We start from the raw sequence: 72,089 nt of genomic DNA on the forward strand, positions 1-72,089 counted from the left end.
TGGATTTCAGTATTTTAAAAAAAAAAATTATAATCAAAACAATTAAAAACTGTAAAAATAGAAAAATTTTAAAATGAATTATGTTTTTTTTCCGTTTACTTATAAAACTATGTTTTATAAAACCACTTAGTAAAAGAAATAAGTTATTATGTAATCCAATTAATAACTAGTCAATATGTCAAAATTAAAGTATATGTATAAAATAAGTTAATACAGATTTCAATACTACTGCCATTGTTAAAAATGCGGGAGATTATGGTTGTGTGAAAGACTTAAAAGCTGAACAAATTGATTTTGATGAAATAAATACAAATGAGATAATTTTCACAAACGAGACCAAAAAAGGTATTTTAAACAAGTTGTAAAACTAACAAAGCTTTTAAAAATATGAAATAGTTTTCTATTGTATAGTTCCTAATAAGTTTGAAATTCAAGGTAAAATCCTGCGAAAGTAAATTGAAAAAGTTGGTAGCTCAAATAAATATAATAGTAAGTTGTTTTAGAATTTTCTACATTACTTTGAATAATTTAATTGTTGTTTGTAATTTATGCTTCAAGAAATTTGACTTAAATTTCTAAATAAAAAAAGTTTTAGGAAATAAAAATTAAATAACGAGATTACTTTAACCATAAGTACAGCTTTTAAGTAAATAAATAATAATTTAAGTATTTTTATGTTAATTTAAAATAACATGTTTATGTTGCGAAAATTCGTTAATGTTAATATTTTAACAGAAGGGTCGGCACCTTAAATAAGTAGTGGGTCAATTTATTTTACAAAATTTGCACGCAGGCCGCTTTATACAAAAAATGTCTTCAGATTTTAGAAAATCATTGTAATAATTAATACAAAAATACTATTTTAAACCAAAAAATGTGACAAAACAAGCTATAAAAGATGCGTAGTTACTTAAATTAAACCCTAGTTGCAAGTTTTTACGACCAAACGTTTTTTCTATTGTTTATAAAATGTATATTTATAGCTGAATTGTAACCTCGCGGGCCACAAGTTTTGTCTTCAAGTGCCGCATTTGATCAGCGGGCCGCAGTTTGCCGACCTCTGTTTTAACACAAAATTGTTAATAAGTACTTTTGCCTGTTCCTAAATAAAATAAATGTTTTTTTCTAAATTGTATGTTTATTTTTTGATACAGTTGCTACTGTAAATAAGACACTAATTTACTGTAGTAAAATTAATAAAAAAATATCTAAAAACAATTTTTTTATAACATAATGAATTAAATTGTTTTTTGAAAATATTTTTAGTACTTTTTAGTTAATTATTTTATCTTATTTTTAATAAAGTCTATAAATGTGTTTAATCTTCTACAGTTTTGTCGTTTTTGTAATAAATAATGAATTTTCACAACTTCAATACATAATCTATAATTATTACTTAAACGGTCCGGCTATTGTTTAGTGTCTAGAAATTCTTTTTTTGAGTTCTTGATGTATGTTTCTTTATTTTGATTTTCAGTACTAGTCAACTAATCGAAAGCTATTTTGAATATTCTAACAATATATTTTATATGTTTTACTATTAATATTAGTACCTGTTGAAAATTCTACAAATTTGTATTTTTCATAATTTTGTTTACAGTGAGTGTTGCTGCTTGTATAATAGTTTTTAATACCAAGTTAGTTTTGTAATTTTTAGTAAAGTAGATAATTAATCATCAACATAAAACATTAAAATGGAATCTACACAAAGAACTTCAGTAGTAAAGAATGGTTGGTTAAACTTATTATTTATTTAAATAGGAAAATGATTTTAATTGTAATCAAGTTTAGTTTAGGTAAATAATATTCAAAACTAAAATTTTGAAAATGTTAAATTAAGTTGATAAAAAAATTTCAAGTTAGCTGTGAAATAGTTAACTTAAAAGTTGTTTGATTTACAGTTGTTGATGGTCTTTTATTGTTGTTTAAATCTTTATGATAGTGTAAGACATAGTGTACATGGTATAAGCTATTTTGTATGATAATTTAACTAGTCTATTACTAGATATTTTACTACTTATAGTTATTGGAAAAATAAGAAAAAACTGTTGTTACTATACAACCTTATTTTGCATCTATGTTTATAGTTTTACCTTGTAATTATAATTTGTTTACAAACAAATATTATGAAGGAGAGCTAGGCAACTGTTTTATTTAGATGTTCAAGTTTACTAAAACTATTTTTAAAAATTGTACTTGTTAAAAAAGCTCTTAGTTGTTCTAAAAATTAAAAAAAAACGTAATAAAAATACTCTTTACAATAACTTTGCAACAAAATAATCTTTTCTTAAATACTACTATGTATTAAAAAGTATATAAATAGTACAAAAGTGTTTGTTATCGAAATTCTCAAATTTTATTGTTTTGAAAAATATATTTTAAAGCTAAAAAAAGTCGCATGTAAGATGTCTCTGTAGTTGTGATCTGGTCGGTCAACTGATTCATAGTTAGTCTAGATCAGGGTTGACTAAACTTATTTTAGTAACACTCCTTGACGGAAATTATAAAAACAGTTGCCTCTATTTATCAAATCTGGTCCATTTAATATTTTTTTTTCCTCTTTACTTTATCACTGCCTTACTAATAAACACTCTTTTGAAAAAAAAATATAATAAAACTACTTTTATCAAAAGAAAAAAGACATTTGCTAAATTTTAAAAATTGTTAAAGGAGACTTGATTAAAAATATTTTCAGATCTTCAGTTCAAATGCTATGTTTATGATAGAAAATATTCAAGCAAAAAAAGTCTTAATCGACACAAGAGAGTTCATGATGAATCAAAAGCATTCAAATGTGATGTTTGCTTGAAAAGTTCTCAGCAAAGTCAAATCTTGAAATCCACTACAGAACTCATACAGGATAAAAACCTTTTGCCAGTCAAATTTGTGATAAAAAATTTGCTCGAAAAAGTACATTAGAACAACATCAAGCAACTCATACTAAAGTAAAAGTATTTGAATGCCAAGTTTGTCATAAAAAGTATTCTAGTAAAAGAAGCCTAAGTGAACATACTATAAACAGTCATTATTCGAAGGAATTCAAGTGTGTTGTTTGTTTGAAAGTATTTAAAAAAAAGTATTACCTTAAAAAACATTATAGAATACATACTGAAGAAAAATTTTTAATTGTCAAACCTGTGACGAAGTATTTGCTAGTAAATATTCATTAGTTAAGCATTAAGCTACTCACAGTAAAATTAAAACTTTACAATGTAGTATACATCCCAAATACAATATTTATCAAACAAAGTCTCAGATAAGTCAAAACATGAAAACACAAGAACCTTTAAAATTATTAAAGTGTGATGTTTGTTTAAAAGTGTTTAAATACAAGTCAACTATTTTAAACCATTACAGAATTCATACTGGAGAAAAATCTTATACTTGTTAAATATGTGATAGAAAATTTGCTTTTAAATATAACTTAGTTAAACATAAAGCAACTCACAGTCAAACTAAACCTTTTAAATGTTCTATTGTCCAGAGAATAGGTTTTTTTAAGCAGAACATCTTTAAAAATTTCAAATGGTGTTCTACCAAGAATCAAAATTTTCTTGTAGATGTTGTGAGTATATATTTTATACTTGAGGCTCTTTAGAGATCCATAAAAACATCATCCTAAAACAAAATTTTGAATATTGTATAAATAAAAGAATGTTATGAATTTACATTGTTTCAATTAGTTGAAAATAATTGTTTTAATTATTTGTTGAAAAAGTAATTATTAATAGTTTTTTTCTCTATCTTAAATATATAAATAGTTTTGCTTACACAATAAACATCTGTTTACCAATATCTTCAGACACTAAATAAAATATGCAAGTTTAATTGCAAACAAAGTTTTTATGACTTAGCTATTAAATTAAAATTTAATAAAGTTTTTGTTTCTTTTATTTTTATCGGTAAGTTAAATTTATTTAATTCTAGATAGTTTTTGTTATTACTAGTCATCATATAGAAACAAATAATTAAATTAAAAAGGTTAAGTTTAATTTAGAATTTGATTAATTAAACGCCTAGCATTAACTAAGCATTTTTAAAATCACTATTTGTTAAACGTCATCTTTTTCCATGCTTTTTAATCTTAATGAGTCTATATTTTTAATGTATATATAAATTAACTGTATAACGTAAGAGACTACAATAAAAAAAAAAATTAAATTACAAAATAAAATGCTGGTTAATAGTTACATTGCACCGTATACTTTTGTAGTTTTATTGTTTATACACTAAGCGTAAACTTTTAAATTTTACTTATTTTAATTGCTTTTTTATAAAAGTGCTATGTTTTTTCTTTTGTTTATAAGTCATTATTTTTTAAATTAAGGAATAAGTTTTTGTTTAATATTTCTTTAAAACTTTTGCACTAATAAGAAATTCGAAATTAAAAGAATAGGTTGCAATTTATCAAGTAAGATTGTTTAAGTTGGTTGCTGTTTTTTAATCATTGGAATCTCGTTAGTAGTTTTAGAATTTTTTTTTGGATATTTTATTAAAAACAAACAAACTTAAATAGAAAGTCTGTTTATACCGGTTAAACTGAAAAAATAAGTGAGTTAAACTCATAAAGAAAGTTTTGTATAGTTTGAAATCACATATTATTTGTGTTCAAAAAGATTTGTTTTGTATGTTTTAAACCAATCTCATTAATGTAATTTAAGTAAGTAAAATGTGTTAATAATGTATATAGTTGTCATATAAATTTTTAATTTGACTTGTAAATTGGTTCTTTGAATTTATTTACTTTCTTTTTATCCTATTTTTAATATTATACAATCAAGTTTTGCTTTTTAGTTTTTTAATTTAATGTAGATTTAAAACTAGTTGTTCTTGATTTTATCAATTTTGTAGAAGTAATATATTTCAAAGCCATTAGAAGTATATTCAAACAAAAAAAAAAAAACTTCGTTACTACTTTTGTTTAAGTTTTTGATGTTATTAAAATTTTATGATTTTTCAACAGACGACTTACAGGAATTTTAGTTTAAAAATAAGTTCAATTCTGAAACTGTTATAAAGATTTTTTTGGTTTTAATACATGTCCTAAACTTTTATTTTAATACATGTTAAAATAACTGTCACTATGTTTTGCTTTGTTTTAAAAGAATAAAAATGTGTAAACTATTCAACTTACTGTTTTTATGTCTTTTAAACTTTTTTTAGTTTTTATATATCTGTAAATTTAAAAAAGATGTTGTATATATACTAGTTTTATTTAATTTTAAAAATAATACTGTAAAATTTGGTGTCTTAATTGTTCTAAATTAAAACAAAATACTTAATCTCAGAATTAACAATAATAGAAATTTTATTATGCTTGAAATCTTTCCATTTGCAAAATAGCTGAAATCTTAGAACTTTTAAAGCTTATTATATACAGGATTACAACTACTTATTTCCTGTTATTAGCACTAAAAACTTAAGTTTGTTAATTCTAAACTCTCATTATGTATTTTGATAGTTTATTATAGTATTACTTCGTAACTTATTATATATTTAACTACAAAATTTAAACTGCTTTTACATTGCAAATTTGGTGCGAAAACAAGTTTTAGTATTTTAGTAATTAATAAGTCTTGTTATTATTTCTATTGTTACACTTTTTTCTTCTTGTAAAATTCATTAGAAAATGTTTGATAATACAGGTTTGTATTAATTAGCACTAAATTGCAAGCATATAATATTTGTGCAGGTATTTTAGTTGTAATAATAAACTGTAAAATGGAATCTACTTCCATAGCTTCACTGATAAATGAAGGTAAGTTGGATTTATATTTATGATTATCACTTTTATATATAAAAAATGTACTTAATAGTTTATCATCTGACTTTATGATATAGTTATATAACTTTCACTAAATTTTGAGAGTAAAACTATTTTTATTTAATGTGCAGTTTAGAAAGATTTTTTTTTGTAATTTCTTCTAGATTTATCAAACCAAGCGAATTTGCTTCTTGTAAATTTAAAAGGAATTATAAACAAGTTGCAAGCTAAAAATGTTTGCTTTCAAACTCAATTAGAAAAATTAACAATTGAAAATAAGCAAATAATTATATCAAACAAGAAACTCTATTTAGAAGTGAATTGTTTAAAACAGGATTTGAAAACAAAAATCATACAGTAAATTTAGTTGAACAAAAGAATATTCATAAAATTTAGATTTAATATTTTTGTTGTTAAAATTTAAGGTTAATAATATATTATTAAATATTTGACATATTATATTCTTATTGATTTAATATATTTATTTCTTAAATTATTACATACAAAAAATTGATTAAAACATATATCAATTGTTCAAAACAGAAATATGAATAAGTGCAAAAGCAATGAAAATCAAGTTAAATTACATAAAGTTGAATTTTCATCGACTGATGATACTACTGAAAGAAGTTATAGATCTGAACATAATGTAAAAAGTAAAAATGGTAACTTATATAAATATTTGAAAACTAAATTACATCAAATAGGATACAATATGTGTAAATTTGCATAAAATAAAACTTGGTTTTTAAAATTCAGTCATACTTGACCTTATAAAATCAGTAATTTTTCTTGAGTTAACTAGTGTTGTACTTTTGTACTCAAATCTTTTCTTTGTTATTAGTAATGTTTACTGAACGACAAAAAAAAAGCGCTTATAATATTTGTTTCAAAGACCTGGTGCACTAAAAAACTTTAATTCAGTTTTCCAGTCGCGAACCACTTCGATACTTTTTAAGATCATGTCCAGGACATTTCTAAGTATATTATATTATTATAACATATGTAATTTATGCTTACATAATGTTTGTAGAAATATATTGTTTTACTTAAAATGTACTTGTGAATTACAGAATTGATTAGTGTTGTTTGTGATGAAAACAGTAAACATAATGAATCTTTGGGAGACATAGAAGTTGAAAAAAGTGGTTTGGTCAAAATACAAACAGCTGGAAATAACCTTACATATAAGAAAAATAAAGGTATGAACTTTATGAGAGTATATAAAAACCTAGTTCAATTAATTTACAATACTAAAGATATTAACATGTTACAAACCAAGTTGAAAAGTTTTAGGAATTAGTGACAAAGTTGGTAACTCATAAAAAACATCAGAACGTTTTTTATTGAGTTTGATAACTTATTCAACAATACGTTATACCTACCCATTTTTGATTTAATAATATAAATTTATTAATAAATTTGATTTTGATTATCTAAATTATTTGTACTAATAAGTTATATAAGTTTTTTTATTTTTTCTATAGTATCAAGCTTACCCCCTATTGTAATAAAAGTATGACAACATAATTTAGATCTTTCAACTGTTATTATATTTATACTTTTAGAGATAAAAGTTTTCTTAAGTTTCAAAAGTTCTGAAATACTAAAATTATAAACTATTTAATATTTTCTATATTTTATTGTTAAACTTTTTTTATTTACGGCTTTGGTTTAAGCAAATTTTTGCAAAAAATATTATTTTTTTATGATTTTTTAAGTAGTTGTACAGTCAGTAGTTAAGTTATAACGTTTTCATTTCTTTTTCTTATAGAAGAACAGTTCAATTGTCAAACTTGTAATAAAAGTTATTCAAGCAAATATACTCTAAATTATCACATGAAAACACATGATGGATCAAATGCATTCAAATGTGGTATTTGCTTGAAAAGTTTTGTGAGCAATTCACATTTAGAAATTCACCATAGAACTCATACAGGAGAAAAATCTTTTGCTTGTAAAGTTTGTGATAAAGAGTTTGCTGTAAAAGGTAATTTAGTTCGACATCAAGTAATTCACAGTGAAAATAGATCTTTTAAATGCTCTATTTGTCCCGTAGGTATTTTTAAAACAAAGGACGGTTTGAACCAACACATGGTATTTCATTATGAACCAAAGTTTGCTTGCAGTCATTGTGATTTTAAAACTCATACTAAAGGTGCTCTAAAACGGCATGAAAAAACAAACACACGACAAGAATAAAACATTAAGTAATTAATAATAAAAAGTAATCAAAGCTAAGTCTAATAACTTTATTTCATAATGTAGTATTGCAACGGCAAATGTACTGGTTTAGTACAATGCAATTTAATAAGTTATTAAACTTTTTATTTTTACAAATTATGAACTAATGAACTAACATAAATAAAATAAAGTAAATTTATTACTAAGAATATTAGACTCATTTTTTCAAAGTTGGTTACACGCATGATATATTTCAAAACTATAATTTTGTTGATGGGACGGACCAATTTTTATAGTGTTTAATGCTTTTGTTGTTTTATACAATTATTTTAGTTACCTTACTTATAGTTTAATTCTTACTATGTTATTTTTTATTTAAGAAATCTGCAAAAATTTCAATACTGTCTCTTTCAATACTAAAGTACGTTTGTAAAATTAGTTTTTAAAATTGTGTGTTAGGTTTAAATTATTTTATCAGATAAAGCTCAAAATACTGTCAACTAATTTCGTCCTGTAATTTATTAGTTTAGGTTATTATTGTTAAATAAAATATTTTTTAATTATAACAAAGTTTTAAATAAGGTTTTTATACTTGCCCAAATTTTGATTATATTTGCTATATTTCAAAACTCAAACGACCAGATGTACGTTACATATATAGTTTACATTGTAAATTTGTTTACTTGTTTAAATTTGCTTAGAACTAACTAGTTTTACAGATCTCTTCTTAATACTAACAATAGTATAATATAAATTTATCATTTTAATGGAGTTCATAATCTATTCAGTTTTTCGAGATGAAGGTGAGTAAAAATGTACAAAATATATTAACTTTTTTAAAAATATAATGAGATTACTTACTACTTAACAAGCTTTAACCCAAATATTTTAAAACGCCTTATTAGTAGTGTATTAGAAACTAAACATGATATTCAGTTAACTGTTGAAATTATTTTAATTCTTTTATTTAGTTTTAAAAGTATTGTACTTGTTAGAATTTAAGACTGTAAATACATATAGTTTACTCATTATATTGATTTACAAATGGTAATAAGATTAGCGAATAAACAAAATTGCTATTGCTGTAAATAGCTTAAATCATTTTATAATCAGATACAGAATGAGCTCAACGCATTTGTCAAATCAAACAAATGCATTACTAAAACTTTGAAAGAAATAGTTGATAAGTTAAAATCTGAAAAATCTTATTTTATAACTTAAGTAGAAAAACTTTAAATTGAGAAAAAACAGCTAATGTTTTCAAATAAAAAACTCACAAACAAAATTAATACTTTAGAACAAGAATTGGGAAGGAAACTTTTATTGTAAGTTTCAAGTTATTTTTATTAAGTTTTGATATTAAACTATATAAGTTGCTTATGAGTTAAACTTATGTTTTCTATTAACTAAATATTTCATTTATCAACAAAGTAAGAGTAATAAAATCTTCAATGAAGTAAATTTGGTTCACGTTGAGTTTTCATCTAGTAATATTGAATTTCTAAAAACTGCTCATAAACCTTCTACTTCAAAAATTAATTAGTTGAAATATATATATATATAAATATATTTATGCAATACAATTTATTCTTATTTAACAATTGACATAATATAGATAACGGTAAAAATAATACAGTTCTGTAGTAATAATGCTGTTTAAATTCTTTTTCAAAATAAAAAGATTGATTTAGCATTTATAACTACTAAGTTAGTACAGTAGACTACCGCTTAAGTACGCACTTTTTTTGGTACGCACCTCGCCTTAAGTACGCACTTATACAGAAAGACAAAAAAAATTCTAAATTTTTTATATATTTTTTATAAACTTTTTATATATTTATATCAACTTGATATACATTTGTCTATGTGAGTTGAATTTGAACTAATGAACATTGTAGAGCAAATTTTAATAACTATTTCAACTAGAAAAATAAAAGTTTTAAAAATACAATTCAATCTACATGTTTAACTGTGCCGTTATATGTACAATTTATTTATCAAAATAAAGGATGTTATTGAAGAAATTCTAAGAAATTACAGTTTTTTGCCTAAGTTTTCAATCATCAAGTTTTTCCAGATTATTTTATGTTTCCATGTATAATGGCCAACCTGCAGAGTTAGACTGAGACTTTCACAACTTTTAAACTAGGGTGAGTAATCCTGAGTAGTCTTGAGTAGTCTTAAGTGGCTTGAGATTGTGACAGTCCTGTTATAAAATGTTAATAAACTAAATACTTATGTAGTAGTTGCAGAAAAGTGAGAAGAATAATGATATTTGAGCTGTAATGCTATGAAATAAATAAATCTAAATGACAAAGTTAAAAAAACCTACAAATACAACATAGTAAGTCATAATTTAATTTAAATGTACACACATTGATGTTTTGAAAATGTTTAGTAAACACAATGTAGTTTGGTACTTTCTCTCTAACAAAACAAAATACGTGGCTAGTTGTAAAAAAAAAAAAAACAACTTAATTTCATATTATACTATATCGTCAAAAAGTACGCACTACCCGTGCTAAGTACGCACTTTTTTGTCGGGTTCAATTTGCGTACTTAAGCGGTAGTCTACTGTATTATAGTTCATGAATTCTTAGCAACATTTTATTTAATTAAACTAATAATTTTCAGTTTACGATCTTTGAAACACTTTTTACTTTTAATTTTATCTTAAGCATTCCTATAATTACTCTAGATTCTACTAAATTTGATAAAATTAACAAATTAAAAGAAGTTTCAAAACAAATAAAAATTAAAGAAAATAATTCTCATGAGATTGATGCAACTTAAATTCTGATTGTCAATGAACAAAATAAAGGTAATTTAGTCAATAGTTAAAAATATAATAAACTAATTTTCAATTAACGTTTTTTTGTAACTAAAATTTGTTAATTTATAACTGAACACCTAACAATTTATAAACATTATAAAAAATTTTTAGACAATTTACTTTCTCTGAAACAAATTAACACTCGTGCCTGATAAAATCTAACTTAAAAAAAAAACTTTATTTTTAATTTTTAACATAGTAAAATACCTTGATAAAGTTAAACTTAATTATCATTATTAACAGAAACACAACTTACTTGTCAAGTATGTAATAAAAGCTATTCAAACAAATATTCCTTCAATCAACACATGAAAATTCATGACAAGTAAAAAGTATTTAGATGTGATGTTTGCCTGAAAGTTTTTGACAGAAAGTCAAACTTGAATAAGCACTATAGAACTCATACAGGAGAAAAACTTTTCTTGTCACGTTTGTGATGGAAAATTTGCTGGTAAAAATAGATTAGTTCGACTTCAAGCAACTAAGAGTGAAGTTAGATCTTTTAAATGTTTTATTTGTCCAGAAGATAGATTTTTTAAAACAAAAGATGGTTTGAATAATCACATGGTTTATCATTATGAATCAAAATTTGCGTGCAATAGTTGTGAATACAAATTTCACACGAAAGGTAATTTAGCAGTTCATGAAAGAATTCACGTCAAGAAAACAATTTAAATATACAGTCTAATATTTTTAGTTTTAAGCAACTAGATTAAACTTCTTGGTTCTGTTTGTCAACTTTTAGTTAAAAGTTTAAATATACTATTTTAGTAGCATGCTGTTTAGATTCTATTTTATCGTCACTTAAATTAGATTATGTTAGAAAGTCAAATCGAAAGTATAGTATCTAAAAGAAAATTATTGCGTTAGTTTTTACATTTACTTAAATATAAGCGCTTCAATGCCAACTGCCTACAATTTCGTATTCACAGTAAAATTAGATTCTTTTTGTCCAGAAGGTAGATTTTTCAAAACAAAAAATTAGTCAAACCCATACATGGTGTATCATTATAAACCAAAATTTGCTTGCATTTAATGTGTATATTAAACTCACACAAAAAGTAATTAAAAAAAGCACGAAAATTTGATGGTGATAAAATGTTTTAAACAAAAACTACAATTTTGTAGTTTAACCCAATAAAGCTTTAATTTTTACTGAAACTATTTATTATGTATAAAGCTTTAAACTGTTAGTTAAAACGACAATTGTAATTTAAACGAATAAAGTAGCATGTTTTATTTTGTTTTTCTGAAGTTTTTAAATTCAGTATTTATCTTTAATTTGAATGTTTTAAAATGTTTTTTTTTAATTTACGTAGTATTAAGCTTTTTACAAAAGGTTTTTTTTAATAATCTTTACAACTACTATTTCTTTTAAAAGCGACACTGACTTAAATAATCTAGTGTTTGAAATAATAGTTTTAATTCAGACTTCTATAGGTTTTATAATATTTTTTTTGTTAATAAATAATAAGAGTTGAACAATCAAATATTAGTTTATCTTTTTTATATAATGCGGTTAACATATAATGTTTAGTATTCGTTGTATATTTGTACACATAACTTTAGAATAATCTCGTAGTTTGAATTGTTTAATAAAATTAGAAATACTAATTTTAAAAAATACGTTCATACAGTATATCTGGAAATTTATTTTAGTTAAAGTATTAATAAAATTATTTGGGTTAATCGAATTTAAGTTTTACATTTGTAAGATTTACATCATTTCTTTCAAGTATTTTTGCACAATACTTTTAAAGCTTGAATTATGTCTTTTTTTTTCGTATTTTTTTATTTAAGTTTTTTTCAAAATAAAGTTTTATGATTATTGTCAGTTTTAACTTTAGTTTCGAAAACTAATTTAAAATGAAAGGATTCAGAAATTTAATAAAATACATTTTTGCACGCTAAAATTTCGTGTCTACGTTAGTATAATTTCTGAATACTAAAATTATAATATGTTTCCATGTTACATATATCTAAATACTTATTTTTAGTTATTATTTACAAGTTATTATTCCTTAGTTACTTTTAAATTGGTTTAATATTTAAGTATTAGATGTTTATTTAATTTTCATTAGTAAAAACGAAGGTGTCGGCTAAAATTAAATGATTGTTTTAAAAATTAAATTTTTAGTTTGTTATTTTGTTGATAACAATAACATTTGTGCAGGTATTTTAGTTGTAATAATAAACTGTAAAATGGAATCTACTTCCGTAGCTTCACTGATAAATGAAGGTAAGTTAGATCTATGATTTTGATTATTACTTTTATATATTAAAAGTGTATTTAATAATTTATCATCTGACTTCATGTTATAGTCATATAGCTTACACTAAATTGTTAGAGTAAAACTATTTATGTTTAATTAGCAGCTTAAAAAATTAATTCTATGAATCTTTTCCTAGATTTATCAAACCAAGCCAATTTGCTTCTTGTAAATTTAAAAGGAATTGTAGATAAGTTGCAAGCTAAAAATTTTTGCTTTCAAACTCAAGTAGAAAATATCATTTAGTTCAACATCAAGTAACTCAAGTGAAATAAGATCTTTTAAATGTTCTATTTGCCCAGAAGGTAGATTTTTTAAAACAAAGCAGAGTTTGAACCAACACATGGTGTTTCATTATGAACCAAAATTTGCTTGCAGTCATTGTCATCATAAAAGTTACACTGAGGGTGATCTAAAACGCCATGAAAAAAACCACAACAAGAAAACGCTTTTATAATATAATAACAGAATGAATTAATAAAAACAAGTGTTATAAGTTAATTTCACAATCTAATATTACAACAGCAAGTATTTAACTTTGTTACAATTCAAATTATTACGTTGAAGTTTATTGAACTTTTTTTTTGAAGTTATTATTTAAAATATCAAATATAGAACTAAGACAAATAATTTGCAGTAAATGATTATTCAGTTAATACTATTATTAGACCCATTTCTTTCAAACTTGTTCACACGCACGATATAGTTCAAAAATGTATAATAATATTGATATAGTCATTTGATGCAGTGCTTATTGTTTATGGTTTGAATTTGTTGTACATTTGTTTTAGTAACCTAACTTATTATAACATACTCACTATGTTAATTTTTATCCAAGCCATCTGCCAAAATTTTAGATTGTTTCAATACTGATGTTAGTTTGTATAGTAAATATTAAGAAAGAATTTGTTTAGTTTTAATTGTTGTATCTGGAATAATATAAATTAATGTAAGCTAATTTTGTTATGTAATTTTTTAGTCTAGATTGTTATTGTTAAAAAATACTATTTTTGCAGTTTTAATAGAGTTTTAAATCTAATACTTATACCAGCACAAATTTTAGTTATATTTGATATTATTATTTAATATTCAAATAACTTGTTGAACGTTGTATATATTTAAATATGTTTACTTGTTTAAATTTGCAGATTTTATAATATATAACAGTAAATTTCAATGTAATCATCATAATGAGACTTATAAGTCATTCACTTCTTACAGAAGAAGGTTAGTAAAGTTGTTAGATTGATTTTGTGCAACAGTGTACTTGTGATTTAAAATCTTTAAATTCATTACCGAGAATCATGTTTTATTATATTCTTCTCTTAAGTTAATTAAACACAGGTATAATTAGGCTGTTTTGCTTTGAACTTATCCCTTTTACATATTAGTGTTCTATAACATTTTTAGTACTAAAAAAAATAAGAAAAATTGACAACATATGACTTACTAACGAAAATTTTAAAGCTTTATTTTTATAGAAGTGTCAAACCTAACTAATTTGCTACTGAATAATTTTCAACTTAAAGTTGATAACAATGTTAAAAAGCCGTTTTTACACTTAAGTAAAAGAAAATAAAAGTTAAGACGGAACAACCAATTATTTCAATAACAAACTTGATGTTTAATAAAGACTCGGAAAAAAAAAATTCAAAGTAAGTTTTAAAATTTTATTCAGATGTTTTTATAATCAACTACATAGGTTAGTTATGATTAAAAACTGTTGTTTTCTTTTATCAATGTTAGTAAGGAAAACAAAACCAAACAAAACAAAAATCTGTAAATACTACTGATAAACTTGCTACTTTAAAAAAAAATATTAAAACTTAAATATAGAGTGCAAATTATTTTTATAAAACAGTTTTTCTAGTATATATTACAAAAACTAACATAGGTCTGTAATATTAATACAGATTTAATTGTTTTCCAAAATTAAATAATTGAATTTGCATTCTTAATTTATTTTAAGCAGTATTTTTCATTAAATAACTAGTTATTGTGTATAAACTTTAATAGCTTAAAACATGTTTAAATAAAGAATTTTTTTTTGTTTTTGTTCAAATACCGTAATGAAAAGAATTGTTATACATTTTTAATGAAAAATACCTTTGTTTTAATTTAAAATGCTTTTAGTGTTCACTTATTATAAGAATTTCTGTTACATTGGACTTTTTACAATAGTCTGTAATTATAGTCACTCAAATAGTTGTGCGTTTTTTAAGTAAGAAAAATAACTGATGGTAAAAAAAAGTTTCTGTCATTTTAATAATCTTAATTCTATTTTTTATTTTCATGTAAATAATGAAATTTTAGTCATTCAATTTTACTTATTTTTCAGTGATAAAGTTTGAATATTTTTAAACTTTTGTTTTTTGAATTAATTTTTGAACTATAAAGTGTTTTTTAAGTATTAGACAGTTTTAAACTTTTACTAGTTTATATATTGTTACTCATGCTATTAGGTTGTTTATTACTTTTGACTTGTGTTTATTAAAATTAGTGATGTACCGGACTCACTATCCGGGTCCGGGTCCGGCCGGATATTGCCATTTTTGTCTGATATCCGGATCCGGCCGGATTCTAATTTGAAAAAAAAGTCTGGATCCGGTTCCGGCCGGATTTTAATTTGAAAAAAAAGTCCGGATCCGGTTCCGGCCGGATTCTAATTTGAAAAAAAAGTCCGGATCCGGGTCCGGCCGGATCCTAACAGAGATCCGGCCGGACCCGGATCTAGTTAGTAAAAAAGAGCATACTGAAAAGTATTTTTCCAAAAACAAACCCTGTGTAAATTAATAAGAGTCATTTTCGTCATCTAAAATTAAACATCTACCGTGATTGGCTCATTTTGTACATGTGACTAATTTACATTTGTTTACATTTAAACTATGAAATAAACATTTCAGAAATGCAGCTCATTATATATGTTGTAAAATTGAAAACTTTGGAATAAATACTTGCATTATTTATTGTTTAAAGATGAGCTCAGAGAGTATTTAGAGTTAATACGGTTGAATGTAAGAGCCAATGAGAATCATATGACAAAATGTTTTAAACTAAATACTGATGCAACAAAACATCAGAACATGACAGGCAGTTTATATGTAAGCAGTTAGTTAATTTGGTGTGCAGCTTGAAGCAACAAAATATCTTGAACTTTTTTGTGAATGTTTATTGTCAGTAGTGTTTTGTTTTAAAAGTGAATATTTCAACTGGTGTTTAATTGTTTAAATATTTAAGCCAGGTTTATAGTTTAATAAATTATTAAAAATTTAACAGTTTCTTGTTTACTAAGAGTTTTATTTAATTTTTAGTTTATTGTTCTAAGTCTTTTGATATAGATTTAAATAGCTTCCAGTTTTTAAAGTGTTACCAAAGTAATTAATAGTTTTGTATATGCTAGTATTTCTTGTTGTGTTTTATATAAAAGATTCATCACTCAAAACTGTTGTGTCTGATTATAGAAAGTAGTCTCAGTTAGAATTTAAAATTTGTTTGATATTAATTAAATAGGGTAGGATTTAACTATGATGGGTAGTACTAATAGGTTAAGTGTACCACAATCAGTACACAACTTTACTACCAAATTGTCAACCCTTGCTAGCTGTTCTACTGATTATTAGATTAAAGTAATTTTTTCAGTTTTTAAAAACCTCATTCTGACTCAGGCTTGTTTATATTCACTCTAGCTAGTTTTATTGACTTAAACAGTGGCAACCCTGCTAGTTAGAAAATTTTTGGGAATTTTAGAAATCTTGGACTGCCTCAGGCTAGTTTAGTTTTTTATAAAAACTCAGGCTAATTTTCTTTTAGATTTTAGATGAGTTTGAGCTGATCCAGTTTTCAATAGTTTGTAGTTTTCTAGTGTATTTGTTTAAGAACTTCATTTCAGATTTTTAATTGTAAATAACACCTAAATTTGTAAACCTTGTGGCTAGCTGTTCTAATTATTATTAGATTAAAGTTTTTTTTTTCAGTTTTTAAAAACCTCATTCTGACTCAGGCTAGTTTATACTAGTGATGTATTGGACTCACTATCCGGGTCCGGGTCCGGCCGGATATTGCCATTTTTGTCTGATATCCGGATCCGGCCGGATTCTAATTTGAAAAAAAAGTCCGGGTCCGGTTCCGGCCGGATTTTAATTTGAAAAAAAAAATCCGGATCCGGTTCCGGCCGGATTCTAATTTGAAAAAAAAGTCCGGATCCGGTTCCGGCCGGATTCTGATTTGAAAAAAAAGTCCGGATCCGGGTCCGGCCGGACCCGAAATTGTGGGTCCGGTACATCACTAATTAAAATAGAACTACAACCAAAAGACAAACTTAAGTGCACTTTAGATGTTTTTTATTGCTCGAATAATTTATCTAGTTTACCATAACAGCTATAAATTTTGGATTGTTCTAATTTTATTACAATTAAAATAATCGAAACTAATTATTAGTTTCTCTTTTTGAAACTTATTTAAACTTACTTCATGTATATAGTTTTTGTTATTGCTTTTATTAATTTAGTTTATCAGTAGTATAAAATCAAGTTCTAGTGTTCATGCTACTGAAGTTATTATTTTTGCTCACATCAATTGCATATAAGTTTTAATACGATTTTTTCAAACTTTAGATACTATTGTTTCATTTTCTAAATTTACTAATATTCCTGATTATACAGATTTAAATAGATAACAGTAGATTGCAATTTTTGTTATCATAATGGAGTTCATAGGTCAGTCACTTTTTACAGATGAAGGTTAGTAAGTATGTAGAAACTAAAAGAAAAACTTAACATTAATTATCAAAAGCTAAATATTTTAAACTTTATTCAATGAAGGTATACTACCAAATATTAGTAATTAAATTTTAAATGGATATTAATAACAAAAAACCGTTTTATTGTTTATTATAAAATGTATTAATACTGTAAATGTTACAACTTATGTCTAATATTCTGAAAGAATTAGTTTCATCAAAAAAAGAGTTTAATTTCATTGATAAAACACTTGCCAGCAAAAGAAGTTAGTAAGATAACAATTGCTTACACTATTAACTTGTATGACAAAGTATGTTAAAAAAATGTTGTTTTTAGATATGTCAAACAAAGCAAATGTGTTACTCATGAATTTGAAAGAAATAATTGATAAGTTACAAAGTGAAAAATCATATTTCAAAATTCAAGTAGAAAAACTTACAACTGAGAAAAAACTACTAGTTATTTCAAACAAAAATCTCACAAACAAAATCAGTATGTTAGAAAAAAAGTTACAACGAAAAATTTCATTGTAAGTTTTAATATAAATATTTAATTTTTATTAAGTTACTTAGTCATTTTATTAAATTATTTATAATACAAAAAATCTTTATTTATCAATTTTAGAGAAAGTAAAAATAAGGATAAAGTAAAATTAAACCAAGTTGAATTTACTGATGATGAAACTGTTAAAATTGTTGATAAACCTTCTACTTCACAAGACAGTAAGTTGAAAATGTTATTTACAATAAGAGCTTTTTACCTCATTACTTAGCTTTAAATGATGATTGGTATGAAATTTATCTAGGACTTGAGTCTCACACAGTTGTATTAAAACAATTTAACTTTGAAATAGTAAAACAATACCTCGAGAACATTTGAAAACATTATAACTCAAGAATTTTATAATGAGTTCTAAAAGAATTAATAACTGTTATATTAAGTTTATAATTGTATAATTGTAAAAACAGTATTCTATAGCGATTTATAATCATTAAAGTTTAAACATTTTGTAATATATTTTAAACAAATAGAACCTGTAAAAATTTTCAGTTGTAAATTTACCTAAAAGAATCTTACAGTTAGTCATTTTTTTCTTATTTTGTTTGCTTATTTTCAGTTAATAAAATAAAATAATGGATACTTATTGCTATTTGAAGTTTACAGGAAAATATTTATTATAACAGATTCGAATACTGTTTATATTCACAAAAATATTCATCTTAATGATTGTGTGAAAGATGTAAAAATTGAACAAAATAATTTTGATGACATAAATACGATTGAAAATAATATAACTATGGAGCGAAACAAAAGTATGGTTTATAGTTTACGGTCTTTTTAATTGTGCTAAGTCTTAATCTAATTATAAAAATGTAAAAGATCGGTAACCTAGTTAGAAGCCTTTGTGAAATACATAAATAGTTATTTAATAAATTATGTTTTTCTTATGTTTACGAAACGAAACATTGTATTATTGAAGTAAACTATATATAAAACACTTCTTAAATGTAAAGAGTTTTATAAAGTCTCTACTCGAAATTTTTTACATATAACATCTTAAAATTGGACATTAATCAGTCACTATTTTATTCACATGTTTTTAAATTTAACAAAAGTATCTATGTACACTATTATAAAAATGACTTACTTGTTGTTTACAGAAGAAGTTTTAAAATGTCAAGTTTGTGACAGAAGCTATTTAAGCAAATATAGTCTCAATCAACATATGATAATTCATGACGAATCTAAAGTATATAAATGTGATGTTTGCTTCAAAAGTTTTGTGAGTAGGTCAAACCTAAAAGTTCATTACAGAACTCATACAGGAGAAAAACCTTTTGCTTGTAAAGTTTGTGATAAAAAGTTTGCTGAAAAGAGTAAATTAGTTCGACATCAAGCAACTCACAGTGAAGTTAGATCTTTTAAATGTTCTATTTGTCCGGATGGTAGATTTTTTAAAACAAAAGATCAGTTAAAAAATCACATGGTGTTTCATTATGAACCAAAATTTGCTTGCAGTCATTGTGAATATAAAACTCACACAAAAGCTAATATGGTTAGGCAAAAAGAAAATCACGCTAAGAAAAATCTTAAATCGTCATATTAAGTTTCATTATGATGCAAAGTTTTATTATGCTCATTGTTACTACAAGTGTCACTAAAAATCTGATTTAAAGAAGCATTTAAAAACTCATAAGATATAGAATTAAAGCAAAATTAAAAATAAATAAACAGAATTCAAAAGAACGGAATGTCTTGTTTAAAATGAAGAATTTGTAAGATTTATATCTTTTTAATAGTTTAAAAGTTGAGTTTTATAAGTGCAGTTATTTTTTTCTCATTTAAACTCAATGTTAGTGTTAAAACGTTTGAATTTCTCATGATTTGTAAAATTTTTATATATACACTGAAGTTCACCAAAATATAGTAGAAAATTCTATAAGTAAAGTTTTAATCCTTTTTTAGTAAGTATTTTATATGTAAATAAATCAAAATTATAAGATAGTATTTTTTTGATTTTCATATTGTTCTGGTATTCAAAAATTTAAAAATAAGTTTACACTTTGTTAACTTTTATTTTTGACTATTACATTAGGGAATGATTTAGTAACAAACTTGTTACAACTGCATTTACTAGAAATATATATCTTAGAAACACTAAATGACTTAATGTAATATATTAAGTTTGTACATGCGTTATTCTTTCTTATGCTTTTTATTTTAGTTTGGTAGTATTCTGAACATAATGTTTAAAGTTATTTTAATTTTTTAAAACAGATAACATAGAAAGACTTATAACTTTTAGTTATTTGTGTGCAATGCACATTGCACATATGCTGTAACATATAGTTTAAATCGAAATGTTTAATGGCTACTTAAATTTAGTAACTTTATGTCCTTTCACATTTCATTGTTATAAACTTATTTTTTCTAACTAAATATTATAAACAACAGTAACACAAAAACTCAACTTTATGTATTCAGTATCAAGAAATTTATTATATTTCTTTTAGGGCGTAACTCATTTGTACAATTTAAAAATTGAGAAATAGATCGTATGTATTTAATTGTTTTACTATGTTGTAATATATTTTTTTATAGTTTTGACAAAAACACGTTACACAACCTCAGAAGTAATGGTTTCTAACATTTATACGTTCGAAGTTTATATCTTGGTTACCAGAAATGTTAAAATCTAGAGCGTTTAAGGATTTCTACTATATACGCAAAAAAATATATTTTGATAGTAGATTTTCACATATAACACTTAAAAATATTGTTAAGTTAGAGTTTTTGATGAAAACGTAAATTTTACAAATATACTTCCTTTCCTAAAGTTTTTCTTGATTTTAGTTTCTAAAAATGTTCAACAGAATAAAAAACTGAATTACTCAACTTTACTTTAAAATTATGTTTCTTACAACGTTTCTTGAATTTTTACAATATTTTATTGTTGACATATAGTCTTTGTGCTTTGTTTATTTTCTGAGCTAATTTTGAAAATTAAGTACTTCTTTAGTTTGAAACAAGATTAAGGTTTTATAGACAAACTGAAGCAATATCAAAATTTTAGATTTAACTATTTTTATATTTTTAGTGCTGAAAGTTTTTGTTATGACTACCATATAAGATGGAATTATTCAATTTTTTTAAGTACTTCACTATTGAAACAATAAAATAACTTTGTTACAGCTTTATCATTTAAATCTTTAAATTTATGTAATTTTTCAAAATGTATGCTTGATTTTACTTGTATACTGCTAAATGTAAGCTTATGTTTCTGTGATTGTTTTAAATGGTTTTTAAAATTTATGTGATGACTCATGTTATTTAGTTAAATTTTTTTATTTTGTTTAGATATTTTATCTTAACTAGTGTAAAACATAATGAAACCTACATCTAAAGTTGTACTTGCAAATAGCGGTATGTTATATTTTTTTATTAATTATATAAGTTCAAAAATTTTTTTTTTTAATTTTAATCTTTATGTACAAAATTTACTTTTTACTTTGTAACTTTAATTTATTTTTTTAAAAGATCATTAACTTAATTGGTAGATTGTTGATAATTTCTAGATGTGTTTAATCAAGCTAATATGCTTCTGGTAAATGTGAAAGAAATAATTGAACATTTACAAGCTGAAAATGTTTACTTTCAAACTCAAGTAGAAAATTTAACAACCGAAAATAATGAATTAACAAGTACAAATAAGCGACTGCTGATTTCAAATAAAAGTCTTACTAGCGAAATAAACTTTTTAAAAGAAAGCTCAAAAATAAATAATTTTAAGTAAGTCTGTTAAGTTGGTTTTTGATAATTAAAAAGTGTTATCATTTATTTTTTACAGCCAAAATTATATAAACAGCAAGAATCAAGTAACATCAAATGATATTAAAGTAGTTCTTTGATATAAGTAAGATATAAGTAGAGATATAATAAGTAGCAATAAATTTGTAAGTTCTGAAAACAGTAAGTTGATTTGTTTTATTCTGCAGTATTGTAAAATACAACTTAGTTGTAGTAGACGCATATATCTAATTCAAACAACAACTTTAAATGTTCCTTCGTTTGATAAACATAAAACTTCAGAAAAGTATAACGAATGTTTCCAAAATTGTTTTTAGTGCTTTTAATTTATTATGGATTTCAGTATTTCTTCATAAAAAAATAAATTTATAATTAAAACATTTGAAAACTGTAAAAATATATAAATAAAAAAAAATGTTTGTTTTCCATTTACTTATAAAACTATGTTTTATAATACCATTGTAGTAAAAGAAATAGTTTATTATGTAATCCAATTAATAACTAGTAAGTATGTCAAAATAAAAGTATATGTAGAATATAAATTAATACATTTTTTTATAGTACTGCCATTGTTAAAAATGCGAGAGCTTATGGTGGTGTGAAAGACTTAAAAGCTGAACAAAATGATTTTTACAAAATAAATACAACTGAGAAGATTATTACAAATGAGACCAAAAAAGGTATTTTAAACAAATTGTAAAACTAACAAAGCTTTAAAAATATGATTTAGTTTTCTATTTTATAGTTCTTAGTAAGTTACAAAGTTAGAAAATTAATTGTCATAGTATGTAGCTCAAATAAATATAATAGTAAGTGAATTTAGAATTTTCTACCTTTTTTGAACAATGTATTGTTTGAAATTTGTGCTTCGAATTATTTGACTTAAGTTTCTCAATAAAGTTTAATGATATAAAAATTTAATAACGAGAATACTTTAACTATAAGCACAGCTTTTGAGTAATTACGTAATTGTATAAGTAATTTTCTAAAATTTAAAAATAACATGTTTATGCTGCGAAAATTCGTTAATTTTAATATTTTAACGCAGGGGTAGGTACCTTAAATAAGTAGCGAGTTATTTTACGAAATTTGCTTGCGGGCCCAGCTATACAAAAAAGTCTTAGCAGGCCGCAGTTTTAAATTTTTTTTTTTAATTAACACAAACATACTATTTTAAATAAAAAACGTGACAAAACAAGCTAAAAGAGCACTAGTAATGCGTAGTTACTTAAATTAAACCCTAGTTCAAATTTTTACTACCAAAATTATATTTTCTATTCTTTTTAACAAGTATATTTATAGCTATAATGTACCTTGCGGGTCACCAATTTTGTCTTCGAGAGCCGCATTTGATCCGCGGGCCGCAGTTTTCCGACCCCTGTTTTAACACAAAATTGTTAATAAGTACTTTTGCCTGTTTCTAATTAACATATGTGTTTATTTTTTGAAACAGTTTCTAACGGTCAAGGACACTAATTTACTATAGTAAAACTAATAAAACAATATCTAAAAACAATTTTTTTTATAATATAATGAATTAAACTGTTTTTTGAAATTATTTTTAGTACTTTTTAATTAATTGTTTTATACTATTTTTTTCTAATAAAGTCTATAAATAAGTTAAAACTTCTACAGTGTTGTAGTTTTTGTAATAAGTAATAAGTTTTCACAATTTCAATACCTTATCATTATTACATAAACGCTCTGGCTATTGTTTAGTGTCTAAAATTCTTTGTTTTTACTGAGTTCTGGACGTATATTTCTTTTTGATTTTCAGTACTAGTCAACTACTCGAAAACAAGTTTGAATATTCCATATTTAATTTTTTTAAAACATATTTTAAGCATAATTAAAAAAAATTGCTTTTTTATAACACTTTTGGATTAATTTTATTTAAATGTTATTTTAAATCAGTTATAGTTTTTAGATAATACTTTTTACATTCGAATCTTTTCACTATATATTTTTCAAATTATAAAAATAGTTTTCATCACTCCATTATTACAAAAAAAAATGTTCAGTTGTAAAACTTGCGACAAAAGATATTCGAACAGTAAAAGTCTCAACCAACACATGAAAATTCATAACGTGTCAAAATCACTTAAGTGTGATGTATGCTTGAAGATATGTCCAAGCAAGGCACATCTTAAAATACATTACAGAACTCATACAGGAGAAAAACCTTTTGTTTGTGAAGTTTGTGATAAAAAGTTTGCTGTAAAAGGCACATGAGTTCAATATCAAGCAACTCACAGTGAAGTAAGATCTTTGAAATGTTCTATTTGTCCAGAAGGTAGATCTTTCAAAACAAAACATGAGTCAAACCAACACATGGTATTTCATTATGAACCAAAGTTTGCTTGCAGTCATTGCGATTATAAATCTCACACAAAATGTAATCTTGGAACTCATGAAAAAACTCATGAAAAGAAAAACATTTAAACTTGCTCTATAACTTCTTGTACTTGTTAATAAAAGAAATAAATTTTTTACTTAAGTATATAAGTTATATTTTACTAGCTTAGCTATTAAACTAAAGTAAACTTATTTAGTAGCAAAGTATCTAAACTCTATAAAGGGAAAGCTAAATTATTTTTGGAAACTTTTACAGAAAGAAACACTTGATATTCTGCAATTATATTTTCAAATATGTCTAATTCATATTAAATAATAGCTTTTTATTACCAGTTTATTAAATGTTCACTTTTTTGCATTATAAACAAAGCTCATGTGTTTTTTTTGTTTAAATAATATTTAGAACTTAAGTAACTAGTACTGGCTAGATATTTAAATTGATTTCAACGAAGAATTACGATGTGTTAGTTTTCATTTTGACAACTGGTATTGAGTTTACTCATATTTCAGATAAAATATTTCTTTGATTATTTTACAGAGTTGCAAATTTACCAAATATAAGTCCTTATAACAAATATACTGATTTACTCAAGCAAGTTTACAATATATTTCGTTTTATTTCAAGTTGCTCACCCAATTGCAGATATTCTAAAATTGTTATTTGATTTGTGTTATACATTGACATAGAACTTAAACGAAATGAAAACACTTAAAAATAAAGGTGTTTTAAGTTATATTTCGTTGTAAATAAGTTTTAATTTTTGTTCAAACTTACTATAGATTATCTGATTATACAGGTTTGTAATAAGGCAAAACAAATTGCAAGTTTATCATCATAATGGAGTTTATAAGTCAATCACTTTTTACAGATAAAAGTTGTTTAAATTCTACATATTAGTTCACTAGAAAAAGATAAAATTACCAGTAGTAATTTTTTTCATGTTTAAGAAATTTTTTACTGATAAAAAACTCAGATGTGTCGAACCAAGCAAATGTTTTATTGACAAATTTGAAAGAAATAGTTGATAAATTACTATCTAAAAAAGCTTATTACAAAATTCAAGTAGAAAAACTAATGATTAAGAAAAAATAACTAATCGTTTCAAATAAAAATCTCACAAACAAAGTCAAAATGTCTGAAAAAGACTTTCAAAAGAAAATTTTGTTGTATGTTTAAAATTTTTGTTTAATTTACATAACACTTCTTTTATAATTAAAAGTGGCTATTCTTTATTAATAAGTTAAAAAATTGTTTGCTAAAAATTTAGTGAAAATCAGCATAACAACCAAAGTAAATCAGATCAAGTTGAGTTTTCATCTATTGATAATGAAACTGCAAAATGTTTTTTTAAAAACCTTCTACTTCTCAAAACAGTAAGTTGAGTTAATATAAAAAATGTACGTTGTTTCTACTTTAACGCTTAACTTAATATTTAATTCTACTTTTTATCAACTCAAGATGTTTTTTACATATTTAGGTGTTATTTTTATTTTTAAAAGTATACTTAATGTTTTACAAGGACCTTACTTAAATTTAAACCTTATGAACAATGTTTTTAATATAACTATTTGTTGTTGTTGGTCGTGCGGTGAACTTCATTATTTACTATTGATGTCACGAAACATCTCGGCTTAGTTGATGATGGCCGAATTAAATAGTTGTTAAAATAATATATTTCAAATTCCATTTAAAATAACAGGACATGAAAAAATATGTAGTTACAGCTCTACAAAAAAAAATATTTATAAACATTAAATATTTTAAAATTTTAGGATCTTGACAGTAAATAAGTTTGGTTATGTTTTTTTTTAAATTTATTACAACTTGTTAATTTGTATAACACTTATTTCAAGTTCTTATAAAGTTGTGAAATTAATCGAGTAATAAAAGGTAAATTTAAAATAAATAGTTTAAATAAATTAAATACATCTCAAAATATCTAGTATTTTAATAAAGCATTTGAAGGTAATTCAAAATAAAAACAGTATCACTCTAATTTGTTGAACAAACTTTCATAAACGATTTGGAACATTTTTTATAAAAACATTTAAAAAATTTGTTAAAGCTTAACTTAGTTATTTTTTTATAATTGCCAATCGTTTTCTTTTTATCTGTATGGTGTAAAGTAGTTTATTATATTGAAATTGAAAAACAAGCCATGATTTATAAACTATGATCTTTTTTAAGTAAATAACCTTTTTTTTAATTTAAGTGCTAGCGAAGATTAAACAACGTGAAAGTGTTAGAAATTTTTTTAACGTAGTAACAAAGTATTTAATTAAATGGTCATTTTAATACAAGTTGTAAAAAAATAAAAGACGTATATTATGTTTAAAAACACATAAAAATAAATAAAATTGTTTGGATAAAACGCGTTAAGATATAAACAATAATAAACAATGATAAACCTAGTTTTAAAAAAAATAAAAAAAACTACAAACTTATATAGGTTTTAACAAGCCTCAGATTTCTGTAGAAAAGTTACAGAAAAATAATAAACAGCTCGGTAGCTTTTCTAAATCTACTAGTTAGTTTTTATAAATATATCTAAATTATATTTTATAGACAAAAATTTAAAGTCCAAGTTTTACTTGTATCACCCTTAAATAATTGTTTTTTAGTTGAATTGTTATTTGTTATTAATTTATAAATTCCTATTTTATAGTTTATTACAGTTTTGTTTTTATTTAATTTCAATGATATATTGTAATTGTTTAAAAAAAAAAGCACACAAAAATTGTTTAACTCATATAAATTATTCTTGTTTAGTACACTTTTTTTTATTTACTTAAGACAAAGTTTTATAAAGTAGTTAATGATGATATTCAACTTACTATTTTTTTGAAAATTTTCAAAATAGTAAAAATGAGTTGATTGAATCTTTAGCTTAAAATGCTAGAAAAATTATAAATGAAATTTAAAATAGTTTTTCAAACTATATTTATCAATTTGTTATATTAGGTTGCATTAAACTAAAAATCAAAGATGAAAAATTTCAAAAAGTCAATGACGAAGTTAGTAGTTCATCTAGAACTATTAGTTAGTTTTTTTTTGTTCGATAAGATAAACAGAATGTACTTCTTTAAATGCTTTTAGTAATATTGAGGTTATTTAATAAATTTAAACCCATAAATTGAATAAATTTTAGTCAAATATACTATTTTGTCAAAGATTTTTCTTTAAATTTTTACAGAAAAGAAGTTAAGGTGTCAAATTTGCAACAAAAGTTATTCAAGCAAGAGAAATCTCAACGAACACATGAGAGTTCATGACGAATCAAAAGCATTAAAATGTGATGTTTGCTTCAAATATAAATGAATATTCAGTATCAAGTCGGGTGAAACTATACTCTAAATACAGTTTATTTTTAATTTAAGGCTGTTCTGTGTATATCAAAGTTTGTATTATTAATAACGTTACATTTGTACTACTTTATCAAAAGAAAAAAAACCGTGAACATTTTGAACAATAAAAACATTTATTCGTTGCAAAACAGTGCAAAAAACAAGTTAATTTAGCCTGTGATTAAAAAAAGTACTTTAAATTTACTAGAAAATATGATTCAAACAGTAAGTTCTTAAAACTTCTTTGAAATTATGTTTCTAAAATAAATAAAACACTCTATTCAGTAGCACAAAACATATGTAACAACGATTCCCATTCTGAACTACATAATGAAATTTTTTCATCCAGCTGCAAACAACTTCGCGCAATATGTCCAACTTCTTTTACAACAAGTGCAATTCAGTCTGTCTAAAGTGATGTTAACATCGTAGTCACTCTTTTCCCATAATCGATTTAAAAAATCTGTTAAATTTTCATACTGAGAAATTTTCCTTAAAAAGTTCATTCTGTACTGTCTTAGAAACTTGTTGTTAGCTTCCAATCCACTTTCGGTGTAATTTAGCAAACCTCTACCGTTGTTTTGGTCAATTAGTTCAGCACTATGTGCAAGAACAATATGCGCTGTTGGTGTAAAGCGAATCCATTTAACCGACATGACCAGCATCATTGTTTTTTGACATAAAACTGAGTATTTCTATACATTAATCTTTCTGTTAGAGTTTATGAGGCATAAAATAATGGAAACATACAAAATAATTTTGTCAATGTTTTCTTTTAAACTAATATCAAAAATATGCTTCGTCAGCAGAGTCCTATTATTGGTGTTTAGCAAAGTTTTGACTACGTTAACTGTTGTAGAAGTTTCACCATGGCCTGTGGGATCCGGTTTTTCAAGAGCAACATTAATTTCTTCTTCTACACATTTCTGAATTTTTCTTTTGACTCAATTAAATTATTTACACCTTGACTTTTAGATATTCCTTCAAACTTCGATTCTGACCAATTAAAATGTCCAGCCACAGCATGATAACATATTTTATAGATCCATCCGAAAACTCTAAGGTAACTGTGTGGTTTTTGAACAGTTCGTATATTTCGATGTTAGTTAAACTATCCATATTACTGCTAGGTTTAAATAAGTTATAGTAATAAATCTACAAAAAATATATTAGTTTTAATCAGATGCAATACTCTAGCTATCTTGTATCATAAAAAAACACTACTTTTTCAAAAACTACTAAAATAACTTCAATACTACAAAACCTTAAATTTGCTAAAATAGTAAAAAAAAACTATTTCAATAACTAAAACATATGCTAAGCTACCATGTTTTGACCAATACTAACTGTTCTCATCATTCTTGGAGCTTAAATGATCTGTAAACAAAAGTAAGTGGATATATACACACTAAGAACCTTCTAGAACATACAAAATGGTCTTTTTTGTCATAGTGAAAAACCAGGGATAGAATATTGTATCATTTTTTTTAACAGAAATATCGCTTGTAAAAACCTAAAAAAATAGTTATATTCCACACGATAAATTTGTCTGTGAATTTGTATACTGAATCCTTGTTATTTTTACTGAATTATAAAAAAAAAAACATATTTTGGTTGTACAGTGGCGAATTGAGAAAATTAACCCTAAAGAATACCCTAAATTGCCAGAAAATCATAGATGAATTTACGACGAGAATAGAAGATTTTTTAAATGAGAAATAACACACTTTTACATTTAAATATTCAAAGAATTTTGACTTTTTTCAATTGACACTAAACTAAAGAAATGAAAAAACTTAAAAAAAGTATTTGTATAAAAGCTTTTAAGGTGTTTTTTAACAGTAGATGTATACCTTAATTTAGACAAAAATTTAAGCATTTTTGACGCTTTTTTAAACTTAAAAAAAGCAAACTTTGGCTAAATTTAAGCTTACATAACTTTTAGTATACTTTAAGCAGAACAGAAATCAACCCAGTTTTTAAAAGACGAAACCCCGCTCTAAACAATTAGATAAAGACCTTGCTTTTTTGTTTAATCGCAAAAATAGTCAATGGCCACTTGCCAGCCCACTGTGTATTGTATTATATTGTGCTTAGATAAGCATAAGATCGTGCAAGAAGCACATAAAAATTTAAGACTCTGAGTTAGTAGTAAGAACTATTTTTGTATTTAAGATTGTGACATTGAGACATTTTAAGAACATTATTAAGAACATTTTAATTTGTAGAATTTGGTGTTTACTTGTTGTGCTTATATTCACAGTTTTATTCTACTGATAAATTGGATTCTTTGTCATTTTAATTTCTAGCTACATTTTAATATCACATATTCAATAAACTTATTAATAAAACCAAATTAAGAAAGTATAAAATCATTGACAATATAAAATACACAAAGTATTAAAAAAAATTATAATCGTAAAATGCAACAACCCAATGTTGTTCAATTTAAGAAGGCTTATCAGTGTTATAAAAGAGTTTTATAAATTATTTTAAAAAACATATGCGCAAGTTAAGTCCATAGTGTGGACTCCACACCGGTCAAAAAGACAATAAAAATAATTTTTAGAAGAGGTAATACAGAAAAGTTCAAAATGTTAAAGTTTGTCTGTTTTTATCTAGCAAAAACATGTTAAAATACTAAAATAGATGATTGTAATAAGTAGAAGAACTGGAACAATATTAAATATCTAAAAGTATTAATCTAAAGAATCAGAAAATTATTATATTTTAATTATACTTGAACATTTTTTCTCTTTCCTTATGTTTTAAAAAAGTAACAAACAAAAAAAATATTTTTTCTACTGTTATACTGCGATTTAACGGTTTGTTATTGTTTTATTATTAAGAAGTTATTAAAGTTAATGTCGGAGTCAGACATGTTATAAGTATAAGGGTCTTTAATTCTAGCTGTTTTTTAATTTTCCCAAGGGAATTTACCAAAATAAATTTAAATCTTTCATTGAAACACAGAAGCTACATAACTTCATAATGTATATTAATAAACACTTTAAAGTGAGTGCAGAAAAATTGAAAATGAATATGTTATTTATTCTATTTAGTTGTTTAAATTTTACTTTATAAGTTCCTAACTAAGTTTTTTAAATCTGTTTAAATATTGATTTTTAACTTAAAAAGTTGAGTACTTAGTCCTTTTTTCATTGAAAAATCAGAAAAAGTGCTTTAACACATACAGATATTTAAAAAAAAATATTCAAGTTTTGCAGACATGTTGTTAAAACTACAGTTATTCATTCATTTGTTTTTTATCTAATAGATTTTTTTTTATCACCATCTGAACTTTTTTAAATATACACTTTTGTTTGCTTTTTTCAAAGTAAAAGCCATTACCTAAAGCACTTTAACAAAAACACTTCTTTGTAATAGTGTTCAAATTTTACAGACATGTTTTTTAAGTGTAGAGTCATGTACTTATTTCTTGTGCTCTAGCTTTTCATATTGTACTACATAGTAAATTGTACTATATAGTATATTACAAAGATTAAAACTGATTTTACTATCCCATTAAAAATAAACATTTGACATGATAGATTTGGTCTAAATATAAATGACAATGTATGATATTAAGAAAGAATAAAACCTGGATTACTGTTTAACAATGATTTTATTAACACTTTATATTTTTGCGTAGATATTTTTGACTTAAAGTCACTTTAGAGATAAAGTAAACTTACTAAAACTGCTGTATTTAATTTCAAGATTAAGTATACTGTTTTAATTGTTTTAAAAAATATTTATTTTAAAACATTTAAGTTATGAATGCAGTCTAATCCCCAGGATTGTTATAGAGCTAAAAAAATTAACTATTTTGTTAAACATAATCAACTCTGTTTATGTAACTGATATATACTGGGTTGCTACACACTCAGGAAACTGTGGTTATTTTTAAGTTCTATAAAATTTCAGGAAGAATCAGAGAACCTCATAGTATTTTGAGTTTTTAAACTCAGGGTGACTCAAAACAGTTTTAATGTCTTATAAAATTCTTAAGTTATTTTATTCATTTAAGGCCAGGTTTTTTTTAAATTTAAATGATTTTTAGTTGATTTATTTTAAATTTTTTGTTTTTATGGCCAAGATTGTTAAAAAAGTTAATTTTTATTAAATTTTAAATGTTTTTAAGTTTTTTCTAAATTTTGACTTGAGTAGCTTTTTGTCACTTAGATTAGTTTTTTTGACGTATAAGTGGAAACCCTATGGAAAATATACTTATGAAAATTTGTACTTTCACATCCAATTATCACACAAATTCAAAAAAAAAATATATTTTTCTACAAATCTAAGCAATTTATCTCAATTTTAAATGTATTTTATTGAATTTATTACAAACAATTAGTTTAAATAGGGATAATTTTTAAAACAAATTTACTTGAAAAATTTAAAAAAAAAAAATTTAGTGTTTTATCCAATGTTTGACTAAAATGTTATTTTAATTTCTCCTTAACTGTATAAGAAAAGGAATTTTAAGTGAATTAGGTACTTACTAAGTTTTTTAATTTAAATTATTCATCTCAAAACTTACTTTGAACAAAGAAAAATTAGGCAATAGTTAGTTTTTTTTTAAGATAATACTTAATTTTTTTGAATCACTTAACTTTTGAAAGTAAAAATATATTATATTAGTTGCATTAGAATCTTGAATGCAGACCGCAGACTGCGGTTTACTGATCCCTTAATCAGGTAACTAATACTTTCAGATATGTCTTTAAATATATATTTTAATGCTATTAAGTGTCAGGCTAAATCTTTCACTAAAGAAGTTAAAGTACTATTAATGTTATATACAATTTCAATGTTTTAAAGATTTTATAAAAAAAAGAAGACTTATATTAAGAGCTTTATAGGGCAAAACATTGTTTTGTTAAGAATTTTTTTATTTATTTTAAATTTCAATAGATTTCCTTGTATTCATGTTAAAAACTAAATATCTTGCTCTAAAATAAAATAAAAGTATTTTAATTATTGTATTATATTATTATATTTGAATTATTGTAAAAATGTTAAGCATTTATTTTAAAATTTGTAAGATTTTAACTACAATTCAAGGTTGCCACTTTATCTAGAAATCTGGAAAAACCTGGAATTTTAAACAATTTTTACATGTTAAATAAAACAAAATTGGTTTTACATAAAAAATCTACCATATAAATTTAAAAAATTTACAGTGTTTTTTATTAAAAAAGACATTTAGAGTAGCTTTACAGTAAATTTTCAATGTTTTTCTACTATTTAACGCTGATTTCACCTAAAACTTAAATTTAAACAAAAACTAGACAATGTGTATTTTAAGATTTTTGAACTTTTAAAAACCTGAATAAATTTTCGAAAGCCTGGAAAATTTTTTGGAAAAACGAGTGGCAGCCTGATAAGTGTTTAGAACTAAAAAATGTGTATTTTTTAAACCTATAAGCTTAAATTACTTACAGGCAAATAAAAAAAAAATATTTTATTATACTTATTTTCTATGATTATTGGAAAAATAAAAGTCAACCTAGTTTTATAAGTACTTAAAATTAGTTTAGTTTTTGTTGAGAAACTACAAGTTTAAAACACTCTAAACAGTAAAATTTAATATCACATCAAGAGTATCATTTGATACATTTTACTTGACTGTTATATATACACCAGGATTTCCCTTATGTCTGGTTCTTATTTGTTTATTTCAAGAACTAATAGTGCTTAGATAACTATATATTACAAGTAAAGATTAAATTATCTGTAATTAATAAGGTTGTCATACACGCAGAATGTTTCAAACTAGTTTCTAATAAAAAATCTTGGGTTTACTGAATCTAGATTGGTTATTTTTACTTAACCTCTAGCTATTTGTTTTTCTTAAAATTTGTGTTTACTTATGTTCTATATTTTACAAAGTTATTTCGTTATTATTTAAAATTTTTGTGTATTTTAAAAGTCATAAAAAAAATGGTTGCACATTTGTAGTTAACTTCAGTGCTTTCGTTAAGCACATCAACCTGATCCTGTATGCTACTAGTACAGAGAATTTGGTGGAAGAAAATTTAGCAATGACCTCGAGGAAGAGAGGAGAATGCTGGGCTTGGTTTTGTTAAGGGAAGAACATCTTGAGAGCATGATAGTTGATGGATTTGGTTGGTATTTTTTTAATGATTTATAAATACTCCAAAAATTTTTTTGAACATTGATTAGATTTTCGTTAGTCAGTGAATTTAAAGTGCTTAGTAATTATCCAGTTGTTTAACAAGTGTAATGGTTTTATTGAGGAGTGAACATGTCATTTGATGTTCCTCCCCTGCAAAAACAGCTTGGGTGTTTTTTTTAAGTTTTCTGGTAGTTTAATACATTTTTAAGAGAATTGTAATGATTTAGTAGCTTTTGCTAGTTATTTAGCAAAAGTATTTTTAAAAATATATAAAGTCTTAGAAAATACGAAAAAGTTTAATGTAATATTTTAATATAATGACTTAAAAATTGGTACATATTTAAAAAAATTTTTTTAGAAAAACGTTTAATAAAAACAATAGAAGGTTTAATAAACCTTAAACTAAAATTTATTAAGGAAGTTTTTACATGCATTTTTAGTTCTCTAAAAATTAATATTATTATTATAAATGTCTAATTTCTATATAATAAAACAGTAAATAATAGTTTAACACCTCCCTATACAAATTATATGTTTCAATTTTTTTTAATTTCAAAATTTTCAATTTAGTTATTTTTATTAAATGTTGACTTTTTCTAGTAAAATATTGAGTTTCTATTTTTGCTCTATAAATTTTAGTCAAATTTTAATGATTACTGACTTCATATAGGTTTATTTATCAAGTATTTATATAATTTCATTAATAAGACATTTGTTTTTAATTGAATTTGATGATAAGTTATCAAGTTTTATTTTAGAAAACCTAACCCTAAAGTTTATACTTTCAAAGCTTCTTATAAACATTAATAATATAAAATAAAACTAAAGTATTAAAAATTTTTGTACTTAGTTCAATGTTTTAAGTTTTTCATACTGTCTCTGTTGAGTTTTTGTTGTAATAGAATATTTTATATATTTGTTTTTTGTTTGCAATTGATACTTAGTGTGTGAATAAATAATATCAAAAAGATTTACAATCTTTTAAATATACTTTTATTAAGTTATATCACCTACAGTGGAATGATAGCTGAAAGAAGAATGATTTCAATTTTAATTTATACTAAATGTTTTGATATGACCACTTTATACTACTTCTGTCATTACATTATTGCACAGGTTTAAAATAAATTAAGTTGATTAAATATTTATTTTAAAATTGTGTTTAAAAAATTAAACATTATAGCTTAGCAATAACTTTCGCTTTTATATAAAAGCTATAAAGTACAAACTACAAGCCAGTGTTTAAAAAATATAGCTACATCAATTAACTTTAAAGAATTTTTTTCTTGAAAATAAGTTTGCTTGCTTTACCCCAAACATTAAAAATAGAGGAAAATACCTGTTGTAAAGGTTTAGAGTTACTTTTTAATTTGCCTTCATCAGGATTGTCATGGGTCAAGCTAAGTCAGTTTTATTAGGGTATAAATTGGTAAATTACAATTTTTTAATTTGTAAGGGCAAAAAATAAGTTTTTTTGGACAAAATAACAAAATGTCAGTTATAATTTAAAAATTTACTAGATTAATTACTAAAGCCTTTAAATCATAAAAATATAAAAAATAAGTTAAAATTCAGACTATAATTGCAACATTTTTTTGAAAGTAATAAATAACATCCTTAATTGAACAAGTAGTTTTTGTAAACTTTTTATGGTGGTTTTGAGTATTTTCTTTTTTTAGAAAACTTGTGTTTATAAATTAGTAAATACAACTATCTTGATAATAAAGCTGGTTATTTCAAGTACATCGTTCATAGAATTCAAATAGTGAAATGGAACTTAAAAGATTAAATCAGTAAAAGAATTGTTGTTTTAACATGAACAAAAATAAAATAAAAAACTTGACATAACTTTAAGTCTATTGTTATGGTTTTTTTATTAAGTTTTAATAAAGAAATAAATTTATTAAAAAAGCAAGGTATTTTTTCAAATAAAGTTAAAAAATCTTTTTCAGCCGAGTCTGTGGCAACCCTAAGTATGAGACTTATTATGGCGGTGTGAAATTTATACACAGTGAATGTTATAAAACAACATAATAAAATGTATAAATAGTTATAGATGTTTATATCTGTTATATATTGTAGTTTGGTTTATCAATAATTAAAGTTTAATCAGAATTAAAAAAAAAATTCTTATATACATACATATATATATCATGTGTTTAAATTGTAAAAAGTATCGTAGTTATTATTTTTACAACTGTTGTAACTACTTTGATCAAGTTTATTATTGATATAACAGATTATTAATTTAGATAGTAAAACTGATTGGTTTTAAAAAATTTATTATTTTCTACCGTGGAAACTTTGTTAACAAATTCAAACTTCATAGAAAGTATTAAAAAGTGTTTTAAAAGCTGTATGTTTTTGTTTTGCATTTATATGCTAAACAAAAATAATTACAAAAGTTGGCAAAAAATTTTAAAACTATGCTTTTAGGTTACATTTCTACCTACATAAAAAATACTTTTTGTTGGTTTTTTTTTAACATTTAAACAAATTAATTTGAAGTTAAAGTCTATTGTAATAACTCCAATTAATTATTTTTTTTCATATTTTTTGACTTAAAAAAAAAAATTGTTTACACTTTAAGTTAGTTATTTTGAAGGCTAAGTTCACCATCGTTCTACTTTTTTATATAACTATGTAGTAACAACAAGTTTCAATTGTAATAAACATTTAAACTTTGCATCAATTAATCAGCAGCATTATATTGATTTAAGTGTTGCTAATATCAGCTTGATACTTCTCCCTATCTCAAAAAATATTCAATTATTTATTTTGAAATATTTTACTTTTCGATTTTAAATTATTGCTATAATTAATTTCTACTATAAATATACTTTTATATGGATGTACAAGTCTCTAGGTTGCTATTATTTGAAAATAAAAAGTCACCCTGAGTGCCCAAAAACTAGTCTTTGTTTATGAAGTGTTTTGTTAAACGCATCATAAGCAAAAGTCTTAACAAAATTGCTTCGAACAAACTTGCGTACAAAAAAATCTTTTCCTAGTAAGAAAAAAATATTATTTAAAGGTTAAAAATTTAATTAACAACTTTAAATCATATCTAATCAAAGTGTGTTAAATAAAATACCAAAGCTTTTAAAGTTTAGTGTTAAAGTTGTTTTGAAGTCAAGTATTTTTAAAGTTTTGAACTTGATTCTTTTTTTAATGTAAAACTTTATATACAAAAACAAAGCTTACAATACAGTTATAACAAGCTTTTTGCGCTTGAGATACAACTATAAAAACAAAAGAAACTAAAGAGTAAAATAAATGGTATGTTTCAGCGCGCTCGAGTTTTACTTAATTTTTAAGCCTTCAAATAAAAAACACACTTTGAGCGCTGGAGATAAATCTATAAAAAATAAAGAAACAAAACAGATAAATAAATAGTAAGCTTAAAGCGCTCGCATTATCCTCTTTAATTTAAAACCATCAAAGAATAAAAACACGCTTTTAGATAACTATAAAAGTAAAAAAAGAGTAACGAGAAAAAGGTACGCTTTAGCGCGCTCACCTTATTCTCTTTAGTATAAAAATTTTAAAATAGCAAGTTAACTTTTTAAATGATAGCTAGTTCTCTTATTACTTCACATAAACTTCAAAATTTAGAGTTTTAAAAACTTTAATATTATGGTAACTAATATAGATGTTTGTTTAACAACGTACTTCTTATTTTAACAACTTGTTTGTTGAATAACCACATTTAATTGTAATATTTTACAAATTATTTAAAAATAAGTCTTCCAAAAAAAAATAAGTACAGTTTAAATGGTTTTCTTTCAGCTTAAAGCTTCAAAAAATAGAAAAATACTTTTTTATAATAAATTTATTTGCCTCTGTTACTTTTCAGTTTGTTTAATATTTTCAAAAACTACTTAATAATTTATCTATTTGTTTGTTGTATCCTTTTTAATATATAATTAAATAGATAAATTCTCTAGTATACAAGAAACTAATATATAAAGAATTGTTAAAGAATATTAAAAGGTATAAACAATTTTAGTACAGAAATATTTTTATCTATGACAATCAAAATTTAAAATTTAGTTTATTTTTACGCTTATTAAGAAAAATACTTAAACTTATTATAAATAAAATATTAATTATAATTCAAATAAATTTTCATTTCAAAAGAAAAACACGTGAAACTCATTTTATTCAACTTTTGTATGCTTTATAAATTAAATACTAAAATTATTGTTCTAATGTAAACAAACATTGTGTGACACTCGATTTAACACAATTAAAAGTTTGTAGTTGTTCCTAGCAATAAATATATTTTATCCAATATAAATAAAACATATAAATTTGTAGCACTTTTTTTGACATTAACCTATAAAACCTTCAAAGTTTGTGATAAAATGGAAAAATGTAAGAAAATTAAAATTAAAAACTTTAATAAAATCTTTAATTAAGTAAAAAGTTATGTTATAACTAACTAATTTACTCTACATCCTTATATGATTCAAAGATAACTAACTTGAGTTAAATCGAAAGTGTTTATTAATAAAAGAACAATTGCACAAAATAAGAAAATTTTAGAATGCTATGATTTAAACTGCTTTTTTTGAAAAAACTGGGAACTGAGACACTTCGACAAATAAAAAAATAGATTTGCATATATCTTTTAAGAAAAATCTAATGAAAAACTAATTAGTTTAATTTGATTTCTTTTTGATAAAAAGCAAAACGTTTTACTGCTTAAAATTTGTAATAAAAATATATTCGACCTTGAACCAAAGTTAGTTTGCTTAAAAAAACTTAAATCAGATTAAATGAACGTTTAAAAGAAAACATAAAGTTAATAAATAGTTGTAAAACTATTATCACAAAAACATTTTCAAAATTTCTAAATTTAAAATACAAAAGAACAAAAGCTATTTATGTTTTTCACTAAATAAAAATAGTGGAAAGTTCTAATATTCAACCATTATTACAGTAGTTATTGTTAGTACAAATACTGCATTAGTTTACTATGGTTTGAAATCAGATTATTTTTTTAAGTATTACACTTAATAAAAAAATGATTGTAACAATACTAAGGAAACTAAAACCACAGTACGAGCTTTGAACAAAGCTATTTTATAGCTATTAATAACGTACATTCTTAAAACAGCAATTTCTTTTGAAGAATCTAAAGTTTAACTTAAGTAATAGCAAAAAATTTTTAATATTTTTTATATATTATAGTTGTTTGATTATGGTTAAAAACAGTTTATATTAATTTGTTAGCTGCAAACATTGTCTTACTAGAAGGTTTAAATTGTTTATATTCTTCCTCCGTCAACAATTCCCTAACATTCTGGCTTTTGTTCTTATATAAACTAGATTTTCCAACTTCATCTATTAGGGTTTCGGACAGTGGAAACGTTTTACAGCATATATCCATGCGTTTGCAGGTTGATCTAAGATAAGTTATTATTTATAATCATCTTGGTTAATACTTAATTGAAGAACTTAAGTATTGTTAAGATACTTTGTACATAATAACTACTTTTTTATGTATTATTATTATTATTGGAGTTTATTGTGCAAAGATGGACTCGGGCATTAAAACCCGAGCCGCTTAAACGATACACACGAGAAAAGAAACAAACAAATTACATTCAATGAAAATTAAAATCTAAAAACAACACAGTAAAAAAAAAATAAATAAATAAAATTACAAACAAATAGTCTTTATAAAGTATAGTTTTTACTTCTATAATAAAAAATGAAAAGCTGAAGATATAAAAAACCTTATACTGATCCAACTTTGTATTAATCTCTGTATATTAAAACAGTATGATATTAAGGAATAAGATTTGAACAAATATATTATTAAAATACTATAATGGATCTAACAAAAACAATACCTTAGATTTTTATACTTAATTTAAAATTAATGATTAAACTTAAAAAAAAATTGAAACATTTATAACGAAGTATATGAAAATACTTTGTTTAAATGAAACTAAAGGTATACCTTTTCGAACTATTTATAACTTATACCGTTTAGTTTACCAAAACTAAATAAAAACTTAATATATTTCATGTCCATTAGTTCTTTTTCACAATTTACAAATAAGATCTTCTAATAAATTCATAGTTGTTAAAAAGTTGTTTATTAATTTATAACAAAAATCGAATATGTAATTATGAGGATCTAAAAGTCTTCCAAAAATAGTATTTCTTAACAGATGTGGTGAGATTGTATACTCTAAGTTGTCAATACTTACTATACTATTATTATTATTATGGTAAGACATTTTAAAACATAAAACTAAAATATTTTATAATTTGCATACCTTATTACCATTAAGGCGTTTAGCAAGGCATTACTCATGTTATACTGTCGCTTATTTTTTGTGTAATTCATCACTGAAAAATCACGTTCAATTTGAGCATTGCTAAAAGGAATTGTGCACATTTTCAGCATTAACTCAGACAGTTGCTGACTGAAGATGCGTATTAAGCGCAGAAACAGCTGTCCCAAGCAAAAGTTTATTTTGTGTATTTTAGTTCTATATATATATATACATATATACAAATATATTCTTTTAGTTATATAAAAACAATAGATTAGACAGCTGTTTTGTACATGAAATATAAAACTTTATGTACTCCTCAGTAAGCTAAAGTTTATTACAAATGTAAGCAGAAATTTAAATTTTGAATTTTTTTATAATATTTATGACATAGTAGTTGTACAGTTTATTCTACATTCAGCTGAATTTGAAAAATACGCTCTGCTTGTTAATTTAAAGAATTTTAGAAAGTTTAGAAAAGGTTATTTTAGAAAGATTTTTCAAAATATTAAAAAATTATTTTAAACTGTTAGAAAAAGTTTTTACTACTCGTGTTTGTGTCATAAATTTAACTTTGTTATAATATTTGGTTGATTTTTAATTTTGCTAAAAAGTATTTTATTAATGAATGCATATGTTTTGTCTTTCGCTTTTCTTCTTTAGTGTTATTTTCTCTTTTATAGACAAGAATATGCTCTTATAACAACAAAAATAAAACAGTTAATTTATGATATATAATTTGTTTTTTAAAAACAAAATAGTAAATAATAAATAACCGTTAGATTAGTTAATATTGCAAATTAAAAGATCAAATATTAAATAAAAGTGAATTACTTAATATTTTATTATTTTTGAGAGTAAACAATTACTGAGCTTCACCGCAGAGCGGATTTTCAAATTGTAAATCTGTAGTAAAATAATAAAGGTAAAAATGACAGATAATGAAAAATTGGCTTGTGTTAAGTTTTTATACAAAAAAAAATTAATAAATAAATTAAAAACTATATTGATGCTAAACAACCTTTAGTTTATAAACTATTTAATTATATTCTATAAACAAATACAATTAAACCATGGTATACAGTGGGGTATTGATATCTAATGGATTTAAAAGATAAAACCCTTACAGAGTTAGAGGTTATGGAGTAGTAGATACATAGTTCTAATGATAAATTAATAATGTTTAAAATAAAACCAGGGAGTAAACATTAGAAATTTATGAAAACATTGTTGTTGTTAACACGGATATATTATGATGACAAAGAATAAAATGGCTTTTTGAGGAAAATATTTGATAAGCGAAAAATATAATTAGGGTTAGACTTTAGATTTAAATTTTAAAAATAAGATAAAAATTAAATATATCTAATTGAGAGAAAATCACAGAGAGTATAATCTAGTAATAATCCAACTCGAAAAATTATACTAATTCAACTAAAAAAAAAAACCATAATAATAATTTACAACTTGAAATGGGTATGTTATAAAGCATGCACAGTTTATCTGATATCATAATGAAATATATTTTACAAATAAACAGACTTGAAAAAGAGAAAAAATGAAAATATAAAAGTTTTAACAATTTATGACTGAGAATGGAAATACTATTATAATGCATGTACAAATAATAAAAAAATATTAATAAAATGTATACCTATGTGAGATATAAACTATAAATAATCATTTAAGTAATATGGTCATTATGTTATCAGTTCGTGTCTCTTGTTTAAGGTTTTTCTTTTGTCTGCTAGGGATATATGGAGTATTTCTAGGTTACATAAAGTGCACATGTTAGTATGGTTTGTTTTAGATTTAACTTATTCTACTGTTTTCCATTCAATTGAGTATTTTATATGGTTACTGTATAGATCCCATAGGTGATATGCAAGTTTGGTACATCTTTTGAGTTTGCTTTTAAAAGGTTTGGGGAAAGAGGTTTTGTGTTCATTATATCTAGACTTAAATGTTCTTTTGGTTGAACCAATATAAGTTTTGTGGTCATTCACGGATGTGGAAACTTTAGCTTGGTATATGACATTATTTAGGCAACACTTGTTATCTACGGGGCAGTTTGTTTTTGATCCACAATTACAAAGTGTTACGTTTCTATCTGATTTTTTCATGAGTTTTTTTGTTGTGTAAATTTATAACGGCCATAACATTTGGTGTGCAGCAGTATAATATTTTAAAAAAAATTTTGTTAAATATTTTGTGGTAGATGCTGTTACTAAATCCAGGAAAAGTTTGCCAATTTTAGATTTTAGTCTGTAGATTGTAATAAATGCAGTTTATTTTTCTAATATTTTTTAACCATTTTTTTATTATTTGTCATTTTTACCTTTATTGTTTTATCACAAATTTACAATTTTAAAATCCGCTCAGCGGTGAAACTGAGTAGTATTTTATTCTCAAAAATAATAAACCATTAATTATCAATCTCCTACTAGTGGATAGATAACTCTGTCCTATTTATTTGTTCTAAACTATATAGTTAAAAAGTAAGTTACCCCTTATGGCAATTTTTTTTAATGATTAAAATCATCAGTGTTTTTGTTGTAATTAAAGCAAGCTTTTATAAAAATCATGGTTGCCACTCATCAAGCTGAGAAAAATTTCCTGACTTTTCCTGACTTTTTCCCAAAATTTTCCTGACTTTTCTAAATCAAACTCTTAAATTAAACTTATTCTAAAATACATAATCTAACACTTTAAACTATATAAAGCTTCCAATCTAATTTTTATACAGGTTAAAAACAACAGTTTTTTGCTGAATTCTATCATCAAACTTTCAGTATATCACTTAAACCATCTGTGTATGATTGATGTTTGTAATAAACAGCTCTATCAGCAAAATACTTGTATTATTACCTTATAAACACAGCTTGTCTGAAAAAATAAACAATTTTTTAGCAAACCCTAGCATAAATGTATCTAGATAAACAAACGACATATAAGGAACTTTTACAATTAAAACCTTGAATTAATAACGAACTTTCACAATTAAAATCTTAAAACAATAACAAATTTTTACAGTTAAAACCTTGAAACAATAAAGAACACAATTTTTTACAATTTCCTAGTATAAATGTATCTAAATAAACGAAACGACATATAAGGAACTTTTACAATTAAAACCTTAAATCAATAAGGAACTTTTCACAACTCAAACCTTTAAACAATAACGAATTTTTACAGTTAAAACATTAAAACAATAAAGAACTTAACCAAATACTGTTTTTTTTAAATGTATGTACTAAAATTTATTTTCTTAGTTTTTTTATTAGCACTTCAACCTCTTCATCTAATACTAAATTATTATAAAATTTGTAACAAATAGATATACTCTTATTTACTTTTAAAAACTTGAGTTACTCTACAAAAAATACAAATAATAAGTAAACTTAATCTTCGCATATACCTCTCTTATAACTTATTTTATAAATTTAAACAAATTTGGAAAAATTATAAAGAGGTAAAGTATACACACTAACTTGTTACATAAAATAGTAAACTAACTGCTTAGTTATAAAGAACTCAATTGTTTACTTAATCATAAAACTCTTTGATTCTAAAATTATGCTAGATAAACTTTTGTGTATATATCACAGTTTCACTATGGATGTGTCCTTGCTACAGATCATCAAAACTAAAAAGCTTACAAAATCTGCTTGTTCAAGTAGGGTACTTGTTCAATATGTTAATAAAAAATTTTTGCAGTTTAATAAAGAATATTTTACTAATTTATACCAGCTTGAAGGCATTGGAAAAAAAAAAATTAAATATATTTGTAAATTTCTAGGAAAATTTTGGAACTTTTCCTGACTTTAAAGGACTTTTAATTAATTTTTAGCACTTGAAGGCTTTGGAAAACAAGGAATTTTGTAAAGTTAAACTGACAAAATATGACTTTTGTTTTTAATTTTATCAAATTTCCTGACTTTTTTTCAAAACCCCCATTTTATCCTGACTTTTGTAATTTTTTTCAAATTTTTTCTGACTTTTCCTGATTTTCTGACTTTTCCTGACCAAGTGGCAACCCTGAAAAATTTACAACTACGTGATTTTTTTTAATATTTGAAATATCTATTGTAAACCAACAAAGTGTTCAATTATGTTTTTAATAATGTTTAACTAATGTTTTACTAATGATGAACTGAAAATATATTTTACTAAGTTTTTGTATAACCAAACTGAATTAGATATGAAAAACAGTTCAATTAACTTTAGTTAGTAGATAAAAATATTTAAAAGCACAAAAGAATAAATATTTGTTAAGTACAAATAAAATAGGAATATTCATAAAAAATAATTATTTATTAAACATCAAAATAAAATATAAAGAAAATATTATTAATTATTAAAGCAACAAGTAAACAGCTTAGATATGCTTTAAAAAGAGCTTTAGAATTGTTTATCAATAAAATGTTAAAAAAAAAACAGGCTAGGTATTGCATAATTGTAGAAAGATATCAAAAATATTTGGCTTCTGACTTATAAGAAATAAACACTTAACTTTGTATTATAAATTACAATTACTAAACTTAAGTACTGATAAACATACCTTTGAACTCTAAAACCGATTCCCACGATTTCAGATACTTATTATTTTTTTGTTTTTTGGGTATTGAAACATTTATAGGTGGTAAATCCTCTAATGGTTGTGGACCTTCCAGAAAGACTTCTACTGTTGTTACCTACAGAGAAGCAGGTGTTTATGATATATTTTTAATTAAGTAACTTAAGAACTAATTACTGTATTACAAACAAAAATAAAAAAAAACTGTTAGTATTCATTACAAAAAGATACATGGTCAACACAGGGTTGCCACAGAATTTTGGCAATTTTCTCGAGGTTTTTAAAATTTATTCCAGGTTTTTTAAAGTACTTGTTTATTAATCTAAATTTAGTTTAAACTTGAGGTAAAAAATGTGTTGAATAGCATAAAAGAATTATAAACACACTTTAAAGCTACTTCAAGTGTGTATTTTTAATAAATAAATGTTTGATAATGACAAAAAAAAGGTATCTAAATCGTAGATTTATTGTGTCAAATAAAAATTTTTGTTTGTTATGTACAATTTGTTTAAAATGTCAAGTATTAAAATAATTTTTGTTTGTAATTGCAAGTTTTTTCAATTTTTTTTTTCAAATTTTCTTAAGCTTCAGTTTTTTTTTTCTAAATTGTCAAATTCCAGGTTTTTCAAAAACAACTTTTTTGGTGTATTTTAAATTATATTGAAATTTAAATAAAATGTTGTAGGAGTAAACATTAAACTAATATAATTTAATTAGAGATTACAATAAAATACCTAAATTATATCCAAAGGACGTAAAAATAACACAACTTAAATTAAAAGTTATAATAACTACCATAAGATTTAAAAGTTTTTAAAACTAGCATAATCCAGGTTTTTTTTTTTAATCATTCAATGTACATATATTTTTGAACCTTTTTTGTTGCAAGTTAATCTCAACTTAAAAAAGGTGTGTTTTGATCGATTTAAACTACTTTAATGACACTGTTTTAGTGCTTTTAAGAACTTTTAGTGCTTTAAATGTTTATCCTTAAAAAAATATTTAGTACAAAAAAAATGAAGTATTTAAAAGATGTTTTGTCTCTACACAAAACTTCATTTAAGAATTCTACGTTTTAATCTGCCTGAATTTTCAAATTCCATGTTTTTCCTGGATTCTAGGTTTTGTGGCCACCCTGAATAAGTTATTCGAGTTTTACAACAATTTTTAAGTAGCCAGAATTGTTATAATTTATTGAATTTAATACAAATTTTATTTAAATAGACTTAGAAATATAATTCAAATAAAAGTACTATATTTAAGTTATTTATGTTTACAGGGTTGCCACTCTTTTTTTCAAAATTATTTCAAGGTTTTCCAAATTTTCTCCAGGTTTTTAAAAGTACATACTTTTGGATCTATTTTTAGTTTAAAGTTAAGTTTAAGGTAGGAAACTGTGTTATATAGTATAAAAAACATTGATAAGATACTGTTAAGCTACTTTAAATATGTTTTTGATAAAAAAAAAATTAGATGATGACATAAAATGTTTATTTACATGATAGATTTTTTGAGACAAATAGAAATTTTATTACTGAACATGTGAAATTTGTAAAAATTTCAGGATTTTCCAGGTTTTTTTAGTGATTTTTGTTCAAAATTCCAAGTTTTTTTTTTCAAAATTTCTCAAATTACAAATTTTTCCAGGTTTTTTGCCTTAATTGTCAAATTCCAGGTTTTTTCAGTATTCCAGGTAAAGAGGCAACCCTGTATTTACAGAAGTGATTTTAATGGATTTAGATAAAGCAATAAAGTTTATAATAAAACTATCTAAGATAAGTGTGAAAAAAAATAACTGTTAGACAAAAAAAAATCTATTGACTTTATTACATAATGACTATAAAAATTTTAGTAGGGTTAGAATAATCAAATGACAATTTCATTTTGTAAATGAAATCTTAGAATGATAAAAAAATACTTTAAAATAAGTTCCTATAATAAAATATTTACATTTCTAGAAATCTGAAAAAATATATCATTTAAAATTTTTTTTTTTTTTTTAATTAATTTTTTTTTAAATTTTATTTATATCAACATTTCTTAAATCAAAATAAAAGTAGGGTGACATAAACAAGCATTTAAAAATTAGTTTACACATATAAATAGTTATTATGCTATAAACCCTCATGTTCGTTAGTTTACTCATTTTTATAAATAAAAAACAACTTAAGATAACAAAAATATAAAAAACATATGTTTCTTAACCCAGAAATTGCTAGCCATAGATTATTGATATTTTATAACCAAAAAATTTGTTATTTTTAATTATTTTACCCTTAATAAAATTAAAAAAACATAAACCAATATTACATGGATTCATACTTCTTATTAAAAAAATATTCTTAGTGTTAATCATTTAGTTTATTTTAGCAATAGTTATAATTTGTTTGTAACATAATGTTATTACATGTTGTTTCTTGACTGTATCATTTTCCTACTACCGGGGATTTTATAACCTTAAAAACAATGCTTTATAACATGTCTGGTCGGAGTAAACAATGTTAAAAAATTGTACCTTAAAAAATCGTGTTTCTATTTTGTGTGTTATAAATTTTTTGCAAACCTAAAAAAAGCTATAAACAACTTTGTTTTAAATTTAGCCCTACTCTCACTTTTTTTAACAGAAAGCCTTTTAAGAAAATTTTGAAATCGGAGTTTGATGTTTTTATTAGATCTTTGTTAACTAAATTTTTTAGTTTTTTAACCTTTTTGTACATATAAAAATAACCTCTAGTTTTTTAGATTATTTTATGTACTCTATTATTTTATTATTCATAATTAATTATAAAAACATCATATTTATTTAATCCTTGACTACTAAATAAAAAAAATGATGTCTATTTGTGCTTGCTAGTTTTTTTTTTTTTGTGTTTTTCTTGATGGACACAATGGACACAAAGTAATAATAAAAAACCAAAAATTTAACTCCATAAAAAATAATTAAGTTACAAAAAGAAATAACTTGCTAATAATGCTGATAAAATTGGTAGATTTAAGAACATGTTTAATAGCTGAAAAATCACTAACTCAAAAAGAAAAGTTTAAACAGAAAGGTCAAACTTGTTTGTTTATAGTGAAGTTTACACTCAATAGCTCAGATTAACTGTATAAACAATTTTAAACATAAATCTCAAAATCAGACAATAATTGTTATAAAAACGTTTTTATGTAGTACATATGGCAATAAAATTACATAATATTGTGTCCTAAGATCTTTTTCATCTGCTGATTAACTAATATTTTTATTTGGTGTTGATTGTAATTCATAGATCAGAACAGCCTGACCAGTACACTGGTTTTTCAAGTTCAATTGTATATATCATAAAATAAATTAACAAAATTGTAACAGTGTTATAAAAAAACTTTTAAAAACCTGGAATTTGACAATTTATTTATTTTTAAAATTTATAAAAATTTTATAAAAAGACATTGAACTTAGCAAATTTTGAAAAAAAACATGGAATTTCAAACAAACTGTAATTAAAATTTTTGAATTTTAAACAACTTTTACATGTAAAGTGATAAAATTTTGAATTGACAAAATAGTGTCATATAAACATTTTTTTTTGTTATTATTTAAATGAAAAAAGTAATCTCATTTGAAGTAGCTTTGCAAAATCATCTTGGTGTTTCTAAACAAATTAAGATTGTTTTTTTTACCTGATTGAGTGGTCTGATGGAATCATTGAAAACTATCTGAGTTGAATATTGTAACATTAAAACCCAGCAGTTACCACTTATACAAAAAAGACATGTTAATACTTTATCACATATTGTTTTTTATTTATTTTATGGACCTTTTTAACTCACATGAGTTTACTGGTTAAATTGCAGTTTATGTATTGATGGATTAGATCTCAAAACATTAAAGCTTGCAGATGGACACAAAAATTTGATGTAGTTATTATTAATTTTTCAGCTTTATTTATCTGAAATTTAAAATTTGCTTCTAAAAGCAAGCAAAATTTTTATTTTATTTATTTTTATTTTATTTATTAAACTTTTTTTAATGCCATGTGTGGGTAATTTTTTTTTACAGAAATTAATATAAGTATCAAAGACATTGTAAGTAGCCTTTTTAAAGTTCACAACAGTTTGCATGATGGGTCAATAATTTCATTTAACCATTCAAGTTTTACTAATACAACATGGGTAGGTGTTTATGTGGATGCAATTTATTTTATATGTTTGTGTGGCAATCAAAGCTAGATTGGTTAACAACAAAAATTAACTAATCAGCATGTAACATCCAGTAGTCAATGTGAAAGATCCAGAAATTAGTTAAACTTTAAATAAGGATGATTGATAGATAAAAGAAGATCTTATGTGTGAAGTCATATACAGAGGTCAAACTGAATTATTTAATGGTAGATGTAAAAGATCAAGTGGTTAATATAGAAGATATTAAATTTTGCAAATAGCAATGAAATAAATAGTGATTACTGTCTATTAAGTAAATAAGTATATAATCTCAACAACTGTGCTTTTAGAAACAGCGGTTATGTTCTAGGAAAAATAAATCAAATGAATTTACCATCTAAACTTTAGTAAGATAGCTGTGAAAATGTACAGTTATTGTAAGTTAATGAATTCACTTCAAAATAAGCTTAGAATAAATCGTTTGGCATAGGAAAGTAACTTGTCAGTGTAAGAAATATAGCTTTAAAAATGTTTAAATAACAAAGATTTTTATATTTCAAAATACCCTACAGGAATGAATAATACAACTGTTAAAAAATATTTTTTTCTAAATTTTTTTTTTGCATTTTGTAATAAGAACTTTTTGGAATTTTTACAATAGTTTGTTGTTATAGTCACTCGAATTGTTGTACTTATTTAGATAAGAATGGTAACTGATACTTTTGGCTTTTAAAAATCTTATATTAACTTAATAACCTAAGTTCTGGTTTTTGTTATTTGCTTATAACAACTGAAGTTTAAATCATTCAAAATAGTATATTTTTAGTAGGTATCGAAGTTTCAATTTATTTAATTATTTATGTTACTTGTTGAATTGCTAGACGTTTCTTAGGTTTTTGACTGTTTTAAACTTTTGTAAGTTTATTCAATGTTATCCATGCTTTTTAGTTAATAATTATAGTATTTGTTAGGTAGTTTACATATTTCAATAAACTTTATAATGGAATCTACTACCATATCTTCACTGATAAATGAAGGTAAGTGAGATTTAATTATTTGTTTATAAATATTTTGTATTTAAAAAAGATGTTTTTGTAACTTATTCTCTTACTTCATGTTATAGTTATATAGCTAAACAAAATTGTAAAATTTATTTTTATTCTATGTGCAACTTGAAATTTTTTTTTTTTATTTCTAGATTTATCAAACCAAGCCAATTTGCTTCTTGTGAATTTAAAGGGAATTATAGATAAACTGCAAGCTAAAAATATTTGCTTTCAAACTCAATTAGAAAAACTAACAAATGAAAATAAGCAATTAGTTATATCAAACAAGAAACTCTCTATTGAAGTGAACTATTTAAAAGAGGATTTAAAAACAAAATTCATACAGTAAGTACAGTTGAACAAAAGGCTATTCAAAGATTTAAGATTTATTTTGTTTATTGTTGAAGTTAAAGGTTAGTTAAGATATTTGACAAACTATATTTTAATTTTTTTTTTAGACTAAAGTTCTTAAATTATAACTTAAACCTCATTAAAATATAAATCAAACGTTTAAAACAGAAAAGTGAACAATTATTATAACAATGAAAATCAATTTACTTCAAATAAAATAAGGTGTTCATTGGCTGATGATAAAACTGTAAAAAGTATCAATAATTTCAAACCTTGTGATAAAAGTAAAAATGGTAAGTTATATAAATATTAAAAAAATAAACTAAATTTCCTTTATTCTTTGCAATTAGTTACAATAAATTAGTATTGCTTTAAATAAAGGACTTAAGGTTTAAGTTGTGTAAATTGAAATATTTAATAGCTTAGTATTTAAGCTTCAGTCATATTTCACTAAAAAGCTAAGTCTTTTTTTGAAGCTGTGTAAATCTTAAAATTACATGTATCAGATTAAAATCTTGTATTGTTTTTTAGATTTTTTGAGTTAATTAGAATTCTAATCTTTTAGTTGAATCCAACTAATTCAAATTAAATCTATATTATACTGAAATATATTAATTAACCATTATTTTTATCTAACTATACAATAACAATGCATGTAATTTTTGCTGACCTAGTGTTAGTTAACACAGTAATACTTTACATTGTTATATTTAAAATATACTTATGAAATACAGAATGGTTTAGTGTTGTTTGCGATAAAAACAGTGAAGTAAATGAATCTTTTAAAGACATAGAAGTTGAAGAAAATGATTTGGTCAAAGTACATACAGCTAAAAATAATATGACAATTAAGAAAAATAAAGGTAAAACATTAAAAAAAATACTTCTGAAAAACTAATTTAATTAATTAACAATTTTATAGATAGTACCAAGTTTCAAGCTCATGATGAAAAATTACAGAAAACTAATGACAAAATTGGTAACTTATCTATTTGTAGTAGTAAGTATTTGAATGAGGTTGATAAGTTAGACAGCAATACATTATAGCTATTTTTCTTTAAATAAACTTATTAAATTTTGTTCTCAATATAATTTGATTTTGATTCTCTAACTTTATCTTATTAAGTGTTAAGTTTTATGAAACATTTTTATAATCATTAAAGTTTAGTGTATGGTACAACGTTTTTCCTCTATTGTTATGAAAGTCTGACAACATACTTTATATCTTTCAGCTGAACTTACATTTAGACTTTTAAAGATAAATTTTTTCTCAACCTTTAATTTACCTGAAGTATTACAATAATTTATTATTTAATGATTAGTGTTTTAAAATTTTTAATCTGTTTTTAAGTTATGTCTTTGATTTAAACATATTTTTGCAAACAACATTAATTCTTTGATTTTTATCATTTAGTTGTATAGTCTATGGTTAAGTACTTACTTATTCATTTGTCTCACAGAAAAACAGTTCAATTGTCATATTTGTAACAAAAGTTATTCAAGCAAGTATACTCTAAATTATCACATGAAAATTCATGATGAGTCAAATGCATTCAAATGTAATGTTTGCCTGAAAAGTTTTATGAGCAATTCATATTTAGAAACCCATTATAGAACTCATACAGGTGAAAAACCTTTTGCTTGTCAAGTTTGTGATAAAAAGTTTGCTCTAAAAAGTAATTTAGTTCAACATCAAGTAATTCACAGTGAAATTAGGTCTTTTAAATGTTCTATTTGCCCAGAAAGTAGATTTTTTAAAACAAAGCAGAATTTGAACCAACACATGGTGTTTCATTATGAACCAAAGTTTGCTTGCAGTCATTGTGATCATAAAAGTTACACTGAGGGTGATCTAAAACGCCATGAAAAAAACCACAGCAAGAAAACGTTTTTATAATACAATAACAGAATGAAATAAAAACAAGTTTTATAAGTTTATTTCGCAATCTAATCTTACAACAGCAAATATTTTACATTGTTACAATTCGATTTATTACAATGAGTTTATTGAGATTATTTTATAAAGTTATTATTTAAAATATGAAGTACAGAACTAAGACAAATAATTTGAAGTAAATGATTATTCAGTTAATACAATTATTATACCCATTTCTTTCAAAGTTTTTACACGCATTGTATAGTTCAAAAATGTATAATATTATATATATAGTCATTTGATGCTGTGCTTATTGTTTATGGTTTTTATTTGTTGTACATTTGTTTTAGTAACCTAACTTATTATAACATACTCACTATGTTAATTTTTATCCAAGCAATCTGCCAAAATTTTAGATTGTTTCAATACTGAATTTAGTTTGTATAGTAAATATTAAGAAATAATGTGTTTAGTTTTAATTGTTGTATCTGGAATAATATAAATTAATGTAAGCTAATTTTGTTATGTAATTTTTTAGTCTAGATTGTTATTGTTAAAAAAACTATTTTTGCAGTTTTAATAGAGTTTTAAGTCTAATACTTATACCAGCACAAATTTTAGTTATATTTGATATTATTATTTAATATTTAAATAACTTGTTGGACTTTGTATATATTTAAATATGTTTACTTGTTTAAATTTGCAGATTTTATAATATATAACATTAAATTTCAATATTATCATAATAATGGAAATTTTAAGTCATTCACTTCTTACAGAAGAAGGTTAGTAAAGTTGTAAGATTGGTATTGTGCAAAAGTGTACTTGTAATTTAAAATCTTTAAATTCATAACCGAGAATCATGTTTGATTATATTTTTCTCTTAAGTTAATTAAACACAGGTATAATTAGACTGTTTTGCTTTAAACTTATCCCTTTTATATATTAGTGTTCTATAACATTTTTAGTACTAAAAAAATAAGAAAAATTGACAACATATGACTTACTAACGAAAATTTTAAAGCTTTATTATTATAGAAGTGTCAAACCTTACTAATTTGCTACTGAATAATTTTCAACTTAAAGTTGATAACAATGTTAAAAAGCCGTTTTTAAACTTAAGTAAAATAAAATAAAAGTTAAGAAGGAACAACCAATTATTTCAATAACAAACTTGAAAGTTTAATAAAGACTCGGAAAAATAAAATTCAAAGTAAGTTTTAAAGTTTTATTCAGATGTTTTTATAATCAACTACATAGGTTAGTTATGATTAATAAATGTTGTTTTCTTTTATCAATGTTAGTAAGGAAAACTAAAGCAAACAAAACAAAAATCTGTAAATACTACTGATAAACTTGCTACTTTAAAAAAAATAATTCAAAACTAAGTATATAGTGCAAATTATTTTTATAAAACAGTTTTTCTAGTATATATTACAAAAACTAACATAGGTCTGTAATATTAATACAGATTTAATTGTTTTCCAAAATTAAATAATTGAATTTGCATTTTTGAATTATTTTAAGCAGTATTTTTCATTAAATAACTAATTGTTGTGTATAAACTATAATAGCTTGAAACATGTTTAAATAAAAAAATATTTTTTTTTGTTTTTGTTCAAATACCGTACAGAAAAGAACTGTTATACATTTTTAATGAAAAATACCTTTGTTTTAAAATGCTTTTGGTGTTCACTTATTATAAGAATTTCTGTTACATTGGACTTTTTACAATAGTCTGTTGTTATAGTCACTCAAATAGTTGTGCGTTTTTTTAAGTAAGTAAAATAACTGATGGTAAAAAAAGTTTCTGTAATTTTAACAATCTAAATCCTATTTTTTATTTTCATGTAAATAATGAAATTTTAGTCTTTCAATTTTACTTATTTTTCAGTGATAAAGTTTGGATATTTTTAAACTTTTGTTTTTTGATTTAATTTTTGAACTATAAAGTGTTTCGTAAGTCTTAGACAGTTTTAAAAGTTTACTAGTTTATATAATGTTACTCATGCTATTAGGTTGTTTATTACTTTTAACTTGTATTATTAAAATAGAACTACAACCAAAAGACAAACTTAAGGGCATTTTAGAGGTTTTTTATTGCTCGAATAATTTATCTAGTTTACCACAACAGCTATAAATTTTGGATTGTTCTAATTTAACTACAATTAAAATAATTAAAACTAAATTCTCAGTTTCCATTTTGACTTTTATTTAAACTTACTTAATGTATATAGTTTTTGTTATTGATTTTATTAATTTAGTTTATCGGTAGTATAAAATCAAGTTCTAGTGTTCATGCTACTGAAGTTATTATTTTTGCTCCCATCAATTGTATGTAAATTTTAATACGATTTTTTCAAACTTTAGATACTATTGTTTCATTTTCTAAATTTACTAATATTCCTGATTATACAGATTATAATAGATAACAGTAGATTGCAATTTTTGTTATCATAATGGAGTTCATAGGTCAGTCACTTTTTACAGATGAAGGTTAGTAAGTATGTAGAAACTAAAAGAAAAACTTAACATTAATTATCAAAAGCTAAATATTTTAAACTTTATTCAACGAAGGTATATTACCAAATATTAGTAATTAAATTTTAAATGGATATTGATAACAAAAAACCGTTTTATTGTTTATTATAAAATGTATTTAATACTGTAAATGTTACAACTTATGTCTAATATTCTGAAAGAATTAGTTTCATCAAAAAAAGAGTTTAATTTCAATTATAAAACACTTGCCAGCAAAAGAAGTTAATAAGATAACCATTGCTTACAATATTAACTTGTAAGACAAAGTATGTTAAAAAAATGTTGTTTTTAGATATGTCAAACAAAGCAAATGTGTTACTCATGAATTTGAAAGAAATAATTGATAAGTTACAAAGTGAAAAATCGTATTTCAAAACTCAAGTAGAAAAACTTACAACTGAGAAAAAACTACTAGTTATTTCAAACAAAAATCTCACAAACAAAATCAGTATGTTAGAAAAAAGGTTAGAAAGAAAAGTTTCATTGTAAGTTTTAATATATTTATTTAATTTTTATTAAGTTACTTAGTAATTTTATTAAGTTATTTATAATACAAAAAAATCTTTATTTATCAATTTTAGAGAAAGTAAAAATAACGATAAAGTAAAATTAAACCAAGTTGAATTTACTGATAATGAAACTGTTAAAAATATTGATAAACCTTCGACTTCACAAGACAGTAAGTTGAAAATGTTATTTACAATAAGAGCTTTTACCTCATTACTTAGCTTTAAATGATGATTGGTATGAAATTTATCTAGGACTTGAGTCTCACACAGTTGTATTAAAACATTTTAATTTTGAAATAGTAAAACAATGCCTCAAGATCATTTGATAACATTATAACTTAAGAATTTTATAATGAGTTCTAAAAGAATTAATAACTGTTATAGTAAGTTTATAATTGTATAATTGTAAAAACAGTATCTTATAGCGAATTATAATCATAGTTTAAACATGTTCTAATATATTTTAAATAAAAAAACACTATAAAACTTTTCAGTTATTTATTTACCTAATTGAATATTACAGTTAGTCATTTTTACCTTTCTTTGTTTGCTTATTGTCAGTTAATAAAAAAAAATAATGGTTATTTAATGCTATTTGAAGTTTACAGGAAAATATTTATTATAACAGATTCGAATGCTGTTTATATTCACAAAAATATTCATCTTAATGATTGTGTGAAAGATGTAAAAATTGAACAAAATAATTTTGATGACATAAATACAATTGAAAATAATATCACTATGAAGCGAAACAAAAGTATGGTTTAAAGTTTACGGTTTTTTTAGTTGTGCTAAGTCTAAATCTAATTATAAAATTGTAAAACTATTTTAACCTAGTTAGAATTATGTTTTTGTTATACTTAGGTAACGAAATATTGTATTGTTGAAGTAAACTATATATAAAACAGTTCATAAATATCACGTAATGAGTTTCATAAAATCTCTACTTGAAAATTTTTACATATAACATCTTAAAATTAAACATTAATCAGTTACTATTTCATTTACTTTTTTAAATCTAATAAAAGTATCTATGTACTCTATTTTAAAAATGACTTACTTGTTGTTTACAGAAGAATTTTTCAAATGTCAAACTTGTGACAGAAGCTATTTAAGCAAATATAGTCTCTATCAACATATGATAATTCATGACGAATCTAAAGTATATAAATGTGATGTTTGCTTCAAAAGTTTTGTGAGTAGGTCAAAACTTAAAGTTCATAACAGAACTCATACAGGAGAAAAGCCTTTTGCTTGTAAAGTTTGTGATAAATAGTTTGCTGAAAAAAGTAAATTAGTTCGACATCAAGCAACTCACAGTGAAATAAGGTCTTTTAAATGTTCTATTTGCCCAGAAGGTAGATTTTTTAAAACAAAGCAGAATTTGAACCAACACATGGTTTATCATTATGAACCAAAATTTGCTTGCAGTCATTGTGATTATAAAACTCACACAAAAGTCAACTTGGTTAGACATGAAGAAATCCACGCTAAGAAAAATCTTAAACTGTCACATTAAATTTCATTATGATGCAAAATTTCTTTATGTTCATTGTTACTATAGGCGTCACAAAAAATCTGATTTTAAGAAGCATGTAAAAACTCATAAAAATAGAGTTATAGCAAAATGTATTTTATTTTACTTTTAAATAAACAGAATTCAAAAATTATACGTTGTTTGAAAAGAATAACTTATAAGAAATTTATATCTTTTAAATAGCTTTATTTTAAAGTTAGTTTTATAAGTGCAGTTCAATTCTTTTCTCACTTAAATTCAATGTTAGTTTTAAAACGTTTGAATTTCTCATGAAACGTAGTATTTTTATTCATACACTGAAGTTCACCAAAATATACTAAAAAATTCTATAAGTAAAGTTTTAGTCCTTTTGTTTGGTAAGTATATTATTATAAGATAGTATATTTTGTTTTTCATATTTTTCTGTTATTTAAAAATTTAAAAATAAGTTTAAACTTTTTTAACTTTAATTTTTGACTACTACATAGGAGAAAAATTTAGTATCAAACTTTTTACAACTGCATTTACTAGAAATGTATATCTTAGAAACACTAAATGACTTAATGTAATATATAAAGTTTGTACATTTGTTATTCTTTTTTATGCTATTTATTGTTGTTTGGTAATATTCTAAACAAAATATTTAAAGTTAGTTTTTGTTTTTTTAAATATATAAAATAGAAAGACTTATAAATTTTAGTTATTTGTGTACAATGCATATTGCACATATACTGTAACATTTAGTTTAAATTAAAATGTTTAGTCAATACTTAATTCTGGCAACTTTATGTCCTTTAACATTTTATTGTTAAATTTTTTTTAATGTGACTAAATATTATGAACAACAATAATACAAAAACTCAATTTATGGTATTGAGTGTATAGAAATTTATTATGTTTCTTTTAAAGCGTAATTCATTTGTACATTTTGTATTTATGTATTTAATTGTTTTACTATGTTGTAATATACTTTTCTTTTTTAATAGTTTTGACAAAAAAACATATTACAGATCCTCAAAAGTTATGATTGCTATTATTTATACGTTCAAAGTTTATATCTTGTTACTATAAATATTAAAATTTTAGAGCGTGTAAGGATTTCTACTATTTACGCAAAATAATACATTTTGATAGTAGATTATTACATATAATACTTTAAATGTTGTTAAGTTAAAATTTTTTTATGAAAAACCAGAATTTTACAAATATATTTCCTTTCCTTAACTTTTTCTTGATTTTTGTTTCTAAAAAAGTTCTACAGAATAGAAAAATGAGTTACTCAACTTTATATCAAAACTACGTTTCTTACAACGTTTGTTAAATTTTTACGATTTTTTAGTTTTGACATTTAGTCTTTGTGCTTGGTTTATTTTCTGAGCTAATTGTGAAAATTAAGTACATCTCTAGTTTGAAACAAGATTAAGTTTTTATAGACAAACCACAGCAATATCAAAATTTCAAATTTAACTGTTTTTATATTTTTTAGTGGTGAAAGTTTTTGTTAAGACTCCCATAAAAGCTGGCACTTTTCAGTTTTTTAAGTACTTCACTATTGAAACAATAAAATAAAACTTTGTTACAGCTTTATCTTGTAATTCTTTAAGTTTCAGTGGTTTGTTAAAATTTATGCTTGATTCTACTTGTAGGATTGCTTTATGTAAGCTTATGTTTGTGTGATTGTTTTAAATGACTTTTAAATTTTATGTTATGTGACTCATGTTATTTAGTTAATATTATTTAATTTTGTTTAGATATTCTGTCTAGACTAATAAAATTCATAATGGAAGCTACCTCTAAAGTAGTACTTGCAAATAACGGTATGTTATATTTTTTTTATTAACTATAATTAGTTCAAAAAGATTTTTTTTAAATTTTAAACTCTATGTATTGTATTTACACTTTATATTGTACTTTTAATTAATTTCTTAAAACATCACTAACTTAGTTGTAACATGGTTAATAATTTCTAGATGTGTTAAATCAAGCTAATATGCTTCTGGTAAATGTGAAAGAAATAATTGAAGTTTTACAAGCTAAAAATGTTTACTTTCAAACTCAAGTAGAAAACTTAACAATTGAAAATGATAAATTAACAAGTAAAAATAAGCGATTGCTAATTTCAAATGAAAGTCTTACAAGCGAATTAAACTTTTTAAAAGAAAGCTCAAAAAGAATTAATTGTAAGTAAGTTTGTTTAAGTTACTTTGGTTAATTTTTATTTTCGTTTTTTTTTTGTAATAAAAAAAAATTATTATTTACAACCAAAATTATATAAACAGCAAGAATCAAGTAACATCATGTGAAGTTAAAAGTTCTTTGACTAACAGTAGAGATATAATAAGTAGCAATAAGTTTGTAAGTTCTGAAAACAGTAAGTTGATTTGTTTTATTAAGCAGTATTGTAAAATATAGCTTAGTAGTAGTTGACGGATTGATCTATTTCAAACAACTTTTTTAAATTTTTCTTCGTATGCTAAAAATAAAACTTCGGAAAAATATAACAAATGTTTTCAAAAAATATTAATATAATAATTATAATAATATATGGTTTACTATGTTTTATAATATTAACCTATTAAAAGAAATAAATTATTATGTAATCCAATTAATAACTAGTCAATATTTCAAATTTTAAGTTTACATAGAAAACAAGTTAATACAGATTTCAATAGTACTGCCATTTTTAAAAATGCGGAAGCTTATGGTTGTTTGAAAGACTTAAAAACTGAACAAAATGATTTTGATGAAATAAATACAACTGAGAAGATTATAACAAATGAGACCAAAAAAGGTATTTTAAACAAATCGTAAAACTAACAAAGCTTTTAAAAATATGAAATAGTTTTCTACTTTATAGTTCTTAATAAGTTTCAAATTCAAGGCAAAAAGCTGCGAAAGTTAATTGATAAAGTTGGTAGCTCAAATAAATATAATACTAAGTTGTTTTAGAAATTTCTACATTTTTTTGAATAATGTATTGTTTGTAATTTATGCTTCAAGTTATTTGACTTATGTTTCTCAATAATAAAAGTTTAACGATATAGAAATTTAATAACGAGAATACTTTAACTATAAGCACAGCTTTTGAGTAATCACGTAATTGTATGAGTAAATTTCTACAATTTAAAAATAACATGTTTATGCTGCGAAAATTCGTTAATGTTACTATTTTAACACAGGGGTAGGTACCTTAAATAAGTAGCGAGCCTTTGTTTTACAAAATTTACTTGCGGACCCAGTCATACAGAAAAGTCTTAGCAGGCCGCAGTTTAAAATTTTTTTTTTAAAGTAATACAAAAATACTATTTTAAATGAAAAACGTGACAAAACAAGCTAAAAGAGCACTAGTAATGCGTAGTTACTTATATTAAACCCTTGTTGCAAGTTTTTACCACCAAATTATTTTTTCAACTTTTTAACAAGTATATTTATAGCTATAATATACCTTGCGGGTCTTAATATCTTAATATCTTTTTTATAAACATGTACAAAAATTTATATCATCAACATTCAATTAAACATAATCAAAAAAATGACAGACGAAACTTAGATCCATTTCCATTAATTTAATAATTAATGAACTTTATCGCAAGATCAACAACAATAGCATCCGAGACAACCTACGACCAATTTCGTTTTAATTAGAACTCATCAGTCTCGGATGATGTTGTTGTTGATCTTGCAGTAAAGCTCAGGAATTATTATTTATGGCGCAAATCATCTCAACTCTGTTAATGATGGCCGAAACAACTACTCATTAATTCTATAAAAATGTACAATTAAAAATTTGAATTAAAATTCATAGACATTTGAATTGATTTAGCAAAACCTAGTTTTAATATACTTAATTTTTAAAACTAAAATTTATTCAAAAAAAATTACAAGTAGTTGTGAAAATACGACTACTACAACACAGTAGATCGCAAAATAAAACTATCACAGTAGATCACAACATTAAAACTATCACACCACAGTAGATTGCAACAATACAACTATCACATCACAGTAGATCACAATACTACAACTATCACATCACAGTAGATTGCAACACTAAAACTATCACATCACAGTAGATCACAACAATACAACTATCACATCACAGTAGATTGCAATACTACAGCTATCACATCACAGTAGATTGCAACACTACAACTATCACATCACAGTAGATAACAACAAAACAACTATCACATCACAGTAAGTTGAAACAATCTGACTATCACATAACAGTAGATCGCAACGATACAACTATCTAGTCAAAAGTTTATTTTAATTTAAGTCGGATTCTACGCTATAAAGTAAAAACTAAGAAATGCTCTATTTTCTAAACTTGTAGTTCTTAATTTTAAAACCATCTTTAAATATGTTTGTATATATTTAGGTAAGTCAATATCCATAACAGTTGTCGGCACGATGTACACTGGTGCACACTAGTGTACATGAAATTTATTTTAGGGTGCACAAGACTTAATTGGTGCATGAAACTTATTTTGGGGTACACGCATTTTTTTTTGCACAGAAACTAAATTAAAGTTTTTTTTAACCGTTTTACAATTAAGACATATTAAACCTTGATATCTAATTGACCACTTTGTTGTCAATAAAATAATTATTTTTGTATTCTCCTAGTTCTATTCTGTTACATTATGTAATAACTCTAGTTAGTATTTTAGGCCTGGGTGATAGTAAAATATTGTTGTAAAAATTAGATCATCGATATTAAGAGTTTATTGAAATTGATAGGGTAAACTAGTAAATTTAAAATTAGCGTGTAAAATTTAACTGGGTGTTACCGAATTATTAGTAAAAAAAAACGATTAAAATTGTTTACATATTCTTAAACACTAGCGGCGCTAAAGAATGCAAATTGAGGTGCACAGAATTTTAATTCTGTGATTTTGGGTTCACGGAATCGAAGTAACGTGCCAACCACTGATCTATAATATTATTTAATTTAATCGAAATGAAATTCAATATTATTATTTAAAGTCAATTATTTTTATATACGGTCATAATATAACGCTTCAGGAATAATTAAGGCATATAAGTTTGCAGAGTATAATTATAATAAGAAGTTGTCGAAAAAAAAGCTATTGGTCAACTATTGCCGAAATATCAATCTAAGGAAAAAAAATAAATTAAAACCTGCAATTCATAACATTTTGTGACTTTTTAGAGTATATTAAAGTTAAAAACGTTAAATTTCTTTTTTTTAATTACAAAATTAAACTTACTTATCCAGAGTTAATTTAAAAATATTCTTGAGCATATATCGAGAAAATTTTGATGGCCTCCACAAAAGTCTTTGGCGTGCTAAGTAATTTTTATCATGAAAAATAATTTGTACTCTGCAAATAAAGTTGTGCTTTTTATAATTATCTTTTTTAATATGTTTTGAACTTATTGTATAGTTCGGTTTAGTTCTCACTAAAATTTTTATTTTTAAATTTTACTTTAAATATAGTTTTTAAATTGTTGTACATATATGAAAAAATACCCAGCCTTCTATGACTTTAACGGTCAATTACAATAAACTTTGTTTTGTATTAAACATTGCTAAACTTTGCGTACAATCTCTTTTTTGATAAGTTTAAATATAGAAAAATCAACTGTTGTAAAGATAATTAAGTAATAGTTAACTTAAACATTATAATTCTGAAATCTGTTCAAAGTTTTTTATTAGTAGTTACTACATTTTAATTATTTATAAGGGTAAAGACCTTTTTGAATACTAAAAAAAAGACCAATTCTTTTTAATTTTCTGCTTGTTATGTAATAAGATATAAGTAACCATTTAAAAAGATTACAACGTTCGGATATAAGTAAATGAAAAAAAAAATACAACTTTGTTTAAGTTTATTGTGTCGTTGCTATATACTGTTATGTGATAGATGTAGTATTGCGATCTACTGTGATGTTATAGTTGTAGTGTTGCAATGTACTGTGATGTGATAGTTGTATTGTTGTGATCTACTGTGATGTGATAGTTGTAATATTGTGATCTACTGTGGTGCGACAGTTGTATTGTTGTGATCTACTGTGATGTGATAGTTGTATTGTTGCAATCTACTGTCATGTGATAGTTTTGTTGTTGTGATTTACTGTGAAAGCTTTATTTTGCGATCTACTGTGTTGTAGTAGTCGTATTTTCACAACTATTTGTAATTTTTTTTATTAATTTTTGTTTTAAAAATTTAATATATTTAAACTAGGTTTTGCTAAATCAATTCAAATGTCTTAGAATTGAATTCAAATTTTTTATTGCACATTTTTATAGAATTAATGAGTTGTTGTTTCGGCCATCGTTAACAGAGTTGAGATGATTTGCGCCATAAATAATAATTCCTGAGCTTTACTGCAAGATCAATAATAACAGCATCCAAGACTGATGAGTTCTAATTAAGACGAAATTAGTCGTAGGTTGTCTCGGATGCTGTTGTTGTTGATCTTGCGATAAAGTTCATTAATTATTAAATTAATGGAAATGGATCTTAGTTTCGTCTGTCATTTTTTTGATTATGTTTATTTGAATGTTGATGATATAATTTTTTGCCAATGTTTTTGAAAAAGATTTGTAGTTTTTAAAAATCTAAATTCAACTAGTATTTTATATTTGTTTAGTTTCAGTTATAAAACTTTTAAAAGTTAGATTATTTTTTATAAGCATTAGTTGACCAAAAACTAGTGCGTCTGTTTACTAATAGTTACGTTTTACTAATAGTTACGTTAATTAAGCTGGTTAATTAATGTACTTAACAAAACTTAATAAGTCGAAATGGATATAAATCTAGCTAAATATTTATTTTGATATTTAGAATACTACTAGCAATGTTTAAATTAATTTAAAAGTCAGTAATTTTTCTAAACGTCAGGAATTATGTTTACTTATTGTATAGGTTCAAAACAACATGAAAAAGTTTATAAAGATTGAAATTGTAGTGCAGTTAATTAACTTACTAGATCGTGAAAAGAACATTAAGTTGTTAACTAAAAGTAAATTATCTTATAATTAAAAAATATACATATTGCTGCTGTAAATTATGTTTATTAGAGTATGATCCAGACATGTTAAAATGCTAAGAGTTACTATGGTAACTCAGCAATGAAGCGTATAAACTTTGGTTTGTTTTAAGTTGGTAATTTCACGCTCGATTAAACAAAGAAGTGCTCTTTAAAATGTTAGGTATAATCTATATAAGCTATATAAAAACCTTATTTTAAGTACTTCAATTAAAGTTATTTTATTATATTATAAAGCTACTGTTCAAAACATAGCATTTTTTAAACAAATATAGCTACTATTTTGAAATTAAATTCGGTTATAGTTTTCTGTTTTTGCAAAGATATACACTACCTAATATAGAATTAACACTTAATAATTAGTAATAAACAACAAATTTTATACTCAAAAAAAAAAATTTGCAAGTAACTAAAAAAGCACTATCAAAATTATTATGTTTTATGAATATTTTTTTATATATAAAATAATTAAATATTATTTCAGATAAATAGCAAAATAAAAATAATCTTTAATCAGGTCTAGAAAAGCTTTGAAAAATAAACTACAGGGTATAATATCTATTAAAAAGATACTTCTATAAAACATGTTTTATTTTTAAAAAAATCGAAACAGTTCTCAATACAAATAAAAAATATAGAGTTTTGTCAGACACTGCTTTAAATAGGTAAAACTAAAAAACATATTTATCTATTTAATATATTTAATATTTCACTAATTGCAAATTAAGAATTTTAAAGGTTTTAAAAAATTTATAAAAAAATGTTTTAGTCTAAAAAATAAAGTAATTTTAAATAAATAGAAAAACAGAATGTAAAATTTAGTCAGATTTAGCTTTTAATACTTTGAATATACTTATAAACTAAAAAGTGTATAATAATTCCGTATTTGTAAACTTAAAAAAACTAATACTTGTAAAAACCTAATAAATTATTACTATATTATAAAAGATTATAATAAATAAACATTTAAAGAAAAAAAATGTTTTATTGAAAAACGGTAATTGTTTAATTGAAAAATTTAAGAAAAATTAGAATTAATGGATTTTTGTTTACTTAATTGTGTAATTATTTAAGCTTTTTTTATTTATAAATCTGTAAAAACTTGAAGAAGCAAAGATATAATAGAAACAATATTGTACTAGAAATAATAGAAGAGTTTTTTAACCTCTAAACTGCATTCTTAAGTAATAGAAACCTCTTGTGTTGGTATACTATTATAGAACTTAATATTTTAATTTTTCGACAAATAGCTTATTTGTTACATTATTTTAATTTGCTACTTTCTATATATTATTACGGATACTACTTTCTATGTTTTTTATATCGAAATCTTTAAGATAATCAAGGTAGTTTTTTATTTAATTGTTCAAATACCATAACAAACTTTTTAAAAAACATAAAAATCAATTAATACTCAAGATATTAGGGTTGCCCAACTTTAAGACTATTATTAAGTTTTTTAAAAATATTTTCGTAATTAAAAAAATTGACTTAATTAGTTATAAAACAACAAAAAATACAGATCAATCTCATTATATCTATTTAAAAAAAGTCCTGAAAATTTTAAAAAGTATTTAACTGTCTTAATTGTTTTTATAAAACATATTAACCCTTAATAGGCTTAAGTTAAAAATAAAAACAACAAAAAATATCCTGTGTTATCTTGAGCTTTACTGAGTCATCTGATATTTTCAAAAAACATCAATATATATCGTGAGTGTCCTGAGAATCTTAAGTATGTGGCAATCTTGAGATAAAACTAGTTTTATTAAAGTTTCTTTAACAAGAAATCTATAAAAAATGCAAATTTTTACTGGTCAGTTTATTTTTTCTTCAGAATTTCTTAAAATGTACAACTAATCTACTTTTACCTTTATTCTAAAATCAAATTATTTAAATTTTTTAGACATTTTTTTAAATGTTCCAAGCAGTTTTTAGAAAGCAAACGTTTAAAAATATCACCTATCGAAAATTTATTACCAAAATAAAAATAAATCTTTTTTTTTTGTTCTAGATGATATTTTTATTTAAATTGAATTCTGAGAACTTTCTTTTGTAACAGTAAATATTAATAACCAAATACTTTTTTAATTATTAAAAAATATTATTTTAACTTCATTTAAACTTACTAAAATTTTGATCCTTTAACTAGTAATGCTGTATTTAAACTTTTTTTCATATTTGCTTGTAATAAAAAAACTAACTGATAGAAATTAGGAGTTTTAAAGATAACTTTTATGTAAATTAGTAAAAAAACTAGTAGAATAATTTTATAAAAAACTTAATGAGCTTATCAACTCTAGTAGTTGAAACATTTATAGTTTTTGTCCACTTTATAAAAAAATAAGAAACTACTTTTATTAAAATTTTAATTTTACTGAAGTGTAACTTAGTCATTATGAGTGAGGTTAATATGATGTTCACAGTATTCACTGTTTAATCTTTATTTATTTAATTATATTAATTTCGTTCCTTTTAATTTAATTTAATTTTATATTCCTTTTTTTTAAGTTTACTTTAATTTTACTAGAAATATATATTATATTATTTTAAAAAGTCGATTATAACTGTAATACTATAACAGTGCACAAACATCGGTCAGCACTTCTAAATATTAATTTCGATGGAGTTTATGTAATCAAAAACAAACCTTATTGAGTTTTTCATTAAAACCATTTATTTCTACGCAATGGCTATATATACTTGGTAATTAAAATTTCGTTTAATTTTTTTTTTACTACATACATATGAGAAGTAAATAATAAGTAAAGCATGGAAACTAAATGCTTAATATTCAAAATATACATTCTATACTTTTTTTTAGGATGCATTCACGCTCTAGTATCCCTTCCACGCTACGGCCTTGGTATAAACATAGTAAAGTACTAAGATAATTACTACTAGAATGTTAATAATATTGTAAAAGTTGTACAAAATAAAAACTTTTGAGTATACTAATGACTTTTTGATTTTCTGTTTTAAGTTTTCAAATTTATAGTATTTTATAAATTAATTATGTCATTTTACTTTTTAAATTTTACTTGTTCGTTGAAACCTTTAATTCAATTCATTTATGAAACAAGTTAATGGTTAACATAAAAATAAACGACCTATTCTTTTGAACTTTTCCTACTGAGTTATTTTTGTACGTGAGAAAAAGTACTCAAGTTGTTACAAACTTTAAAACTAAATTTCAACAAAATAAACATAATTAGGTTACATCAAACTATTATAAACTTATAATTACTATGTTTAAAAAAACTATGCCTCATAACATAAACTAAATGAGTATGTATGCCTCTAACTAGACTCTATGAACATTTTAATATACTATATACAAACAAAATAGTTACATACTAAGCTGAAAACAAAAACTTTTAGTTTAGTTACTTAGTTTTTTACTTTTATGTTCATGTACTTTATGTAATGCTGTTCATAGCTTTAAATATAAGTAAAAATTTAGAAAATCAAATTTAATTAAAGGTAGTAGCAGACAAAACACCATATCTTACTTATAGTATCATAAGTTAAAAGGGTCAGTGTTTGCTGTACCAACTTAACTTTTATTAAATTAAAAACAAAAAACTTTTAAATTACTTTTTAATTAAATTTTTTATAGTTGTGTAAATTTAATACTTAAAGCAAATCATTTTTAGTTTGTATTTTTAAAATTTTACTGTTTGTAAATACACAAAAAATTTTACTCACTTATCTGGTATTTTTTTAGTTTAATTTTTTAGCTTAAAGTTCTCTTGTAAACTAAGCACAGTAAAAAAAAACTATACAAAATGTTCGAAATTAAAAACAATCTTATAAGCCCTAACAAAAAAATCAGTGTAAAATATTCAACACAAATCACGTCTACTCGAATAATCATTCTAAATTCATGAGTTCAAAATCTTTAGTCAGTCAAATACTTCATTACAACTATCTTTAGATAATATTTACATATTGTTAAAAACAAGAAAACTAAACTTAAATCCTAGCAAATGTAAAATTCTAACCATTAACAAAAAAGAATCTTCTCCAACTAACCTCTTAATCAATAACATCAAGTTACCAGAAATTAAAGTTTTTAAAGATTTTGGAATTTATATTTCTAAAGATTTGAAATGGAATGAACATATCAACTACTTATATAAGATTGCAAAAACTACATGTTATCAAATATTAAAAAGTTTTAAAACAAATTCTGCTTCAATTCTGACAAAACTATTTAAAACATACGTTCGCCCTAAACTTGAGTTTAGTACCCAAATTTGGTCACCCGATTTAAAAAAGGATATTAATAAAATTAAATCTGTGCAAAGGAGTTTTACCCATTATATTTGTAGTCGTTGCAACATATCTTACACACATCATATAATGATAGAAAGATTAAATTTGGCTTGAAGTCACTGGAATATAGAAGATGGGAAATTGATCTATTAACACTTTACAAAATTATCAAGGGCAATTATAAAAGTTTTTTTAACCAGTATTTTTTTTTTTCCCAAAATAAATATCAACTAAGAGGAAATAATTTGAAAATAAAATGTAAACATGATTTTCAAAACAGTCAGTGGCAAGGCGCATTTTTTCACAGAGCAAAAGCTATGTGGAACAGACTACCTCAGGATATAGTATCTTGTGAGGTGGTAGAAAAATTTTGTTTAAAGCTAAAAAGATTTGATTTAAATACAATAAATACCAGTAAAATTCACTAATTTTCCACTATAAACAAAAGAAAAAATATTCGTTTCCCTACGCCTCCCAACTACAAACTATTAGTTTACTTATTTATTTTGCAATTAAGAATTTTGTTTTATAAGCGCTGATTTTAGTCAAACTTCTTTATTGTGTGTACTAAGTAGTATATAAGTTTGAATTTTTTTAATTGAATTTTAATTTAGTTCATTTGTTTATCATATTGTGTTTAACTTTGTGTTTTCATTTAAATAATGTTTTTATATATATGTATATAATTTATCTTTAAGTTTTGAATATAAGTTTGTTTTCTTTTTCTCTTTTTGTGTATCCTGTTTAAGTGGCTTAGGTTTTGATGCCTGATTCCAACATTGCACAGTAAACATTATAATAATAATAATTTAAAAAAAAAAATTTGTATTTTGTACTCCAAATACTGTCGAATGTTTAAGTCTAACATACCTTCAATTTTTTTAAATCTCAAATTAGTATATTGCTTCTGTTTTAAAGTCGTTCTTAATCGATAATAACACACAAAATTTGCAAATTATCATTATCTTGAGTTTAAGTAATATCAAACTTAATGAGTGAAGATTAACATAAAATTTGCCAAAAACATACCTTTTAAGTAAACTACAAGAAAAACAGTTAAAAATAGTTTGCATAGCAATAATGTTGATAATGGCAGAAATAATTTGTTATATAAGTAAGCTATTAATTTAATTATATATCAACATACTAAAACTTGTCTACATTGAAGTTTTGTGTAAATTTCGTGTAGTTGTAAAAATGCTGTAAAGGAACAAGTCAAAATAAATGTTAGTTTCTAGACCAGATAAAACATTAATGCTAATCTACTGTTTACTTAGGTTAGCTGAGTAGTGTCAATCCGGTCTAAATTAAAACAAAGGTATTTGAAGTAGTATATTATTATTAACAACCCAATTAGTTGTTAGGATAGTAATAAGAATAAATTCAAACTTAAATAGTCTATAACGACATTTATTTTGTATTAAGATTTTATTGCATAGAACTTAGGTCACATTACAAACAAAGTATTTTTGTAATACAAAGAGGTAATCTATAAAACATAAAAATACAACCATTCACAAAAAATTATATTCCTTTTGTGCTTTATAAAACTTCATATCATTCAACAAACGATCTAGGTCACGTGTTGCGTAACCCTTTAAGTCTTTTGATAAACATTGAAATCCTTGCATACCTTTAATATGAGCTTCTTTGGATTTGACAAGCTTTTCATTGAAAGTTGGAAGCAAAAGTGCTTCATGTGCCGCTGCTCTAAGTCTTGTTGGATGTGCTGCTTCTAACACATCATCTGGAGTTTGTGAAATTTCTTCAAAGTATTTCAGCGCCTTTTTTCTTTCAGCTTCGTGTTGCTTTTGGTTATGCTGTGAAACCATATATTTCCAAAAGTGTTGCAACCCTCTGAAATATTTGTAATCAAGAATAGCTTTTGGGTCTTCATCGTTCTTAATCCAACAACTATTAACAAGGTCAAGAGCCTCGTTCATAATCCCGTAAACTGCTAACTTAGTTTTTTCTTTCAGGTCAAGACGCATCTTTTCACTCAGATTTGCAATTGATAACATTTGGTATTCGCTGTATAAAGAATTATTTAGACCAAAATAAATGTTAAATAGCATATCTCGTTCTTCAAAATTCAAGGGCTGGTCCATCTTTATCAACTGTTTCATAAGGACAATTGCAAATTTGTAACTGCCTACAGAAAAATACCCTTTTATAAGAACAACAAGGCTGTTTCTAGTGCCTTGATATAAAAATGCCATGAAATAAAATCTAAAAGTAGATAAAAGATTTAGGCTTGTAGCACGTTTTTTAAACATAAGGGTTTAGTGCAGCGATTCACAGCCTTGGGTAAATTTACATGTTTTTAGAGGTAAATTATCTTTACTACAAGTTATGTATTTTTTATTTATTACTTGTTTTTTTAGTTTAACTTTGATTTTTTAAAGTTAAATAAACTTATAAAGTTTTACGATTTTTATATTGAATAAGCTTAAGTTTTAATAAATATTGTTTAAATTAAACACTACTTTGTATATTTGAAGTAAATTTAGTAATAACCTTTTAAAAGGGGTAAAAAATGAAAAAAAGGTTAAAAATCGCCGGTTTAGAGGTTTTAAGTAACCTAATCATTAACACATTTAGAGTAGAAATCAACTTTTTAATACATGTCATACTTTTGAAACAACATAAGTAAAAAATATGAATTTTAATTGTGACGTTCCTAAATTTATTTTAGTATTTTTTAGTTTGTACTTTGTTTTTTAATTGTTTACAAGTTTAAGTTTAATAGTATTATTTACTGAGAGTATATAAAGTTATATAAGTGATATAAAACGCCCACTCAGAATACTAAAATTAATTAATTTAATGGCAAAAACATCTCTAGAACTAATTGTAAAATTAGTTGTTTATACTTATCAATAATGCTAACCAATTATTCTAAATTTAAAATCACTTAGTTTAATAAAGAGTCTGTATGAATATAAAACTATAAACTATCTCATTTTTAGTAGCTTCTTCAATTTTAGTACATTTAAAAATAAATAGTATTACAGATACTAAAATTAAGCTTTTCAAACGAAGTTTTTGAATATTGAACTGTAGCAATAAAACTAGTATAAAAGTTTCATATACAAGTTAGTCCAATTAATTTTTAGAAGTATAATGTTACAATTTGCAATCAATAACCCATGGTTTCTATTCAGATTTTTCTTTTACTTTTCAGCAGTTAACACCCTCATTTAACACTAAATTAAAATTATTAAATACGATAATACTAGTATAAGTTTTTTTTAAGAAAAAATTTAGAAATTTTCACTTGTTTTTATGGAACCAGTTAACTTTATTTATATTTTACCACATTTTCATTTAGAATTATCAAAAAACTTACATCTGCCTAAGTTTTAAAATGTTGCAGTATTTTAATTTAAACTACAAGACTTGTTGTATAATACTTAATACTACAATACTTAATAATAAAAAGCATATTTATTTTATCCTTGACTACTATAATAAATAAAAAATGATGTTCCATTTGTGATCGCTAATTTTTTGTGTTTTTCTAGATTTTACAGGAAACGTAACAAATACTATTAATTGGTCGTATAACTAATTAGGTTACAAGGAGATGAAAATGAACACAAGTTAAAAAAAATACCAAAATTTTAGCTTCATAAAAAAAAAAAACTTAAGCTACAAAAAGAAATAATTTGTTAATAATGCTAATAAAATTGGTTGGTTTAAGAATATGTTTGATTGCTGAAAAATCACTAACTAAAAGAAAAAAATTTAAACAAAAAGGGCGAACTTGTTTGTTTACAGTTGAGTTTTATATGTTAGCTCAGATTGACTGTAAACAAAAATTAACATCAATCTCAAAATTCACCCATTGTTATAAAAACGTTTGTATGTATTACATATGGCAATAAAATTACACAATATTAAGTCCTAAGATATTTTTCATCTGCTTATTAACTAATATTTTTATTTTATGTTAATTGTAATTCATAGATCAGAACAACCTAATCAGTACACTGGTTTTTCA

The sequence above is a fragment of the Thalia democratica genome, chromosome 3 (assembly GCF_965202585.1).
Source record: "Thalia democratica chromosome 3, ktThaDemo2.hap1.1, whole genome shotgun sequence".
Taxonomy (NCBI): Eukaryota; Metazoa; Chordata; class Thaliacea; order Salpida; family Salpidae; genus Thalia; species Thalia democratica.